This window comes from Conger conger, chromosome 6 (assembly GCF_963514075.1).
Source record: "Conger conger chromosome 6, fConCon1.1, whole genome shotgun sequence".
Taxonomy (NCBI): Eukaryota; Metazoa; Chordata; class Actinopteri; order Anguilliformes; family Congridae; genus Conger; species Conger conger.
In genome coordinates, this window is record NC_083765.1 from 55936551 (window position 1) to 56008639 (window position 72089).

The window sequence follows — 72089 nt, forward strand, 5'->3', positions numbered from 1 at the left end:
GCAATGGAGACTCTGATGTCAGACGATTCGTTGTGCTGCAGCACCTCTCTTGCATGGGAATCCATGAACCCGTCTGTCAGACTGCTGAAGTGGACCCATAGTTTATTGCCATCCGCGTACAGGGCAATCCTGCTGAGGCTTCTTGGTAGACCTAGCCACCTATAAAGAAATTGGCTGATCTTCCTTTCAAAGCCCTCGACAGTGGAACCATGTAGACTAGCATGGGTTACACGACTTATGGTAGGATCCCATGCTGGTAGATCCAGGCCTTGAAATTGCCTTGAAATTAATGATTTATCCACTGCCATCAGCCATGACACCAACCTGCTACTCGCCTGGAGTGCGTCTGTGTCCTTCAGGGTGCAGTCAAGATACTGCCCAGGCTCTTAACTGGTTTCTTAGTGGCCGGTGGAATCTGGTCACCTTTTATGGAGAAATGGAACTTGTCTGTCACCCTCCCCCCCGGGGACCTGGCTTGAAGCGCATACGAGCCTAGTCGATGAGCCCCTCCAGGCCTTGAAGGATCCGTCTGGATGAAGTTACATTATATTACAGTTATTTTGCTGATGCTTTTATCCAAAGTGACTTACAGTTGACTATGTCACTGTCAGATAATCCATAAATGCTCTGATGTGGCCTGTTACACTCCAACTTGGTCATACGGCCAAAGCCAATGGGATCTCTGCGATGGTTCATCCAGTGATGATCCCCTTCTCCAGCTAATGCCATTCTTGTTGTTGTTCCATAGGTGACTCTCAGACTGAAACAGTGGTAATAGAATGAGTTTCCTTGTCTTGGCTGGAACATAGTGTTGTTTCTACCAGCTTGTGGGGTATTGAACCATAGGTGTTAGCGAGGTCCAGCCACGTCTCCTCTGCCTTCTCTGGTTTCTCTGATCAACTGCTGAAAAGTATCTTGTCTTCAACACTAAGGGGTGAGGTGATCCTGAACTGCTCGATGTTGCTGGAGTTCTCCACCTTCACAATTTTGTGCTATTTAGCAAGTAGAACAAGATGTTACAGAGAAAAACAAGAAAAACAAACTCAAGAGAAATTTTCCCAGGACAGAGGGCACATTGTGTCAAACTGGACTGAGCTCCTGAGACTCACAGATTTCACGTGGATTGAAGGTGCTCACTTCACGCTCATTCAGACAAGCTTCAAGCTTGAAAAACAGCTAATGTAGTTTCAGGCTTACCTCAAAAACCTGAATGGAGTTGGGCAAGGGATAGTGCATTATGATTTTAACCGGAGGACCGCCTGCTGGGACTACAACTCAATGCTCCTTCAGGTGTAAACCCGAACACAGCAGGAGATACATCTCCCGGTGATGTGTCAATCACATTTGCAGTATAGCAAGCATGTCAGCTTAGTGACCGGATTTTGAAATTGTGGTGATAAACTCCCAGCCATCCCAATGGCAGCCAGTGAAAAACAGATGACAGAGATACACTTTTCACACTGTCCGTGCCAAGCCAAATCAAGCTGGAGCTGCTCAACTCCCAGCTGGGTCAGCATGTTTCTTTTTCATACTGCCAATCAGGCCCTGCCAGGCTGTACAAAAATGTATGGCATGCATTGTACACAGCGCAGTCTCTGGAATGAAATCCAAAAACTGACAAGACACTGGACTGTGAGTATAACTTGGTATATCTTTATTTTTGCCGAATGAAATTCAACAACAGTGCCTACTGCAATGCTCACATTCTGGTTGAATATTCATTTAAATATTTGTAGATACATTACATATCCTACATGCTCTTAGTTCAGTCGGAAGGTACCTATGTCTACTGTAATTTCCCTAGCGGACTGAAATCTGACTACATTTTGTGAACACATTGATTTCCGTTATTATGAAATCACGTTTGTTTCCTCCATCGTTCCCACAGTACAACTCAGCTAACACACATGGTAATAGGAAAAGGCTCTGGCCTAGTTTTTGAAAGTTCTCCAATTATGTTCTTGCTTCAAGGAATGTTCTTGCCAATTTGACCAAATCACCATCAGCATCTGATTTTTTCTTCTACTTACAAAATTGTGCCAAATTCTGTAGCATGTTTCACTATTAGATCAGTTTCATATTTGAAACCTTTTCTAAAATAGTTTCCACCTGGAATCACTTTAAATGTGACCATGGGGAAATGAAGCAGGCACTATTAGAGAGACTGGCATTCATGATAAATATGCACAAACAATCAAAATGAAGTACAGGATGATTATCTGCCTCTCCTATATAGGTCAGCCCTTGCCACTAGTGAGTATGGTACAATCTGTTCTCTGTGTTTCAATGTGAACTGAACTGTTTGGTCTGTCGGGGGAATAATATGACATACGCCTTCCAGCTCTGGGCCGGCACTCCCCTGTTCACTGGTGACTGCCACAGTTTATCTCAGCTGCCAGCCTCCAAGGACAAACACATGGGGCTCACAGAGAACCTGGAGTAGGAGATCTCTCCCCTTGAGGTGACCCACAGCTTCACCTAGTGGTCATGACAGGGAAATGCAACTTTCAGTGTGGCTCAATTCTGTAAAACCTGACTGAATATCGTACAATAATGCAACCTTTAAGTGACCCTCTGTTATTTGCGAACAAAATGACATAGTTTTCGCAGTTGTTCTTGGATTTATGAACAGAAATAAATGGAAACAGAAAGTGGGAATGTGTGCGACAAATAGTTTCATTTATGCATTATACCATCATCGGTAATGTTTTCGAGGTTTATAAACATGTAACGAGGCTCTCGATTGCAGCCTAGAAACACGCCATTGTGGATGTTTCTCCAGTCCTGCTGTGAATATTGTTTGTGGAGTGCTGCCCTGCTAGATGTGATGAAATGACCAATAATTACGATGGCTTGAGCCATTAGCAAAATGAAGCATTTAAGCAAATGCTACATGCTGGTTGGTGCCACCTTGCCCTTTCCATTCATACAACAGCAATACTGAGTGCGTGCAGGGTAATTTAGCACGTAATTATGCCAAATGGGCTAAACTATGTTGTCAACATGATGTAGTAATGTGCCAGTGAACATTTGGGCACACAAATCTTGGGCACATTGGACTCATACACCTCCTGATCCAAGAAGCATCTGTTAAAATCTAGTGTGAAGAAAATAGGCAAAAAAACAACAAATACTATGTGCAATAACTTGATATAAATTGCAGCTGAAACCCGTATATAGGTTCTTTAATCCAAACAAATAGTGCCCTGTTGGCTGTCTAAAACAGAACCGTCTCAACATTTTGTCTTCTCTAAGCACTTACTCTTCAACCCATAAAGCATTCAGTGGAAAAAAAAAGGCACTGTCCACTAGTGTCGTAAAAATGAAATGTGTTTCCAGGATGTGAAGGCATTCTGTTGTCAATTACTGTGTGACAGAGTCGCAGAGCAAGGCAAGGACAGCATTTTAACAACAGAAAGATATGCTTTTTAACAGGAATATAGGTGGCAAAAGTATATAGAGATTAGCATATTATATTTCATTTCATATATCCTGAATTACTTCATTCCTTCAGATTGACTTGTCATTTTAGTAGCATTGAGGACTGGAGACTGCAGCGTGTTTATCTATTATGGGTAGAAGTATGATACTGCATTTCTGGCTGATTAAAAGCTCTGCTACATATTTTAACTATACTCATTTGCATTTAATAATTTTCGTCCAAGAGTCATAAATGATCATACCGTGCTCTAATCGCATACTACTACTTCCTGGGATCCAGTTTCAATTACCTCTAGTGTATTTCATTTTCAGATAACTTCCACATCCCAAAATAATGTGCCTTTGAAAGGAATGGTGTTGTAGCATAATACGCATGTAAGTCCAAGGTTGTTGGTTTGAGTCTGAGGTGGAGCGGTGCTATTTTAACAGTGAGTAAGGTACTTAACCTGAACCACTTCCTGTATATAAGCAATGTGAGCTGTGTAAAAGGCTCTTGATAAGATCGGCTGATAAATACCTTAAATGTAAATGAAAGAAAGTAATGCCGTCTGATTTATGTGTCATCTGGCAGTCGGAGGATTGCCTGTTCAATCCCACCCTGGGTATGGAAGTGTCCCTGAGCAAGACACCCAACCCCCAATTGCTCCTGACAAGCTGGTTGGTGCATGAGTGAATGAGAAGCATCAATTGTACGGTGCTTTGAATAAAGGCGCTATATGAATTCCAACCATTTGCCATTACCATTTACTGGGGACCATTGATCTCATACCCAAACTCAAATGTGTTTAGTGATGTGTTTGGCGTGTTTTGAGATTGATTGGCCAAGCAAATCCCCAAAAAACAAGTTTCCTGAAGAAATGGTGGCTGCACTTCAAGAAGGCAATTAACTCACTTACTTTTTTAATGTCATTTATTTTCCTCATACTTAGTTGTAAGTATGGAAAAATATCCCTTTAAAAAAGCAGTTTGTTAAATTATTTGTAGAACAAAGTAAGTGTGCATTAAAGAAATAAAATTCTGATTGTATTATACAGTCAGTAGCTTTGTAAGAGTTTGCTATACTTGAAGAAACCTGCTAAATGATGCAATCATGCAAAATGCAAAAGAGCACAGTTTGTGGGAAAAGTCTTGTGGACAGAAGAGGCCAATATTGACTTGTATCAGAGTGATAGCCAGAGCAAATGGAGGACAAAAGGAACAGCCCAAGATCCAATGCGCCTCCCTCATCTGTGAAACATGGTGGTGTGGGTGTTATAGTTTGAACACAAGTGCTGGCTCACTTTTCTTCATTGATAATGTAACATTGCTAGTGTACAGAATGCTAATGCTTCCAAACGCTTCATCCCACAGCAAGACACTGGTCTATTCCATACAGTAACTGGGTTTTGCTAAAATAATTAAATGTGTGCTTCTTGTAACTGGAGGTATAAATTGTGACCGGTGAAAACAATTCTAAAGTGAAAGTTTAAGCAAGAAAATGAATAGTCAGTATCAAATCAAGTTTGGCCAGAACATTTCCACTCCTTCCTCAAGGTTAAGGGCAAAACTAATCATTGTTATATAACACAGGCCTTAAATCATTTTCAAAAATAATTTTCTTTTCAGTTTCTTTCACAACTAAACCTGAAAACAAACTCAAGCTGAAATATAATATTAAAAATCCCATTAAACCTTCAGTGCATTATGTGAAACTATCTGCAAAGCAATGTTCCGTTTGAGGCTCTTCCAAGAGACGGGCCTTGAGTCTTCTGCTGTGCAGACTCAGCAGAGGTCAAGCAGTACCCAGCTGGCCCAATTTAAAACTTTTACACATTTTTAACATCTATAACTCTGAGAGAAGGCTAGTCCCACACCCCAGAGACCCCTAACAGGCAGACCAGGATCTCATCTGTTCACCGTCGAGAAGACCTGCTGCACACAAATGATACATAATGAATGGCTTCTATTTCTACTCTACAAAACCGGCACAGCCAAATCATTAGCAAATACAGCACCAGTGCTTTATAACAGACAGAGTGTCCTGTCCAGTTTATTTACAGAGCAACGTTTTCTTTTTTAAATTTCTGACATTTAATGCTTCTCTAAGTTGTTGATTAAATCTGCCTGGCCTATATTTCTGCAGTTAGGTACTGTGCATTAGACTTTGTCCTTGTTTAATGCCAGCTGGCATACAGACTCAGAGTGAGGTATAATGTAGCTGAAGCCTCTTATGCTCCTGGAATAGGTCAGCTGTCAGCTAAACAAAAATGGAAAGTAGCACTGGCTTCGAGTCAGCATGGTCCAGTATTACCCATTTCTGAATTTGGACACACAAGGCCAATGAAACAAGATATCTGGACAGCTGCAGAAACCTCATTTTAAAAAGCAAGAACGGTGAACTTGCACCCAGAGATAAAAAGAACCAGAGTCTGCCTAAATAACGACACACAGGCTCAACATCTGCAGGCCAGCCCTGCCTTGGTGAAACTCTCTGGAATAGCCAGCAGGATGTATAGTAGCTAGTAGGAGATGCGGTAGGGTGATCTGTCTAATGACACCTAGACTGTACATAGGTTATGCTTTCACATTCACATTACATTCCATTTATTTAGCATACAGACACTGTAATCCAGAACAACATACAGTACTCGGGGGTATTCAAAATATTCTCATTAGACTGAAGCCACAGGAAGAGTGAGAGGTGACAAACAAAAGCTATTGTTTACTTTTCTATACTACACCTTCAAGAGTGCATATTGATGAACCACAATGCTCCTCTTCACTTAATGCCAGATATGACTATGTTTGTATGAATATTTATTATTACACCATAAACAGGACTATTCACCAGGTGGCAACAAGACCAAATATGGCCCTTGGTCATAGCTTGGAGAAATACTCAATTCTGATTGGTTGACAGCCATACAGCTGTTGTATGCAGCTGTTGTATGCCAATGTCAGCCTTTTCTGAGCTGTGCCCTTCAGAGAGAGCTTTGAACAAAGAAATGCCTGGAAAAGACATCTTAATCAGCTGAATTAATGAACTTTATATTCAATATGAAAATCCTCTGGAGGGTGGGTCCAAAGGAGGTTAAGTTCAAAAGGTACATTTTCCGGATCATTATTTTTAAAATAATGTATGCATGAGATGTTACTTATATAGCACTGTGAGATTCACACAATAAAATCATTTTAATTAAGTATCAACTATTATATGGACTGACATATAAGATGAAAAAGCCATTAATTGTCATTTCTGTTCTTTGTTTCAGTGGGGGAATGTTAATTAACTGAAGATGATTTTTCTCTTGTGAGTGGATGTCTGTTTTGAAGGGAATATAATCAGTAATGGAATGTACACACAAAGCACATGGAAGACAGGGCGTGGCTCCACAAGGCCCAGAGCTCAACAGTGCCCAATAGTATTTAAACAGTGACAAAAATAAGGCTGGCTCTCTCTCTCCCATATCAGAACTAGCCAAACTTGTTATAATCACCCAGGTGGGTGCTTCATATTGGTAGTGCGTGAGGTGAGTTTCCCCCTCATCACTGTCAAGCACTTTGAGTGTGAGAAATGTGCTAGCCAATATAAACACAACAATCTCATTTGAAGGGGTAGATTGTGAGAGGATACTGTCGGCATGTAAAACATGCCAAGGCTATTGATTCTAACAAAGAAATCAAATGGCTACACTTAAGTTCTTGGCAGCTAAATTAGTATTTTGCATGCAGAAGGGTGTGCTGACCTGAAGAGGACTAACACCAGGGATTGGACTCTAATATTACTGGAACTGGGTTGAGACTAAAGTGCCAGCAATAACATGTACTGTGATTGCAGTTTATTCTGTCCGGCAGCCAGAGGCCTGTTCCTGTAGCAGCACCACTGAAAGCAACAACTTCACCGAATAAGATTTTCTCTAAATTAAATTTTTTTTTAAAAATAATCAGAAAAAATGAGTTTTGTTCAAGCTTTCCACACCCTCAAGCTTTTTGTCCTCGAGTTCCACGACACTATAAGAAAAAAAAATCACCATCACCACTATTCACAGCAAGAAACATTCCCAAGATGTGAAAACAGCATAGCCATTATGTATCAAAGTTTACAGAAAAGTTAAGACAGGCTACTGAATTACAGAACTTCTTTTCTTTCTAGTTATTGGATTATCCTGAGAACAGTACAGTTGGACATATTGCCTGTCGTAGCGCACATGTTCACTCACTCAGAAGAGGATTGGTGCCTCTGACATAATCTCTCGTCTACATGCGGTAGAAAATACCGGCATCCAGCACAGATATAAATCTCGTGACTCCGAATATGAGACGCAAGCTCCTAACACGGGACTAAGCAAGGCCCGCGGGTGTTCAGATGAAGCGAGCCCTGCTGAGAGTTGAGGTGAGGTGGTTAGAGGCACGCACACACACACACACACACACACACACACACACACACAGATTGATGAGAGCTGTGTGTGTGTGTGCAGGGGCTGTACCCCATGCCTCAGGCTGTGGTAGGCTCAGATGCAGAGACTCACTTTGCTGACTGAGCCCTAAAAGCAAAGGTGCTGCTCTGTTTACAGAGACAGACCCGGGGGACGCTGCACAGCAGGGACGGCTAAGAGCGGATGAGACTCATCCATGATTCATGAGGACTTTAAGGGAGGTCTGTGATGGAGCACAGACCGCTGGGGATGTAGGCAGATGAACTGGAGCCAGTGCATGGACTTATAGCCCCTGCCCAGGCTTTCCTGATGATGTGCCTGACAACTGCAAACCATAGAATACATCACACATGAACCAATGGCTCCCGCCTTATGATTCAACTCTAAACGGGCATACGCATTGTTTTATATGAGTTATGAGAGTTTACAAAGTTATTTCCTTGAATTTTAATTATCTTCTGAGTTATGCCTCTTTAAAAAAACATAAATAATAGCAGAAAATACACCCGTGGATTAGCATTTCATTTTAGAGCATTTTCAGCAGCCTGTAAATCCTGTTCTATCATCACCAAAATTGGTGGGGGTGTACATCTCCACCCATGGATTCAGGACTTGATTTATGTTGTCCTCAACCTGAAAAAATAATGCCGTTATCAGTGTTTGTTTTCTTTCACATATAGTGCCAGAATTTTGGGGAAAGTATTTTAGGAAGTGCATAGAGTGTTTTGAACAATTGTATACATGATGATTTTGTGAAACTGACTTTTGCTGAAGTTTGCACCAGCCGCAAACAAACACAACTGGAGCTGCCTGGATGGCCATGTGGGATGAGTAGCTGCAAGCTGCAAGTTATATATTTTATAAAGCTATAGTAGGGTTGTCTCTACGTGTAAAGTTCATTTTTCTGCTAAAAAGTTTTCTGTCTTAAAGGACAGCTTTGAGATCTAATTTGCGAGTGTATTTTTTGCTATTATTCATGTATTGTAAAAAGGTAAAAAGGCAACTCGGTAAGTAGAATTCACTGAAAAACTTTGCAGTCTTTCATAATTCAAAAAAAGCTACAAATATAGACAATTACAAGAAACTCTGAGACTATGTTCCCATGGAATGAAATTCACATTCACCTCCCCTGCCCCAGTGATATCATGGCACAGATAACACAGATAGCACAACTGCATTTAGGTGGCACTGCTGTCAGCTCTGGCCAGCTTGTTGACATTGCTTGATCTGGTTAAACCATGTTGAGTGTGAAGCTGGTCTGAACTGGCAGTTTAACTTTTTTTATTCAGTAGGGGTGCCGTGTGTTGCCTGATTCAGTGATGGATGAGACTAGATTGGTAGCAATACTGTTTTGTCCCCATATGGTGATATGAAATTTCTTACAGTGCTATATACCCATATGAGTATCTCAGTTTTTACTGTGGAGGCATAAACTTGCACATTTAAATGAACTTGAAACAAGCCCCTCATTCTATATACCAGACCAGGAATAAATAAAACTCTCTCAAGTTCAAGATGGCAATGAAATTCACATCTCCCTCAAGTTCACTTAAAATGAATCCGTCTCATGGTCATTGCATAGGTTAGACTGTTTCCCATTTGCATACATTAGCATTCGTTGAATCTAATCATGATATGGACTTACGTAGATGTCAGGTGAAGGGCGAGTCCTCTATGAATTGTAATAGACAGGAGAGAACTTATTTGAAATTAGACACCTCTGACCCAATTTTCCGTATACTTGACAAACTTTTTACTTTAATCACAATGCATTCGCACCTTTCAACCTAAAGTTGTGTAAAAACACAATTTTAGAAGGGTACTTTCCATTAGCAGACCTTTATACACACCTTTCTATGTGCAGTTTTGCTAGTTTTCCTAGTTTTTCTCAATGTGGCATTTGTTAGCTCGTTCCTGTCACTGTTCATTGATTTGTATAATATCCTGAGAGATATACAAGCTGAATGACAGAGCAGTGATCAAAACGTCATGTCAGCATGACTGCTTGCCCATGAAATTGTGAAATGATTGGAATGTAATCCCAGAACTGACAGGTAGTCATTTAATGGTTGTTAATGTGCATAAAATCCATGAGAATTAGAGGTGGTCAATATCTCACAGAGTTACGCTCCTTAACCAGTCATTTACACTATTCCCATTAGGGCTGGGTGAAGGGGTGCCTCAAGGCATTTTGGGCCCCATTAAAATCTTTCACATTGGACCCCAACACCACAGGCCACCCCATTCCTGCACAATTACAGCACACATTTTTCAGGACCCCTGTCAGTCATGCACTTGGAAAGTCCCGTCAACCCCCCAGTACCCCCCAGTAACCCTCAGTATACAGGAATGAATTCAGACAATAGTATGTGTTTTTGCACTACTATTTATTGTGACGTAAGCTTTAGATGAGTAGTCTATGTTGAATGAATCATGCACCATGTCATTAAAATAATGTGAGGTGACATTACACATGTGGAGAAGTTTATGGCTGCAATTTGTAAGGAATACCATGAAGTAAGGCTGGGTGATAAAACATTGACAATCATCATATATTTCTTAAGCATATGTACACTCGGTGGTCACTTTATTAGGTAGACCTGTATACCAGCTTGTTAATGCAAATATTTCATCAGCCAATCATGTGGCAGCAACTAAATGCATAAAAGCATTCAGGCGTGGTCAAGAGATTCAGCTGTTTTTGAGACCAAATGTTAGAATGGGGAAGAAACTTTGACCAAAGAATGGTTGTTGGTGCCAGGCAGGGCGGTTTGAGTATCTCAGATATTGCTGACCTCCTGGGATTTTCATGTACAACAGTCTCTAGAGTTTGCAGTGAATGGTGCAAAAAACTAAAAAACATCCAGTGAGCAGTAGTTCTGCGGGCAGAAAAGTGTGCTGTTAATGACAGAGGTTAGTGGAGAAGGGCCAGACTGGCTAAAACTGACAGGAAGGTGACAATGACGCAAATAACCACACATTACAACAGTGGTATGCTATAGAGCATCTCAGAACACACAACGCGTCAAGCCTCTAAGTGGGTAGGTTACAGCAGCAGAAGACTTAATATCTATAAAAAAGAAGTTTAATAAATACCAAATAAAGTGCTCGCTGAGTTTATAACAATCATCATTGTGATGTGTTTTTGTCATGGAGGCTGCAAGGCCTTGCTGCTGAGTGGATGTAATATCAACACCCAACGGATGTAGTGTTTTTTCTTCTTTTGTCAGTTGTCCTTGAAGCATTCCACTGGGCCTCTGCAGTTTTGGTGTTTACTGCAACACCATGTTTGATTAAAGAAGAAAAAATCAATCAATCAATCAAAATCAATATTCCACATGGCAATGATTGTTATTAAGTTGAAAATACTTTTGATAAGGTTCCATCCCTACTTGGAGGTATTTTCTTTTAATTTAATTCCAAACCTAGAAACGTGGATTTAATTCTGCTTGAATAATTTGTCTAGTAGCCTCAGGTTGTAAGTTGTGTGTAAAAATATGTTTTTTATGTTTACCATCCATTTTTGAACGTTATTCAATATTTTTCACCATTCAGTTTTTGTCCCTAATAGAAAATTAAAATATATTCAATATATTGATATATTTATATTTATTGATATATATATGATCAATATATTTTCTATATTTCCATATATTTCTGATTACTTCACTCATAATTTGTTTTGGGAAACCAAATACTGTCATACGATCAATAATATGAATAATATCTTGATATGATATTTTGGCCATATATCGCCAAGCCCTAATGACCATTTACAATGATACATATTGGACTCTCACTGTCCAAATGTTGTGAATGAAATCTAAAATAATGGCCCTAATTATATGATTTTGCTTGCCACAGCCATTGTTTCCATCACATGAAAACTGCACAGAGGTTTCCCATGGCCACCACGTGTTTGAGGGTTTTCTCATATCTGTATTTTACAGTCTGTAGGGAGACAAAGTCAAAGGGAGACAAATATGCATATCAGCACCCTGTATTGCTGCAGAAAACAATGTATTAGGGGTTACTTTGAAGGTGCCTAGCAGGGTTATACAGTAAACATGTACTTGCTCACATTTTATTATGACTGCAAACTCTCAACCCTGACTTGACTCCGGTCATCAGAAGGTGAGTCATACTTGGACATTTTTCTTAAGGCTACAGTGAGAACGCCAGTCGATTTTCACATATGGTCCATGTTAATTCAGCCAGGGACAGGAGAAATCAGTGCGCTTATCTCAGCAATTGAAGTCAATATTGACAATCTCATTACGAGAGCTATGAGGAGAACTGTGTGGTCCTATCTCTGCCAGACGTCCCTGTGCTTGGGCTCTGTGTGTTCTCTGTGATCGCGCTCTGGCCAATATCATTCTGCGTCTCATCCCGCTAAATCCTCCTCTGTCCCTCACTGAAAGGCTGATAAGGACCGTGAGAGGGAAAAGCCCTCGCCTTAACAGATAATCTGGGCAATCCATGGAGCAGACATTTAATTAGGTCCTGTGATTGGCCAGGTGACCCATTATCTCCCCATTGGTGAGATCAGAGCTGGCTCAACTCAATAAATGACATACGTGGTTGCTTATTTGGCTGCCAGGGGACCCCAATTATTTTTAAAAGTAAGGGCCTTGCTCAAGGGCCCAAATGCAGTGTGGAGCTAACCGTGGCTACGCCAGGGCTTGAACCACCAACCTTCCAGGTCTCACTCATGTACCTTAGCCACAAGGCTACAGGCTGCCCCCTATGTACTTCATAATGGTGGGTTAGATGGCCCTCAAGATCAAATCAGTATTATGACAGGACATCAAGGAAAGGATAGTAATATGCTTTGAGTAACGACGCAAGGCTAATTTATGCTTCATGACATGTCAATGCCCTGTGATGGACTGGCGACCTGTCCAGGGTGTATTCCTGCCTTTCGCCCAATGTATGCTGGGATAGGCTCCAGCCCCCCTGCGACCCTGTTCAGGATAAGCGGGTTAGAATAATGAATGAATGAATGAATGACATGTCAGTGGACACAAACGATGCAAGTTTGATGCTTTTGGAATGACGAATGTCCTGTACCTGCAGATTTTTGAAGACTGAAGTAAGGTGAGGATAGTAAGGATATTAGTAAGTAATATCCATGGATATCTATGGTAAGGATAGTAGTTTACTACTATGCTACTTGTTTTTATGAAATGTTTTGTGTACTTAGCTAGCTAGCAAATTGATCAGATGTGAGGAGAAGCTGCTTGTTATAGTAACAAAGAACAAATTAAATTAAAGCTTGCTTGATTTGATTGAAGGCAAATGTCAACATTGTGGTATATGTAGCCTTGGTTGTCAGGCAGAGGGACTGCAAAGAAGAGTGGTATTTTATCATACAAGCTAACTGTGCTAAGCCCCAGGCCATCAACTCACCAGTGACAGGAGGCTCTCACTAAAAGCATAGCTTTTAAAGTTGGCTACAAGGTTAATGATAACACGGAGGAGAAGCTTCCAGAACTATTGTGGTGAACAGTTTTTTTTAAGATGTATTTTTACCTGAATGTCTGGTAAATAATGGCTTTCTTCAGCCAGAAAGAAGGCGGTAATAGCAGAAGGAAATGACTAGCATGGCAGAGTGGGCCATTTCCAGGGGAGTGGATCTGGATGTGTTGGATAAAAATAATGCAGACCGGCTCTTCTTCTCTATGACATCATACGTATGCAGTGCATGAGAAAATAGTTTCTGTCACCGACGACAGGTCACCCGGGTGTCCGGGGGAGCCAGCGTATGATCAATACTGACACCTTTGTGGGAAGAATCATTACAGGCCCAGTTCAGAACAGTACTGACAATGGTATAATGTACAGCCACAGGTATAAAGTACATTTGTTTCAATGCTGTAAGGCCTAGCTGGGCTGCCAGAATGAGTTCCCAAGCCATAGAAGGACCCGTAGGGTGTTCAGTGTGAGATCAATAATAAGCGCTATCCTAGATAAACTGTCTCCCAAATCCATCATCTATCCCACAATGTCTCTGACAGAGATGGGGTGGGCAGGCTAATTTGCAGTTGGAGATGTGTTAAAGAAGGAAACTGGTCCCATCTAGTGGTGGAAATAGAAACTTCTTTACGTTTAACAAGTTTGTTTTTCGGGCAAAAAAGAGGCGCGTGTAGAAATAGGCCAGCATCCTGGTTCAGGTGCAGCTAAACTGATTACTGAAGCAGTTCTCCCAGAGACACAAGAAAGGGCTGGCCACTGTGAGTGTGAATGAGAGAAAGTAGGCCATTACTATCCTTCTGGAAGCAGTTATACACCACAGCCGTTGACCAGTGCTTACCTGTAGAGTTATATTTCTTCATCAGTCTTTAACCTTAAAATAAATGGTTGTCATTTATATAGCGCCTTTATCCAAAGCGCTGTACAATTGATGCTTCTCATTCACCCATTCATACACACACTCACACACCAACGGCGATTGGCTGCCATGCAAGGCGTCGACCAGCTCGTCAGGAGCATTTAGGGGTTAGGTGTCTTGCTCAGGGACACTTCGACACAGCCCGGGTGGGGGATCGAACCCTCTGACTGCCAGACGACTGCTCTTACTGCCTGAGCCATGTCGCCCCCCACGTTTATATACAGTATGATTGTGAATGCTGTCTAATGTTAATATAGGAGACATCACATTAGCTTATCCAGAGTGACTTGCTTTAATATAAAACACATGCACATGTCTGACCAATAGTGCCAGACCTGGCTAGTAACATTCCCAGACCTGGGAGGGAATGTGCTACATTCTTTGGATGTTGTAAAGAAGGTCCAACACATTGCTGCCACATGGAAGGGTAATTGGTTTTAAAAGTATCACCCTAGGCGTTTTGCAGTTGAAGTGCTCTGACTGAACCCTCTGTCAGCAACCAGAATGAGGGGTCTTGCAGGACGGAGGATTTGGGCAGGATATACCGCACCTCAGATTTTAGTGATAGTGACAGTGTGCCATCCAGCTTGATATATCCGTCTGGCAAGCAGAGACGCATAATCAGTGTCAGATAGGGAAAAGGAGAGGTATCTCGAAGTATCATCAATATAGAAGAAGAAGAAAAGAACCATGGAAGAAAAACTGTGGGAAGATTTGACATGCATGTAAAACGAGGGGGGGCAGGGAGCAGAGCCTTGGGGGACACCTGTAGGAAAATCATGGGGTCTGGACAATTCCTCACCCCAGCCCAAAAGGAGCGTCCACAGAGGTAGTATTCCACCCATTTTAGAGGTGCGTGTGAGATTCCCGAAGTGGTCAGGGTGGAGAGGAGGAGCGCATGGTCAACTCTGTTATAGTAAGTGCTACAGAAAGATCTAGAAGGCTTAAGACAGAAGATACTACAGCTCATTGAACTGCTTCACTGAAGGAGACAAGGGCAGTCTCCATGAGTAATAATAATAATAATTACAAGCAACAATTGACTGGGTCCAAGCAGCATTCGGAAAGTACAGACACTTTGATGGAGGAAGTCAACACTGGCACTTTGAAACTACGCAGAAAGGACCCTGGGCAGATTTGAACCTGGGACCTTCTTGCTCAGAGGCAACTGTACTAGCCACTGGACGACCGTGCAAGCAGGGATTTTTGTCACCAGCAAAATAAAAAGTGAAAAATGAACCATGGCAGAAAATTTATGAATTGGGTTATCCATTGGGACTAGGACCTTGTCGGAAACAGCTTCCTCGCTGACTATTTCTTTAAACTGTTTTTTAAATGCTTATATAGATGGACTGTATGGACCATTGTTTATGGCACAGCATACATATTTTCAAGTTATTTGGTAATTTGCTTTACAAGTTTTCTGCACGGTTTGGAACAACAACAAAAAAGTGATAACTTTTATCAAGGCATCTGGGGGAAAAGGGATTTTGATTCTAGCCCAGATGGTTCAGGAGTTATGGGCTAAAACATAAATGGCTGCATTACAGCACCATCATGGGGCCAATAGGAGTCATTGCAATAAGGTGGAGTAACTGAATCTACCTGCCAAGTTTCGTAACTCTACAATTTGCAGTTTTATCCCATTCACTTTTATCAAAGTAAAATAATTTAAAAACAGAACAAAAACAATGGAGTTACAGCACTTTGTGCTTGGACCCATAATATTTCTATTTAGCTGATGCTTTTATCCAAAGCGACTTGCAGTTGATTAGAGTAAGCAGGGGACAATACCCCCTGGAGCAATGCTGGATTAAGGGCCTTGCTCAAGGGCCCAACAGAAGTGTGGATCACATCATGGCTACACCGGAGCTTGAACCACCAACCTTCCGGGTCCACTAGGCTACAGGCAGTCCCCTCAGGTGATGCAGACATGTATATGCAATGGTGAATAGTGCCAGAAAAATCAGGAGAACAAATTTTCTTTTGATATATAAAAAGGTATTTTGGCTCATTGAATATCTCAATATTTTCACAGAACATTTTTGTGGTAACTCAGAAAATCTGAGTAGTTCAAGTCAATATTAAGAATGATTTCCAAGCCTTCCAAGATGCAACTGGAATAATTGACACACCTTCTAATGGTGGATGCCAGGATATCCAGGAAGCACAACTTGTCAATGTAAACACAGAGCATCCTCAGAGCAGTCCACAGTCCATTACTCCCGAAATCAGAGATCGATTTTCTCATGACCACCAAATGAGTTGCGGCTTTAGGCAATAATGCCTCAGTGCTGAGCCTGTCAATAACAATTTCTGTAAAGCTTAAATACATTCTGCATCCCATTACTAAAACTGTATGTCAAATATCAAGTTCTGAATCACAGAGAAATAAACAGGAGGGCTTGTCCAGAGCCTTGTGAAAGCTGTCAAAGGTTTTTTTAATAATCATGTCAAAAAATCCAAGTTTAATAACAACTTTTGTTCATCTACACCATTCGGGAGGTAACCCTGTTCCTGGAGGGCCAGAGATGGTCCTGGTTTTTGCTCTATCCAAACCTGTAACTACATAACTGGATTAATTTTAATTATTCAGGTTTAATGAATGCAAACCCAAATAATTCAGCATGCGGCGTTTTGCCATTCTGAATATTCAGGCTCAGACTTTCAATCATCCATCAAACTCTTTTGTTCTTGCTCAGATGGAAGAAAAACAGAAATGCCACTGGCACTCCAGGACCGGGCACTCATATCCCTGATCTACACAGTACAAAATGGACACATTGTGTTTGAGCACAGAATTAGCTCCTCGGGGACAGAAGTGAATTAAACACTGGCTTTCATCAAATTAACGTCCATTCTGTTCAGAACATAACACTGAAGGCAGTGAATTTGAATGCGAATCTTGTGAAATCAATAGAACTATTCATATGAAGTCCTCATCTTCTGCAATAAAACAGTGGTCTCAGAAGCCCCTGTTGAATTGATGTAGTATATAGGTCCTTTCTTCCATGCACACACAATCAGGGATTCTTGCAGATACTATGTCTGGGGTAAGGAAACGAGTGGAGTTGAATTTTACTCTTTTCAAAAGTCTCTCCTTCCCGTCTTCCTGTATGGGCTGTCACAAAGACTTGGAGGGATGATGCCTCATGTCATTTTTTGTATGGTTATTATTAGAGAATGTATTTCATTGCGGTATTTCAAGTGACATCATTTTTTAAATTTCTTTTCATCCTTCCATCAGTTTTTCATATTTTTTTAATCAATTTCCAATTAAACCTTGCATAGAAACAGATAAACAATGCAGAATATGATGAAGACACAGTGTTATTTTCAGTACACTTTTTGGAACCTTGACCTTTCACCTCATGATATAATAAGGCTATTCCGGAATGCCTCTAGATAAGACTATTTAGTTTTGTCTGGTGCTACCCACTGGAAATACATTACACAAGGGACTCCCTTCTTCTTCACTTCTGCTCTTTCATGCAATCATATTTTTGAGTTGGGTGTGTAGCTAATCACCTATAATGTTCAACTGTAATTTGAAGCATCAAATAAAATTAATTAATTACATTACATTACATTACATTAATAGCGTTTAGACTAAGCAATGCAGGGTTAAGGGCATTGCTTAAGGACCCAACGGCTGTGCGGATCTTATTGTGGCTACACCGGGGATCGAGTCACTGACCTTGCAGCTCCCAGTCATGTACCTCATGTACCTTAACAACTACGCTACAGGCCAAATCACACTAGACCACACTCTTTAGTCTTATAATGAGGCTCATTTGCTGGTGCATCCACCTGATGCATTGCTGATCTCATTGAGCTGTATGTGAGAAAATTTCCTGTGATTATTTCAGAAATTACATAATTTGTGTTACTTTCCATTTCTGGGGCAAGCTGAAAATGGCAAATCAGGAATGTCAATATCTGTCTTCATACATAGGAAACGTTTGTGTTGCCTTTAATTCACAACAGAAGCAGTTGGTGAAGATGATTTTCCATTACCCAAATTTACATAGTTATTTCTGCTTAATAAGCGGACCTTGAGTTAAAAAAACGAGTGACCTATGGAGGAATTTACTATGCATCCCAAAAGCCCCTGCTATGTCTATGGCAATGGTGTGCACTTTAATTAGATGACCTGGATGCTGATACTCTTAACTTGTAAAATATTATTGAGGCTATTATGATGCAAGGTTATGCACTATGAATTATGCATGCCACTGCAAATACCACGGCAATGCTATTGGACATATTACCATATGCCATATATTTTATATTATAGCTGAAAACTTAATGGCGCAAAAACAGCCCTTCACAAATTTATCGCCGGATTTATTATCCAGAAAATAGCAATGGTTTAATGCATTATTCTCCCGTTTTTAGCATATTTAAATTACACTACACTTCCAAAATCATTGACCTTTAAAACTTATAAAAGTGTAGCCTAGCTCATAGCCCACCACCAAGGCAAATAAATAAAATACATAAAACACAATACACTCATACCAACACTTTTATTAGGATCCTTCTTTTGATTTCAAATCCTTTATCTTTTTTCCAATGATTATTCTTTTTGAAACAGTACAATGCGAACATGTTCATTTTTACACGTGAATTTGGTCGACAACTGTAAAACAAATCAGATACAGGAATCATCATCATAAGCATCTGACATCATCAATGCAGGTTTCAATACATCAGCAAAAAAGAATGCCAGAAACCGAGATTAAACATTAAAACACTGAATGTAAAGCTGTACAATTATACATATATATATACAGTACACTTTCTGGGTTTGGGTCCAGTGTTCATCTCCCAAAATTAGTGACAAATATCATTTATTGCACTTAAAAGAAAATATGACTATGATTAGAAAGCATGTACATAAGAAAATGCAACAGACAAGGATATGCAGGCATCTGTTGGCTGGTTGTCTGATGTACAGTATATTACACTTGTGCAGTCTTTTCTATTTATTTATTTGAACTGTAGCTGACTGAGAAGAGACATTATTCATTGTTCAATCATGTTTGGCTAGAGATTTTAGATACACACTGAGATCAGCCCAAGCTGAAAATTACTTGAGTGGCTATTTTCAAAAATTGACAAAAGTAGATTGTGAATCAAACTGTTACAAATGTACTGATGTCAGAAAGAAACGGACTTGTGAAATGCATCTGGATTTTCAACCACAAATTGCACTTATTATGTTGTTGATGGTATGTTTATAATTAATCAGTAGGCCCATATATTTGACACAATTGGATATTCCGTCATATAAACTGCAATGCAGAGTTGGACCTATATGGTCAGGTAACACCATATACCATGGTAGGCCTCTGCCCAGACTATTAGTGTACCGTTTTAGACTGTATCTATGAATACTGAAGGCATTCCATTAGACAGCATCCCTTTTTAAAGTACTGGCACTGCTTATGAACATGTTACATGTCTCAAATGATCCCATTGGCTAGCGCATTAGACAGGAGTACAGAGGAAGATAGAGGCCCAAGATTGAATTGCAAAAAAAACTAAAAAACATCGCAACATCTTCAGTGTGGCAGTATGTTGGCCTTAAACCACATTATAAAGGGAAGTCCAAAGATTTAGGCGAGGTATTCTGCAGACTTTGGTGATGGCAAAAGAAGGTAACATTTTAAACAATTTGGATTGCCATGCACACTTCTTCCTGCTCAGTCTAGACCATAGCAAAGTAAATATTTCATTTGCAAGCTCATGAGTTCATGGCTCCATTGATATCTAGGGTGAATACCTGTTCCAGTCTATTGTGCAGGAACATCCCTCTAGGACACAGAGAGTCCCACTTTCTAAATAAAATTATAAAATGACACATTATAAAACCATGTAATTCCATACATTTATTTATATTTATCAATTTTAAACACAGCACAGGGCCACTGGCAACCACCTTCTTGTTGTGATAGTGAGCGTTTCTATGGAAACAGTCCTATACTGCAACTGCAATATGCAGTTTGCCCCAATCGAGCAGTCAAACATCTTAACTAAAAGGTAGATGTAGCTAGCTGTCTATATTTTGGGTAGGAGAGTGGACTGTGCTAAATATAAACTGGCCTGTAGCTTCAGTAACCGGGAATGGCATATGCAGCCTACACCTGGCTGATGTCAGTGCCAGGTAAACCTAAGAGCCAAGTGCACGTTTCTCAGAGAGGGGAACGATGTGTTGCAGGTGGCTCTGACCATAAATGTCTATTTATCTTTTTTAATGTTTATTGAAAGTAGGCTATGTATTGTAAACATACTGAACCATGAACAGTTAGTCGAACTACAGTTGTGCTAATATGCAGATATTTTTCAAATCTGGGTACTTCCCAACCAAAATGCTATGCATTTCTAATTTCTGCATACATTATTTAATTCAAAAAAATTGCATTTTTTAGTTTTTCACATTTTATCTGACAATTGCATAACATTCACTTTGATATTTGAGGTCTGGTGTTTTATACCAGGAACTGTCTGTGTCATTCCACTCAAGAATCAAATGACCAACACCTTCACTCCTGAATGTATTACCTAGCTCTAACTTTCATTTCAATATCGTTATCAATGCTTTCAAATGATAAAGTGCATTCAATGATTTTCCATTATACGTTCCAGTGCATTAACATAAAAAATATATTCATACAAAGGACATTCACAATTCAGTGTAATGAATCCACATTTCTGAATATAGTTTCACTATGGATGGAGCTCAGTAGCTTTACCAGTTCAGTGGCCTTCCAGTTTTTTTCGATTCCCACCCCCTTACATACAAAAGGCCCTTATGTCAAATATCCAAGGGTTACATGCAGCAGAAGCATTCGTCTTTGATAAATACATGCCAATCACTTTAAAATACATATGCAACAGATGATTATGCTCCGTAACAAAATGGACTTGAAAATATTATCATTCAATTGTATATGACTGAAAGAAAAGGCCTTTGATTAGCTGTCATGTATATCACCACAATAGCAGCAATTATGGATACTGGAATTTCTAGAGACATTAATTATGTCATGTTCAGGAACCATTCCTCAATTCTCCACAAATATGAAAGTAAACATATTATAGTGCACATCTTCAATTTGGGTTAATTTGAACAAACTTTCGGGAATTTGAAACTGTGAATGTTGGTGTAGCAGTATGAATGAAAAAGTTAACTCCAGACTCAAAGATATACTATACTATGTATATATCTATGGTGCAAAACTGCTTTCATTGTCACTCAGGGGGACTGCAGAGACAAAGTGACAGTGATGTAGTTCTATTCACTGCCGATGTGTGAGGTCTTATATACGTGTGTATATGGCCTGGTGAGGGATTTATCACTGGGTGTATTTATACCAAATATACAATCACATTGTTCAAGCTTATTCCCATGTTTTATGTACTTTACATCATGCTGATGTTGATGACAATGCTCATGATGCTATTGCTAATGATGTTTTGGCCAAAAGGCTCACTGCTTGCATTAATTAAATGCCGTACCGTTACCAATGTTCCTAATAGTGCCTAGTCCCATCTTAGGACCTCTACATTCGATGTATAAGAGTGTGTTTAACATTTAGCCTTTCAATGAGAAATATACAATGAACCAGTGGAAATTATCCAAAAAGCCAAAACGACAAAAAACTGAAAGACAAATTGAGACAAACATAAAAATCAAGAAGCATTTGCCCACCTTGGGCCATAAACCTGATGTGCGTTCAAGACAGCAAACATTAAAATTTGAATATGTTGGCACACGTTAGCTGTCTGTATCGGAATGACTGTATCATAACAGCCGACTATCTAATTGTAAACGTTTGTTCTCTCTGCGTTTTCCCCATCAACAGCCATTTTTGTTCGCTGGGCACTACTTTTCAAGCTGTGAGCTAACGTTAGCTAACATTAGCGCCAAACAAAATTGTTCTTTTTTTTTAATGTTAGCAAACGTTGTCCATCTGTATCTGTATGGCTGTATCGTAACAGCCAACTATCTAATTGTAGACTTTTGTTCTGTCTGCGTTTTCCCTGTCAACAACCATTTTTGTTTGCTGGGCACTACTTTTAAAACTGTGAGCTAACGTTCGCTAACATTAGCGCCAAACGGAATTTTTAAAAAAATATGTTGGCGAACATTAGCCATCTTGAACGCAAGTCAGGTCTCCAGCGTCACGGTACACACACACGTCGTACGGCCTTCAAGTCCCGGGGGGGGAGGGGGGAGCATTAGACCTGGAAATCGAATATGTTGGTCTGCTTCTTGGCCAGCTTGGCCACCTCCTCCCGGATGGCCTTGACCAGGGCGGTGGTGGAGATGCTGCTGAGGGAGGTGTCGGGGGTCTCAGCCGTCTCCGTCAGGCTCTGCTGAGACGCGGCGGTGGAGGGCGTGGGGGGAGGCTCCGGCCCGCTGCGTGTGGAGGATGCCTGGCTGTACTGACGCGGGAGCACCAGGGGGCTTCCCCGCGGGTACTGGGGGTGAGGGAAGGCCTCTGCATACCCCGGCAGGGGCACCTATGACAGCCGGCGGTGCAAACATCACTACCCGCTCGCACCGCGTCTCGCCAAAAAGCACAACACACAAATACACCAGCAACTACTTTATCAGTATAATCATCAGTGTAACAGTTTGTAGGGTAAATGTTTGATCTTGTGCCGTTATAGTAAGTAATATATAAGTTAATGATTTAACTTCTTTAATAAAAGGGAAAAGTAGTTTTAAACTGTAACTGAACTCACAATACAATAAAAATAAGAAAGCTTGGTCACTATTTATAACAAGTGTAATTTCATAAGGTCTTCATAAAATATTCATTGAATCTTTATGAGAATGGTGTTATGACTTTACAAGGCATTCATAAACAATTGCAATGCTTTCTCACGGCTGACATACAGAGATATAGCAGATGAAAACATATGTACGAAAACACGATATATCACGATATGCCAGCCATCAAGCACAACATTGGTTTATAATAGCTTTATAAAGTGACGTTATGTTATGTTTACGATAGGTAGTAGGTATGGTTTATGAACTTACACTTCAAATAAAGTGTGACCGAAAATTAGTGTTTCGCTATCTGAAGTGAGTTTAAAATGAGCTGTCAATTCAAACGGAAGGTTTGAACTTTGCCATGAGTTGTTTTTGATCTGGGTATGAAATGTGTGTGATTTTTCTGACAGGTAACAATAACAAGACTCCAAAAAAAAGATGGTATTATGATCATTAAGGAAATGTGCTCAACTACCCTGGTATTTTGCTGCATCCACTCAACGCCACCGATAAATTCAGTTCAGCAAATGGTTTCTAAATGACACTGGTTCTGCAAAAAGACACTGCATGAAGGCATTTGGTTGAAACAAGCAGACAAACAGGGAAAAAAAACATTCCGTACATACAAGGAGGCAAGTGCAGAGGGCAGGTCAATTTGGCATTACAGGCATATTGGGAGGAGGAGTGGGGGGAGGGATAATGGCACTCTTCTGATTTGAAGAAGAATCAGTGTAGAAGAAAAGCGGGGCAGCGTGCGGGGTGGCGGGCGGGCTTACAGAGTCGGCCCACTGGTGCGGCACGTCCTCCGGCTCTGGGGGGTAGGACATCCAGGAGGGGCTCCGGTAGGAGGAGGGCGGCGTGGGAACAAAGTAGCCCGAGTAACCGCCCCGGCTGGCTGGTATGGCGTACACTGCTGTTATTGGGTTTCCTGCAGCGACAGACACTGAGATCAGCCTTCCTGACAACCGTGCACCTGGTCACCGTCATACCGTCTCACTGCTTCAAGAACATTATGTACACGCAAAGTTATTCCATAAAGGGAACTATAGGTACATTGTGGAAACCCAATTATCTTGCTGTATAGTCAACTTACTTCAGCTCTATGCAAGAACAACCCAGATATGGAATAGAGCCGTTTCATAATTTTACAAGGGAGTCAGTGAGGTCTAAAGAAATTCGATTTTTTCTAGCACCTCTGTCCAAAGCCACTTATTACTATATGATATGATTGTCTATTGAATGCACTCAAGCTGCTGTAATTGGAGTGTTAAATGCAGTGTTGGAAAAATCCCAAATTATTTGGTAATAATCATTTTATTACCAAAACTAATAAAACATACATTTTCATCACCCACACATTTCAATAAGAAGACAGGATAGCATTCTTATTAAAACAGGGGAGAATACTTATTAAAAAAGAGGAGCATTTTTATTAAAGCCACGATTTCTTTTTTTTTATTTATTAAAGCCTGTTGGTAACACTAAAGCATTTAGCACTCACCTGAGTAGTTTGAGACGGACTGGTCCGTTGTGACAGGAGGAAGGGGCGCTCTAGTGACTGGCACATAGGGGGCGGTGTTGCGCTGGCTGTGTGTCTCAGGGATGGAGGACTCTGAGGTCCTGGCCTTGGGGCCCATGTCAGAAGTGGAGCTGGGGAGGAGGGGAGGGGGTCAAAAAAGAATAGAGCTCTGAATGTTGTCATATGCATCACCCACCACTAGATGGCACACACATCTCACATAAGAACTGGGCTAAGGGAACGGCGCCCCAAAAAAATTTTCATTGCTATTCAGGTCAGTCTTGTTAAAACTGATTCAGGATTCAGAAATGCACAGGACTTGTGTATGAAATCATCCTGGACCTGCCACATTTACATTTGCTGGAATAGCGTGGCTTGCATCCACAAATAAGCTTAAGGCTCAGTACAACCCACCATGAAGAGATACTGGCATGAGCTGAAGTGGGTCCTTACCGCCCCAGGGCTGCTCCAGAAGCAGGGCCTGTTCTTGGGGGTATTGGGGGCGGCGAGGACCCCACAGCCATGTCGGGAAGCTGAGTGAACCGGAAGGCCTTGAGAGACAAACCCAAAACAGAGCTCTTACTACTTACCTACTGACAAAACCAGACCAGAGCACAGCAACAATCTCAAACATATGATTACGTGAGTGATTAACAACAATAGGGCAGAGGAGAAACATTATAACCCTGGTGTAAAATCCAGCTATGACCAGCTTGAAATACCCGCTATCAGCTGTTTCAAAACCTAGCTTGAGCTGTTTTGTTTTTTTTCAGCAGGGAAGCCTTATGAATGTGATTTGATGTAATAGTAACATCGTTTTTGTGTTGCATACAGCAACCTGCAAGGAATTATATTTAAGTGTGTACTGTCATTTTATAGGAATACATGCGGACAATCCGAAACATGTAGAAGTGTTCCATACAGGATTTGAACCCTTTGATTACCTTTCCCACTGTGCAAAGTTCACCATGAAGGGGTATTCAGAGCAGGGTTTAGGGTTCAGAGCAGCAGTGCTCAGTCATGTGGCATGGAGGGCCAAGCGTATGCAGGTTTCCATTCCGACCAATCGCCACACCGGCTCCGGCACCAGAGTTCCCTAATGAGTGCCCTGCTCTCAGGCTGCAGGTGTGTTCATCAGTGAGGTCAGCAGGTGTAGTGGTAAGTTGGAATGAAAACCTGCATACTGTCAGCCCTGGCATATGATTGGACCCCACCGGTTCAGCAGCCTGGTCTCACACTAATTCAACGACCGCAGACCGGATGTTCTGACTGCTGAAACCGGCCTCAATGTTCCCAAATTTGAACATCTGCCCCTAGTGGTTAAAGTTAACAGTACGTTGAAATTCCCCAACCAAAACTGAGGTACTCGGAAGTGTGCGCACAAAACATTTTTGTGTCTCTATGCTCGATTAATATTGTTAATGTTACAATGTTAATGTTAATCCTAACCCTAACCCTCCCCAAACCTCTGCTGATATTTTTTTTGCCGCTTGCCCACGGATTATGTGTAAATACATCTATTTTATATCTATTATATTTCTCCTTGCAATTGTGGAATGTCATCGTCGGGCAGTGCTTATCCAGGATTCGGTATACGTGAACTGATTTCCAGGGCATGACAAATGGGTGTGAGGGCATGAACGATCATGTTGGGTTGAGAGGAACTCACAGGTTTGGGCAGGCTGCACTGGTACACATCCGGTCCATATGCTGGCACCCACTGCAGCCCGCCATGGGGCCTGTTCATGGTGCCAGGGGCACTGGTGACCATGTCTGAGTAGGGCAGGGCCTGTCCTGGGCTGTAGGGGCCGTGGAGGTGGTGGTATTGGGGGTGGCCGTGTGTGGAGCGGCCGGCGGAGGCCAGGCTGAAGGCCTCCTCCAGGAGGAGGTGCATCTGCTGCCGCACCTCGTCGATGGAGGGCTGCGAGCTCAGAGTGGACGTCTCCGAGTGACCTTTGACCTGCCGCCCGCTAGCATAACCTTTGGAGCCCGTCAGCCGGTCCACGTTGGTCTCCTCGATCAGCTCTGGCTCCGTCTAACACACACACACATATACACAAGTGCATATCACACACACACACACACAAATGCAAAGTCAAACAAACACACAAATGCATACACACACACACACACACGCACACACGCACATATACACGCACATACACACACAAACACCCACACACACACGCATAGGTACACACCCACACAAACGCACACACACACACACACACACACGCACATACACACACACACACACACAAACGCACACACACAAGCGCATACCCACACAAACACACACACATAAATGCATACACACATGCAAGTGCATAGCCACACAAACTCACACACACACAAATGCATAGTCACACAAACACACACACACACAAAAGCATACCCACAAAACACACATGCAAACAAACACACACACAATTAGGTTTTGCTCTACTGCAAATGCAGGTATTTTGCCCCCATTAACAAATTGAAGATGCTGCACATTCTTGGCTAGTCACAGATTGCACTGTCCATTACAACCACTGAACAGGCGTTAATGACATTCGCTTTAAAGTGTCATTCAGGAAGGTCGGTCTCAAACAGACATGGAGAGTTATCAGTTCACACTTGCAGGAATAACCACTTATGTGAAAGTCAGCTAATCCCTATTATAGACTAGCCTGTTTTACTATTCGGCACAATTAAATGTGGACAATGCACATGGCAAGAACATCCTCGACTAACAGCAAGACACTTTTAAATTGTGTTTTATTGACAACCTACATCAATACAGCCATCCCATCCTTGACCATCCTCACTATCTAAATTCATATGCTCCCCAATAACCTCTTTAAACCTCTTTTTCTCCCCTTGCACCCAAGACACCCAGCGTGTCCCACAAAGCTTGGTGCTGGGCTTCCGGATCTTTCTAATTCAGACTCCTCCCCTGGGAGAGATCAGGCATAGCCATGGCCTCAACTTCTGCTCATCCTCTTACAATAACAAAACATACGATCATCTCTGTTTCATCCCATTTCTCCAGGCTTTGACTGCCTGTCTGTCTGAAACATATTAATGGACAAGTTCAAACTCTTAATTATACACAAAGTGAACATCAAGTATGTAGCCAGTGAAGCCACCTACTTTGTATGTTGTATGTTTTGCAAGTCGGACCCCAGGTAGACTAGTCGGCGCTTCTTGAGTCAACTAATGGGGATCCCAATAAACTAAACTAAACATTTACATTTATGGCATTTGGCAGACGCTCTTATCCAGAGCGACATACAGTTGATTAGACTAGGCAGGAGACAATCCTCTCCTGGAGCAAATGCAGGGTTATGCATATGCTCAAGGGCCCATCAGCTGTGCGGACCTTATTGTGGATACACAGGGGATCGAACCACCGACCTTGCGGGTCCCAGTCATGTACCTTAACCACTACGCTACAGGCCGCCCTAAACTAAACCTTAACCAAAAATAACAATCCAACCTAACCTGCAGTCCAAAGACATGCAGGTTAGGTTAATTGGAGATTGAAAATTGCCCATAGGTTTACTACTGCCGTTGCCCTTGACCAAGGCACTAGCCTCAGAACTGGAGTTGGTTTTCAGACTCCTCAATATGGCTGGCCATTGCTCCTAAGTTACTTGGATGGGTCAAATGCAGAGGATGCATTTCTTTGACCTAGAAGACAATGACAATGTAGTAAAATTGAATGTAATTGAATCTAACCCCACATAACACTCCCACCCTGGGTATTAATGGCTTAAACCTCAGGCTCATCCAAAAGAACACACTGTCCCTTGAACATCATGCAAACATTCCCACCACTGTCAATATTTTTCACTTTCAGAACTTTATATGCTTAAGGCTACTTCTCACTCCCACGAATGCAGAGTGCTTATTCTATTCTTTCATAGTATCCAGGATCCCATTATATTATTGTTGCCAGGCTCTGCTGTCTCCCTGACAAGCTAATCTTAAAATTGCAGCATGCTCAGAATCCTGCCGCTAGGGTTCTTACCTACAGTACCCCAAAACTTGGCAAAGCATAACTTCCACCCTACACATTCTGACTCCCTGTGATGTCATGCATCCACTCTAAAATGTTAATGATACATTTAAGGCCCTAATTGGCTCTTGACTGTGCATTCCTCCACTTGTCATTTTCATATTCTGACCAGCTGTCTCTGTTCCTGTGTTATTCACATTCCTTTTCTTTCATTTTGTTGCACTGGTCCTGTGCTCTGCACTTTGACCCTTTTAGCCTGTACTTTGTATGTGTCCTGCATGCTGCTGTTTGTTTGCCTTGTACGTTGCATAAGCATGTGGAGTGTAAATTAGCCCTGGGATGTGGAAAGGTGCTATATAAATGAATATGAATAAAATATATCACAGTATTACTATTATTAATATTAATGGTTTTTCAGGCATGTTTATGGCCAGCCCTAGGGGTCTCTACCCTATAATATGGTCACCCACCCACAAATTATTATCTCCTGCTTGTTGTCAAACTGAGAAGATAAAAAAACAGATAAAGCTGATTGATCACACCACTGTGTGAACAAGGGAGGGACCTTACCAAAGCAATTTCACCGACCTGAAAAAGCACTTTAATTATATTCATAAACAAAGGCTGTGTGTAGGGCTGTAATGCTAGAAAAGTGTCTTATGCTATATGTTGATAAAGTATTTAGAAGTATTTCATTGAAAAAAGGCTGTGTCAAAGTGTTGGAGCCTTGTGTGTCTAAGCTGTTCTTCATAACCTCCCTCTTCCATCTTTCTCTTCCTCTCTTCCTCTCTAACGTCATGATAAATAGGTGGCAGCCACTTGCGCCCTACTTCCTGTGTGTGAAATGGAGGTACTGGGGACCTAACGCAGCACGCCCCATAAATCAGTTCTCCCGCAACAGAGACAGCGGAAAATGAGGATCCATGCTGATCCAGCCCCCGAGCTATGCGCTCGCACCATCGACAGCGGCTAAAGCGCCTCCACGCCAACAACACGCTCATCTCATTTTCAGCACCACAGCCTGTTATTGCAACTGTGCGGCCACTGTGTTTACCGAAGAGGTAGCCGCAGAGGACTAAAGAGAGGGCTCATATCTAGGGGTCCAGAGCTAGGAGCTCGATTTCTCAGTGAAGGTCGTTTTTTATTTTTAAATCTCTTTCAGCCCTCACACAAAGGCGAGGCACTAATTCTGTATTCAAGCAGCAGAACCATGCGTGTCTCCAAAGCCCAGTCTTCGCAGACAGGGGGGAAAGTGAGAGACACTCAAAATGTATAATGTATCAAAACCTAAATCACCTTATGAATATAGTATTGAATTATTTAATGACTCCACCACCTTAGTACGTCTCTCTGCTCGATGTTCTTGAAGTGATTACCCCAATGCTGAGCTTTAAGAAAGGATAACCAGTTCCCGTTTTCATTAGACGTTGGTCAGTCTTTCCCCTTTGTGTGTCAGAATCTCCCTTTGACATTTCGGTGCTGTTTTTTGGGTCCGGGTGCTAGCGTGCTAAGACTCACATCATAGCCACTGTTGCGGATTCCCCTCCTGGGCCTCTCCCTCATGACGAGCAGGTCCATTTCGGTTCCGCCCGGACTGGGGCTGTTCAGAGACTGTCGGCTTCGGCAGGCCGGTTTACTCATCTGGGGGTGTCTGTAATCAGGTCATCGTCATAATCACAATCAACACCATCATCAACACCCTCATCGCGATCGCAATAACAATCCTCCTTTTCCTCATCACTATCAGGAACATCATAGCCATTGAAATCATCATCATCAATATTATACTCATCACTTCACCGACATCAACTGCAGCAGCATAAGCACAAAATCATCATCTTCAATACCATCTTCAGCACTGTCAGACCAGATCCTCTGTGTTATCAGACCTGAGCTCTACACTGAAAAGTGCCGAAAAAGGTACAAATGCTTGTCGCTGGGGTGGTACCCTATAGTGTAGGTGCATAAAATGGTACCCCAGCCACAAATATATAACTAATTTGCACATTTTTCGGACTCATTTGTACCCAAAGAGAACATTACGATACATTCAGGGTACATGTTGGAAATGTGATCCTTGAAGAGAAAAAATGAAGCTCCACTGTGACTTTATTTCAGGGAGTGTGCATACTGAACCTCTTCAGTTAAGAGTAGCTTCTCTCATAGCACACACAACTGTGGCCTCTCATAAGCTGATATTGTATAATTAAGCAGCACATCTTTATTTATAGCCCATATGTGTACTGTCGAACCGTGTGGAACAGTGAAGGCAGCCAATCATACAAGGTCATCCTGGACTCAAGTGTCTATTGAATGCACAGCGTGAAGTAATGTAATATTGATATGGCAGTTAAAAAAATAAAATAAAATCTTTCGCAATCAAGGACTGGGAGATTGAAAGCAGTAATAAATGCATGCATGTGCCACCTACACCACCCCCGCATGTCAGCAGAATGCATTCTGTTGTTTGTGTCTGTCTTACAAGCAGCTCTGTGCTTTCATCCTTGTCTATGTGGCTCTGTGTTCGCATGGCTCAGTAAGCCAGAAAAATAAAGGTTAAACATGCTGTTTAACCTTCCAAAGGAGACCCTGCTTGAGCTCAACATGGTTTAGCTGGTTGACCAGTTCAGACCAGCTCCCAGCTTGACATGGTTTGACCAGCTCAAGCTATGTTTTGAAACCAGCTCAAACCAGTGCCAGGTTGACCAGCTCATACCTAGCTAGACCAGCTTCATGACCAGCTTGGCTATGCTTGTTGACCCACTCATACCCAGCTAGACCAGCTCAATTTTCAAGCTGGTTAAGCTGGCATAGCTGGATTTTACAGCAGGGGATGTTATGGGTTTAAAAACTGGTCCTACATTTTGTTGACATGTAAACACTGTATAATGCTGTGCTCCTATCAAACCGAGCTAAGAGGGGGAAAAAAGGACAATGCTTTGATCACCTTGGCTGTTGTCACATTCAGTAATAAAGTGCCTAATTTACGATCTATATTTTATGACTGCTCTGAGTTTCACGAGAAGGGGTGGACAAGTGTGAAGCCCACGCAAAAGTTGCTAAAATGGCGTTATGCCGCTTGGAACAGAACCAGCCCAAGAGTCCATTTGCTCCGAGTGCAAATTAATTTTGTTTTCGCTCCTCATGCTTTGAGTCAAATCAGTCTAATCCATTTATTGTTCTAGGGGGACACATTTGGAGCTGGCCTTGCCAAAGCTGGTCCTCCACAAAAATTAATTATTTATAAGAATTAAGGTGATTAAAACAACGCAGTATGTCTCACTTTGAGAAAATGGATTAAACAAGATAGATTAAAAAGAAGAGACGCCAAAGCTACTCTAATGGAAACAGAACAATGAACAAAACCCTCACAATATCCAAAAATAGAACTACAGACCGTTCAGTAGAACCATGTCTATTGTTCATTGAAACAATGCTGAGAAGAACAGTTTGCTATAGCGATTAACAGAGAAAGATACACATTGCATTATTTAATTTCTTTAGCTGGCACTCATCTTCAGGCTGTAACTTCTGGCCACTTCAGTAATGCCCCTCCTTGAGCATTGCACTTACTGGATATGCTTTGAGTAGCCATCAATGACTGTGCCAAACTGCCACCATAGTCAAGCAAAAATGATTGTAGATTCATGCTGTAACTGTACAAAATATGTGGTTATAGGAATTCTCCCTAGGTTTTCTTTTTTCCCTAAATCTGCCCAGTGCATACTTGATCCCATAAGTGTGGGGAGCAATCTGCAGTATGAGTTTGAACATATTATTATTGTTTTCAAATTGTCAATTTCAAAGAAACATTAAACATCTTGGCAAACTACCCATTTTAGACTCTGGTGTAGTTTCTGACATTGTGCACTTAAGATACACAGTAACGTTGCCTTGACATCGCCCTGACATTTCCCCAAGATTTCCCCTCACCTCCTCCTGGATTTGACGTAGGTGGAGGCCCTCTCCTCTTCAGGGTCCGGGGCCTTGCTCAGCTCCATGTGTGCCGCGTCGTGGCCGTGTCTCTGCCGGTGCGTGTATGACTTGTTGCTGGTGTCGATGGCGGGGAAGTCGTAACCCTTCCGCTTGGCTTTGAGCCGCAGCTTGTTCCTGTAGTGCTCGATGTCCGACTTCTGCTTCAGGGCCATGTTTACCTGCAGCAGCAGCATGAGCGCATGGAGCTTGTGTGTGAATGCTGTGTTTAAATACAGTGTGTGTGTGTGTGTGTGTGTGTGTGTGTGTGTGTGTATCAGACCTGAGAAAAACACGTAACTCTTTTGGATTCAAATACTTTTCTGCACTTTACTGAGCCTGTCTGGTGTATTTGAAGCTATGAAATATTCTCCAAAAGTGCAATGCCTGCCTTCTGGTCCTCTTGGTTGGCTCAACTGCACCAGGCAAAATCAATCAAGCACAAAATAATATTTGAATCCAAAACAGTTACATATTTGATCCAGGTCTGGTGTGTGTTTTGAGTCGCCCATGTTACCCAGACTCACCTCCCCATTGTGGATGGCAGAGTCCTGGCTTCGGTCAGAGGAAGCCGGGTGTGAGTAGGGCATGGCCGTCATGGGCTTAATGGAAATGAGCTGCAGGGAGCCTGATGAGGAGTCGTAGGGATCTAAAGAACAGGCAGATAGTCAACGGTCAAATAGAACCAAGCCCCTTATACCATATACTGCATACCATATATACCCCTTATACCTTTCACCTTTCACCAGCAGCTATAGAGATAACATACAGTCTGGGTTCAGCCCATGGACAGTGCCCATTACAACCACAAACAGTACATCAGCGGATGGTATGTTACCTACTATACACAGATAAGACGAAACATTATGACCACCTGCCTAATTTGCTGTTGCTCCTCCGTGTGCCACCAAAACAGCTCTGAGCCACCAAGCCATGGACTCTACAAGACCTCTGAAGGTGCCCTGTGGTATCTGGCACCAAGACGTTAGCAGCAGATCCTTTAAGTCCTGTAATATGCGAGGTGGAGCCGCCATGGATGTTCCAGCACATCCCACAGATGCTTGGTCAGATTGAGATCTGGGGAATCTGGAGGCCAGGGCAAAACCCTGAACTCTTGAATGTTCCTCAAATTATTCCCGAATAATTTGTGCAGTGTGGCGCATTAGCCTGCTGAAAGAGGCACTGCTACTGGGGAATACCATTGCCATGAAGGATTGTACCTGGTCCGCAAGAATGTTTAGGTAGTTGGCATGTGTCAAACTGACCTCCACATTAATGCCCAGACCCAGGATTTGCCCAGAGCATCAGATTCCCTCCTTGTCTTCTTCCCACAGTGCATCCTGTCGCCATCTCTTCCCCAGGAAAATGGCAAACATGTACCTGGCCGTCCACATGATGTTAAACCAGACAATCGGACTCATCAGACCAGACAACCTTCTTCCATTGCTCCAATGTCCAGTTCCGACACACACATTCCCATTGTAGGTGCTTTCGACAATGGACAGCCGTTATCATGGGCACGCCACACGCAGCAGGGTGCAATGCACTGTGTGTTGTGACCCATTCCTCCCATTACCTGCCCTCGCCCATCGATGAGTCTTGGCCGCCCAACACCCCTGTCGCCGGTTCATGGTTTGTCCCTCCTCGGACCACTGTCAGTAGGTACTCACCACTGCTGATCAGGAGCACCCCACAAGCCTGGCCGTTTTGGAATTGTTCCAACTGGAATTGTTTGGAATTTGGTCCTTGTCCAAGTCGATCACGTCTTTACGCCTGCCCATTTCTCCCACATCCCACATGTCAACTACGAGAACTAACTGTTCGCTTACCATTTAATATATCCCAGACCTTGACATGCACCGTTGTTACGAGATGATCAACATTATTCGCGTAATCTGTGAGTGGTCATAATGTTTTGGCCCATTGGTGTATATCTACTGATATAACTAATTTCCTAGTATCATGGAAACGTTTACGTTTAGAAGGCGCTATTATCCTGAGCACCTTACACTGAAAGAGAACAATATGCTTTTTTTGTAATTAAGAGAATATTTACAATATATGTGCAACAACAGTACTACATGGAAGTTAACTTATGCCAGCCTACAGCCAGTTACAGATATAAATAATACACAATATACTACAAATCAAATACAGAATAATAATACTACATAAATCAAACATAGAGCCATACAGCTAAAATCCATAAACCCATAAAGCATGCTGTACCAGTCCAGAGCTAATTACATAAGAGAGGAGGGCCTGGGGGGAGGGAACGGGAAGATCCAATTACAGCATACGGTACAAAAACCAGGAATCATCAAATCTCCATAGAGATCAAATAATACATCTTTCTAAACGCCCAAGTATGACTGATTTAGTGTGACATTGTTCTGTAATGACCCGACCAGTTCATTCGCAAACAGAAGCGAAGCAAGAAAGACTTCATTACTTCAGAAAAACTGGGGGGAGTTGAAAAATATGAGTTGCTTCAGCAAGGTTTCATTGAGTCTAGTTCTTGGTTTTCCGAAATAAAGCACGCTGTGTGAAAATGGGCATGTGCAGTAAGTGGTTTTACACGTGTGGGCGTGCATGTATGTGTGTAATGAATGAAGCCCAGTCCATTGGTAAAACAGGTGGTGTGGAAGTACCCTGCAGTGTAAAGCCAGGCGTGACCTTTCTCCTGTCACTTGGAGTGTGAAAGTACCTGGGGGGGCAGCGGTGGGGGGTGGTAGCAGACCTGTGTGTCTATGACTGCCTCACATACAGAGTCAGAACAGGCCACGCTGACATACTGTATCATGTCAGCAGAGCCTCACTCATGCATATTCACTCTCCCCTTTTTCTGCTGAGCGGACTCCTTGGTGCCTCTATAACCATAATGTGGTGCACCCTGGGGCCTACACGAGACCACCCCCTCTGAACTGAATGTGTAGGTCTGGAGACCTCACAGGCCTCAGATTTCCTGCCTCTTTGCTAATTTCCATTTATGCCCCCGCATTCAGCTAACTGAACTCACCCTGAAGAATTGCCCGTAGTTCACTTTGTTAATTGCTGTTGAAGCCTAAATCAAATCTCCCCTTTTACGAAGTCTCTTTTTACTAAGCTTGAAGAGATTAAGCATCTAAAGTGTTTCCTCATAACTTTTATCTTTTATACATGGAATCAATCTGATTGCCCTTCTTTGAACCTTTTCCAGTGCCTCTGCATCTTTCTTAGTACGGTCCCCAGAACTACTACACAATACTCTATGTGTGGTCTGACAAAGGTATTGTATAAGGTGAGTATAACTTAGATTTGTGCTCAGTACTCTTGTCTATGTATCTTACCGCTTCTTGTGCGCGACTCCTCCTTTGCCATTTTCTGCTGCGCCGGAACTTTCTGTACCGTCGAGCCCCTGCCCGAGTGCATCTTCCCTGATTCGTTGCTGACGAGGGAACCGTCCTCGCTAGGCAACCTGCTACAAGTAACCATAGCAACAAGGAGCAGCAGTGAGTTCTCTGCGTGTTGGCCGGTTCTTCCAACCTTCTGTCCTCCAGCGCCTTCCTACGTTGACTGACAGCCAACCAATCCATCAATCATGTGTCTAACAGTTATGACACGTATGTAATGGAACATTACGATACAGAAATTATCCTGGAATTGCCACAGGGCACATGGAAAGGAAGGAGGCAGAGGATATGTGTTACCACTAAGCAGCATAACAAGAATGGGAGATAATTATGAATGCAGTTCCTTGTGACCATTGAAAAGCCCACTATTCCCTTCAGAATCTTTAAGCTAATTGGCTTCAAGCTGTGTAATAATAAGTATACATAATGTTATTGTCATTTATCAATGCAATCACAAACGAAAGTAAACAAAGTAAACAAACGAAAAAGAATTTAACCAACCCTGAAGGAGTTTGGAAGAGTAAACTGAAACCGAAATATGCAGAGGAAGATGCAACAACAGGTTACAAATGTCAACAGCCATGCAGTTTACAAGCTGTATGGCACCTGTCCAAATCTTAGCCTGCGGCAGTTGAAATACGAGGACCAGTTATCGATCCATGTAGCACAGTGGAATACTGACACCTTTGAAATTACACAGAGCTCTGCTACTGTCACCAAGTCGTGCTGTAGTCCCCTAATCTCTCCATCCCTGAGAAAGTCAGGAGTGGGCAGGTTGGTTCAAATCCGCACAGCAGGGTCACGGAGGCGCTATGAGCCCCCACTCCCGGGCTCCACGTGAACCTTCCCCAGGCAGAAGCCGCACACAAACACAGGCAGCCCCCTCTGGGTGCTTATGGCCCGCTTCCAGCCCTTCATAATCCTCCACTCCCGCCCACAGCTTCCAAAACTATCAGCCGTGCCCTAAAGCGCATGACCACCAAAACGACTTCAAAGCTTTGCACTTGTATCCCCCGGCAATAACAACTGGCTAAGGAGGGGGGAGGGGGGTTGGAGGCAAGTGCTCGCCAGCCTGGGCTTGGAACTGTTGCACGTACCGCACATTACACAGCTGAAACCCATAACCGTCTGGGATAGCGATGGCCAAAACTTGGCCAACTTGTATAATCAGCCCCACTATGAATATATTGTGTTGGTTCAAAGACAGTAGCCAACGTTTGATTGCACGGTGGCACGAACCGAGGTGGCACCTCTTCTGTGGCTGGCAATTAAAATGGCAGAAATGAGCGCTATGCAAATTTATTTCCCCGATTGTTTCATTTGCATGTTTATAGGTTTTGTCTCAAAGGAGAGGATGCACAAGCTGGTGGAATACTGAAACTGCATGTATCTATGCTCTAACGGAGATCTGTTACACTCCAGTTGTTACTATACATATATATTGTGCCGGGTCCACAATAATAATGTGCACACCATTTTGTGTATGAAAAACTCCCCAGGCTAGACATTACATTAAGGCACTCTTTAACAAATGTACATAAAGTGCATAAAGACATGGTGCATTTTCATTTCCCACATCTATTAATAACATTATTATAAGACAGTTATTCATTTCATGGCCCCAGAAAAATGCTAAACATTATTCTACAAGCCTCACCCACCAATGACTAGAGACGCATGGAGAATAGGTAAGTGCTGTACAGACATTGGCACTGGACACACATCCGTACAAATATATATCATCTGCCTTATATAATATTTAAAAATAGAAGAGCCCCCAGTAAATAATTCAAATGAAGAACTGAAAGTATTTAACGTGCTTCATAAACAAGCTGATTCTCTGGTGACAGATATTTTGTGGCGGCCCTGTGTTATATTTTCTGCATCTACATAATATTAGTTCTGTGCAGTCAAAATAAACAGGCACCTCCCTAGCAAAAAAAAGTATTTACAGGATACTGGAAGTTCCCAAGGCAAAATTTATCAAATTCTTGGTGTGATGCAAATTAGACAAGCTGAGTAACAGCTGCAAACCGGTGTCATACTTGCTACGTCTTCTTGCAGCAGTAATTAATCACACTAGTATTTCAGTTAAGCTGCTAGTATTTCAGTTAATTCACTCTCCATAGCAAATCAAAATCCTATATCATATTAATTTCACAGAAAACATGACATACACTCAGTGAGCACTTTATTAGGTATTTATGAGACTTTATTTTAGACTTATTGGTCTTCTGCTGCTGTAGCCTATCTGCTTAGAGGTTTGACACATTGTGTGTTTAGGGTCAGCTTTTGAGTCTGGCCCTTCTCCTTTGACCTCTCTCATTAGGGCATTTTTTCCCACAGAACTGCTGCTCACTGGATGTTTTTCACACCATTCTCTGCAAACTCTGGAGACTATTGTGCATCCAAGGAGATCAGCAGTTTCTGAGATACTCAAACCACCCTGTCTGGCACCAACAAGCATTCCACACTCAAAGTCACTTAGATCACATTTCTTCCCCATTCTGACATTTGGTCTGAAAAACACCGGAACCGCCTGACCACGTCTGCAGGCTTTTATGCATTTTGTTGCTGCCACAGGATTTGCTGATTAAATATTGTCATAAACAATCTGGTGTACAGGTCTACCTAATAAAGTGGTCACTGAGTGTACATATGTATATGCACACATACACACACACACACACACATACAGAAATCCACCAAAAACATTCCACTTATTTAATGGTTTCATTATTTGTTCCATGTTTCCATGAGAAGGTATTATATTAACAATAGAAGCTATAACTTGGTATTAATATAAATATTGTCTTTTGGACAAACGAAGAGACCTATTCCAAAGGGATGAAAATAAACCCCTAAATCTGTCAGATGTGTAAGGAGCCAGCACGCCTAGCATCCAAGATTCATGATCGTGCTCTTAAACCTGCTTCTAAAATTCACCACAGATGTCTTTCCGTCTGTCCTCAAACCTGCACAAAAAATGAACTCACCCCAGTATTCTCCTTATAAGCAATACAGCCTGCTATCTTCCCTGATCTTTGTTACTACCATAATTCATTGCAGGTCAGCTAGAATGGATGACTATCTGAACTTCATGCTTAAAATTCTTCAGGAGGACTTCTTCAGGGCATTCGTCACAGCCAAAAACATATAAGAGAATGTACCAAGCAATACTGTTTTAAATCGACTGTTACCTTTTGCGAATATCGCCGGACAGCGTCTTTTTGGAGCCGCTACCGTCCAGGTGCATCCCCCTCTCTTGTGTCAGAGGGGCATCTCGGATGGGAAGGGGCAGGACCATGGTCTCCTGTGTAACAGGCAGGGCCTCTTCATCGCCGCCCTGCTGGCCAAGGTGTTGCTTGGCATAGTCAAAGCCTTGCACCGGCTGTGGGGGATAACGTAATTTTAGGCACCCAATCACACCACTAATATACTGTACTGTAGGTATATGTGTGCATAGCACATATACAGTATATTTAAATATGTTTAAATCAAAGAAAGTACTACTGCTGAGACTGCTAATCATAAGCTTCCACTGAATGGAGGTTTTCTCCTTATTATACTCTGGTAATGAAATACAGAAAACAGGGTGGACACCAGCAATATTTCACCGCCAGGGAATTTTTAATGGAGCTAATTAAATGTCACTTTCTTAACCTTCGAAAGAGATATGAGACCTATCATGGCAGTTTGTCTGCAGGCATAAGAAATTATATTGAAAACTGTAGTTTGCCCAGTGCTGTGTACTGGGCTTTTCTCAGTTACCTGTCTTTTGTTGAGCAAGAATATATCTCGAACACACACAAAAAAAGGGGGAGTTAAAAAAACTGCCTAAATTATGTATGAGCAAGGTGCCATAAACCATCAGTCACACATGTTGTTCATTTGCCGCCAGAGTAGGGGTAGGAGATCGATATATGGATTTCTCGACCTTCTCTCCACATCGTCCAAAGATGTACTGTATTCCAAACAGTGGGGCTTGTTTGTGTATGAGACGCATGCGAGAAAAGAACGGCTGATTCTGGAGAAAAACACTCAGACGTCACTGTAGGTTTACCTTGAACGGGGCTGCGGTTTTAACGGCAGTTGTAATTCTCTGGGTGAGTGTTGGTTTTTAATGCGCTTGACGGTATTGCATTTTAAAATGGTCATTGCCGCGATGTCTTTAAAGCGCAGCCAGGCAAAAAGTCCTTATTTCCCGGCAACAAGTAGTTTAGTATTCCGCTGGGCAGTGGAGGATTCTATATAAGGCATGCGAACGGAATACAAACGACGCCCGTGTCCCTGGTCGGAGAGTGAGTCGTCGGAGACCGAATGGGACTGCTTAACCTGTGTCAGAAGAAGTACATATTCTAGTGCTGCCACACAAGTCAATTGTAATGCGCTGTCAATGTGTTGTTTGCGTTTGCTAGGGTTTATCTCACTCCAAGTAAACGCACTGATTGATATTGGATAGGTAGAATGGGAGAATGATGGGCAGATTGGGTAGATACATAGAGCTGGCTATAGCATTAATATTGATCTGCCTTTGACTGATAATTCAATGCAGTGGACTAGCAGTTAATGCGGTTCACTCTTGCCCAAGGCCTCTGGGCTGCCTGTGATTGATACAGAGCATGTTCAAGACAACAACCCATTACCCAGCATGCATCTGAATCACAGGGATGCTCTCTGACACAAAAAAAACATGCTGCCTCTTTTACACTTACCATTCAGGAAAAGAAGCAAAAACTGAATGTGTTTTGGATGCCTCATCATTCACCTACTGGTGGTGAGAATTCAATTCTACAGCCTGTGGTTCTTTTAATGGTACTTGAGAGAAAAAAAAGGTTTTCCAGTGACAGTTTTGGCTGCATAATGATCCATGTAGGCTATAGTCTTTTCAATGACTGGACTAATGCAATCTGTCACAAGTTCCAGACCCAACAACTTGAGCACTTTTTTGCTAAATAGCACCACACATCCACTCCCTCCGATTTGGCTTCGCAAATTTGTGCACGCCACATTTAATTAACTTCCAAACTTCACAGACCTATTTCAGCAAATTGACTATCATTATCTACAGTACATTCCCATGATGTGAGCCAAACCAATCAAGAGGAATACAGTCAGCGCTCATATGCTTATGAATAGATACTGACAGACACTGATTAATTTAAATGCAGCCCACTACCGTGCCTTGCAGAGAGAAGAGAAATACAGTACTGCAAACTTAGATTTGGGTCCGCCTACCCAGATTGCACTGGAAAACTAGGTCAATTCCGAATAGAGAGACCAAGGGTAAAGCAGTACATCCTACATTCTCCATCTAGTGCATCAAATTTGAAACTGCTTGGCATGAAGTACTGCATCATTACAGTTTACCAAATGTACGGGCAACTCAGGAATGTTACACATTAAAATGCTTATAGTTCCCTATTAGCTCCACTGCTTTTCCAGGGAGTCGCCCTAACCTAGTTTTTCAAACCAACAAAAATAGCTGATCCAGTTTCAACATACTGTAAATGAAAACGTGATTTCAAGTCAGCCTTTTCTTACAATTATAGTGTATTTGCTGTGGCAGACATGCAGGGATTTTGTGGATATAATTCACTGTTTAATTGGTCTTTGTGTGTTTGGTATAATGGGTATTAAAATGGATTTTCTAATACATTTGCATTTCATATTACTACTGAAAACATTCAGTTAAATGTATGGCTTTATAATTTTTGTATGTAAAATATAGGATGTCTAAATGCAATGTTCCCTTATTTACAGCTATGGCCAAACCTGTGTTTCACAGCCTTTTTAAATTCCAGATTAAGACATGAAACAGTCATTTGATTATGCAAACTTATGGTATTTTCTTTACATACTATTCTATTGATCCTTGCTAGAATAATCAGGCAGTATGCTGAAAGATGGGATGTGGAATCCTATTGATCCTCAGCCAGGCAACAGCCCTGTTAGATAATTACAGAATTCCACAGGTTGTACACTGTGAATCTAAACGGCCGTGCTGCCTTTTCATGTCAGATAGGAGCGCAGCGAGTCCACGCCATTAATTTGTGTCCTTTCTCAGCACTCATTGATCTTTTTCATTGGAAGCACAGCCATCGATTTTCCCCGAGTCGTCAGAGAAAGCACATAAAGCCAGAGGCGGAAGCACACTCATTCATTCTGAATTAATTCAACCAGTACCTGGTGGTAATAACTGGCCTCCCTCCGGTAGGAAGTCTAAACGAGAAGAAAATTATATCAGGTTAAAATACTGAGTATACAATTTTTCAAAAAAAGCCATTTGATGACCATGCCATACTACCAAGCTTCACTCTGGGTTGCTGGGCACAGGCACAAGCTCAGAGCTAAATAATCCGATCAGCATTCAGGCAAAGTTGAGCGCTCGAGGCAAGGCGTTCAGTCCGGGTGGTAATTTAAGCCTCCCCGTGTGCAGGGGAGATGTCTGCGGGGAGCTCGGTGACCTCCTCACCTTTGCGCGGGGGTTGAGGTTGCCCATGGCGTCTGTCTTGAAGTCGCCTTTGTTCTTCCTGCACAGGACGGCGGTGATGATGATGATGATGACCGTCACCACGGCGATGGGCGCCAGCACCGCGGCGATTATCCAAAGGTTGTTGGGCGGGTTCTTCACCACGGCTGCGTGGCAGTGGATCACACACCAGCTCATCAAACATCACTCGGTTAACACAGCGGAAGCCCTTGTGCACTTACAACGGCAGGGCGAGGCTAAAGTCAGGACTCAACTTCAGTACTTCAAGTTACATTGAAAGCGCAAGCAGATAATGAAGTCCACACTTCAGCCATCAACCCTATCAGAATACTAAGTAGAACATAATTTTACCCTTTTTACCCCACAGTGATGTACAGTATCTAAGATTATTTTCCACTTATTTGGGTCTGGCCTACAGTACTGTATCTAATATTATTTTGCTCTCATTTTAATTTAGCTTACAGTACTATATCTAGGAGTATTTTCCTCCCATTTTAGTTTAGCCTGCAGAACTACACAATATGTAAGAGTTTTTGCTCTTATTTTAGTTTACCCCACATAACAGGATGTAAGACATGTCTTATTGTAATTGGGCCCACAGTACTGCATCAAGATTTATACCGTTTAATAACAGTTGTGCCTATATTATGTAAGATTATATCCTTTTGTTTCAGGCTGTCTCTCTGATGGAGGTGTTTATCTGTGACTGATAACAATGCCTGGAACTCCCTGGTGGAGTCTGGTCAAACCATGTCAAGCTGGGAGCTGGTCCGAACTGGTCAACCGGCAAAACCATGTCAAGATGGGAGCTGGTCTGAACTGGTCAACCAGCAAAACCATGTCAAGCTGGGAGCTGTCTGAACTGGTCAACCAGCTACCAGCTGTTTCAAAACCTAGCTTGAGCTGTTTTTTTCAGCGGGGTGCTCTGTCTGAGGAAGAGGCTGAGAGAACGGCGTGTAGAGGAAGTTAAAACCAGGCCACCTCATGGAGTCTACATCGTCGAGCCCGCTCTGTTTTCACACCCACTGGGACTTACAGGCACCATATAGTCTGTGTTGACACTGTGCTCTTTATGCCCTGCCTGCTCTGGCAAACACAGCAGTGTGCTGCTGTCTGTGTCCTAGTGTGCGTGCAAGAGCACAGACTGCGATGACATTTTTATCCATGTCTCTGTTGGAACGCCGATGAGATTACAAATGACCTACAAGTAACATTAGCCAACTACATTAACTTTGTCATGGAGTGGTTATAATTAAATATACCGTAACACCATCTTTGAATGAATATTAAACTAAAAGGCTCAAGGCTATGAGAATAGGTTTAAAATATCACCTAGTTCAGATATGAAATCACCTGCATTCTTGATCTAAAATTTGAGTTTAGAATTACAGGACACTACCTGACTAAAATTAGTCATTAACAGCACAATTCTGTTGTGTATAGCTTTCTTTACAAGTTTAAACACCAAGCATGTTAAAGCTAACTGATACAACACAAAACACAGCTACTGCTACTGCTACTTCTAAAGCTGGACAAACTACTGTGAGATCACAAAAACTCTCAATATGTCAGTCAGCATAATCTATAATATTTTAACTAATTTCTTGGGCCTGGTGCTTGTCAGTGCTGCAGGTGTGGTATCGGAGAGCGGACATACGTTCAGCTTGGAGCTGGATGAAGTAACCCAGAGTAAGGGCCATGGTCTGGGAGTCCACTGTGTTGAGGATCTTGGCCGCAGAGGAGCCAGATAAGGGGAAGCCATTCAGCAGGGCATAGTAGGTCATTTCAGCTGAGTTCTTCGGGCCAGGCACTCTCCTAATGCCGACCATCTAAACCAGTAACATGCTAATACATTAGCTGATTTAAGCTGATATAGTACATCTTCACGTGCTACTGTAACTATACCTAGGTACATGTGTTCACAGAGGTGACATGATACGGCTTCCAATGTCCAACAGGGCGGTCAGAACCCTGACAGAATTGTGAAAACGTAACAGTGAAGGTTGAGATGTGAATTTTGTATCTGTTCTTAGTGAAGTGGGGGTTTCCTATCTTGAGCATCCGAGCTAAATTGAATAGTGTGACAGTGATGACGTCTTTTTGTAGGTCAGCCCGACAGTTTCCTCTGCCATGGGTTCCCTCTGTAGATTTCCCATGCTTTTTTCCCATAGGAATTTCTATTTCTGCCGAATATAAGGTCTGTGGTTAGCGAACGCTTAAGACAGTTTAAATATAGCAACTTGTTCGGCGTCACATAACGGCTTTGAAAGTTACGGTTGTGATATTAAGGGATGTAACTTAGTATCTAGTAGAACAAAATGTGAAACTCTCTTAAGCGTACGCAAACCACAGACCTTATATTTGGCAGAAACAAAATCCCTATGGGAAAAAAGCCAGGGGAAATCTACTGAGCGAACTCAGAGCTCAAAAATGCTAACTCTCTTCTGGGTTTTAGGACTACAAACTGTAGCGCTCTATAAAGGCACCCAGTACTGGGCCTGCTGATTACAGGGTCAGTCGGAGGCGGTGACCTTACATAGCGAGGTGGTGCCTGCTCCTCTCTTACCTGGACGGTGTAACTTCCTATGGTAGCCGCCCTCCGGAACCTTGACCCCTCCTGGTGGGCCACGATGAAGCCCTCAGCCAAGCGCTGCTCCATCAGGCTGGCGAAGCTCTGATAATTCCCTTCCAAGGACGAGCTGTCCACATCCTGAATCACTGCAGAGACAGGGATACAGAGCGAGGGTAGACAGAAAGGTTGGGAGGCCAGGGGACAATGGAGCTGCGATCTCCCGTTATTCATCGCTCGGTATAACAAAGCCCGCTATGTTTGGGCTGACCTTGGAATTTCACGGCCATTTCTTCCTGGGAGAGATTGGGCGGGAGATAGCCGGAGGCTACGCTCCAGAATAGAGAAGAGTTATAAATGCTTAACACATGTTTAATAATGAATAGTAACTCGTTGCATATACAGCGGGGTCCAAAAGTCAAAACTTTTTGCATTCTTTTCTAATTTAATACAAAGTTTTTAATATATATTATCAGCATAACAATTTGAGTTAAAAACATTTTTTTAAAGAATTTCTTAGCATTTGATATATCCAGCTTTTGCTTTAATGGCAACGTGCACTCAAGCTGGCATGAACTGCACAACTTTGTGCAAAACCTGATGATTCATGTCATCCCAGCATTATTTTACAATGTTACAAAGAACATCTTGTGATGTTACCGAATCTTTGGCTTTTATCATTCTTCAAGTGCCCCCATGAATGTTCAATGGGGTTGAGGTCAAGTGATTGTGGATTGTCCAGCACTCCTTGTTCTTCATCTTTGAGTAGTTCTTGCAAAGCTTTGAAGTAACTTTCATTTGTTGAAATTTGTCCACAATCCTAAAATTTTTATTTCCAGGATTACATAAAAAACCCAAAAAAAAAACCTGATTTTGTGAGGTCTCAGACTTTTAGACCCCACTGTATTAAAAGAAAACGTAGGATCCATTATATTTCATTAGGAAAGTGCACATCGTTGCATTCTTACAAAATGTATTGTTGACATAAATAAAAATATAAAAATCAAATTTAAAAACAAACAGCAATTACTGATGATGTCTAATGCAGCTATAAATGCTTTGTTAAGCTTTACTAAGTGCGATATATTCTAAAGTGTATTCTAAACACACACACAAGTGTCTCAGTTAAGTGAACTCCGATGTGTACGAAGCTAAGATCTGATTTGATTACGCTGAAGTAAATGTCACTTAAGCTCTAGTGCCATGTCCAGAAAAAACGACTGACTGCACCCATTACTACTGGGGTGTAAATAACACCATGCAATATCACATGGACGCAATCAAATTAGCGGTTAAAAGATTTGTGGGTTCATTACCTGTGATAACCCAGTAGTCTCTGGTTGCAGCAGAAGTGTTGAGGTTGTGATACTCCAACGCTGAAAGGAATGAGAGCCTGTGTTCAGAAGCTGCTGAAAAATAGCTAAATAAGACTCGTAACGAATTCTTGGATCAATTACACATCCTCAGTTTAATTATACTCCCTGGTATTAGATGATCACTTAGAGAGATATCAATGGATTGTGGACTCACAGATGGTGTTGACAAGCAAACTAATAAAGTCCAGTTCTCTGTGTAGACAGACTGCTTTAGCAGAAGGGAGGGGCCGCAGTTTATTACTCCCTATTTTATTGTTCCAGTTCTACCACTGAAATGATAGTGTGAGGTAGTATCACACATTTTGTGATGATATCTCCAAGCAGCCTGGATGTTGTTAAAAGTCTTAGTGACACTTATTCCGTGTCAGCGTAAAAACTATCTACACACACAATTTGATCTCTGTCTAAATAAGTTCTTCTTACTTACAGACTCTTCTAAACAAGCAAAAATATGCATTGATGTAAAAAAAAAGGAAATGCACAGTTTATCAGAAAATTTGATTGCCAAAGATACAAACCAAAATAAATTAAAAAACCAAAACAAGTTAATTGCCTAACTTAAATTAACAATTCCCAACATTTGAGAGCCCTGTTGTATGCAATGACTGGCCATTTCTGCAGGAAAAAAGGCCTATGGAACCAAATACTAAAAAAGAACTGCCCCAACTACCACAAGATTGGTATGAAAACCAATGATGTCAGTCTCCACAGTATACAAGGAAATCCCATTCTATCTGCAGTGAATCTGGCATAAGACATAATACAATCTGGACTATTTCACCCTTTGGAGTCTGTAAATAACTTTTGTGGGTTCACACTTCCATAACAACCACTGGAGTGGTAAACAGAAGGCTATTCACAGACATTTTAATTGCTTTTAATTATAATACCACATAAAACGAGACCCTGTCATATGAAGCTTACAGAAGCTTGCAATAACCATAAAAATATGCCATTGGTATTTGTAGCTTGTAGCAGAAGGACAGGTGAGAGTGAGCAGTGACCCAGCGAATCAACTGTCAACTGTCTTAGAGGAGTCAGGACTCATCCGAGAAGCCTTGTTAAAAAACGTAATATGACAGGCTGACAAACTAGGCCAGGTTGCCCAACCTTAGCAAATAAACAAACCTCTACTAAGCTCAAGCTAAAACAAAACCGTCCTACCACTTTGACGGATGTTAAACCTCATTGCTGTACAGACCGTCCCTCTTCGCTTTACTGTCATAAAATCAAAGCAAAGGAAAAAAGCTTGTTATAGGCACTTGACCTTTCAGGAGGAAGGATTTACCAGAGCCAGAAGGTTAACTTTCAGTAAGCAGTTCATTAGACCGCTGCTGTGCCGCGGGAATATACAATCAAGAACTCGCAATCGAAGCTTGGCAACCTCCACTCAAATCCTGCATATCGCCAGTCAATGTCAACTCAAGATGGTCGAACAGTTTTCAATGCAGGGCTATCTTACAGAGACGCCCTCTCCTGGCACCTACGGGGGACAGAAAGAGATTGAGGGGTTGATGCACTCACGCTCAGCGATGACGAGGGGGGGGAAGTAGAGGAAGTACCCCACCAGCTCAGCCGTGAGTTGGTTGAGGAGGTTGCTGGAAGCCGTGCCATTCAGAAGGGTGCTCCCGTTCCACACCACATAGGTCAGGGACACAGAGGGAGAGCCCGGCAACTGGGAGGCACTCAGAATCTAATACACACACAGCACAAAGCCTCCATGTGTGAGCAGAGTATACACATGTATATACTATACTACAGACACATATATACTGTATGTAGACACACAAACGCACAATCGCACACACACGTTAGTGAAGTATTACAAACATAATTTGGTGAGTTCAGCAGCAGTCAAAATTAATGAGCTGAACTAGGAACTATCCTTTCCTTTGATTGGAAAAAAAAAAGCATTGTCAATGTTAAGGACAAAGGTTGATTGAATCCAGGTCAAAGTATGTGTGCATGTATATACTATGCTCCTCAGTCTCATGGGATATACCAACTGTACCTCTGTTGTGAAATTCACACAGCCGCCACATGACGCTAGTCTACCTGATACATAAAATGAGTAGTTCCAGAGGATTTAAAAAATGCTTGAGATGTGTAAAAATGTGTAAAAATCCTTAATAAGCCTTGTAATCCTTAAAGTCTGAGCCTCTTTAGCAGCCCAGTGGACATTTAATTCTAAAACTGCAGGAAAGTGTACCTGAGATTATGTAATCATGGTTCTGCCTTGCTGTATATCCAGCTAATGTATGCCAGCTTCATCAGCTTGACAATTAAATATGTTTCAAAACATAGCTTGAGCTGGTAAAACCACGTCAAGATGGGAGCTGGTTGAACTGGTCAACCAGCTACACCATGTTGAGCTGGGAGCTGGTCTGAACTGGTCAACCAGCTACTAGCTGTTTCAAAACCTAGCTTGAACTGTTTTTTCAGTGCATCCTTATATCAATGATGGAAGGAGACCCTACCTGAACTGAGAGTCTGCTGTGGGTGTTCAGCACTTTGGACTCTGCCTCCGCAAAAGCATTCTCCAGCCTCTTCTCCATCATCTGAGCAAAGCTGCAGGACTTTATATTGTCTCCTGGACCCACAAACCTGAGGACTAACCCAGCACAGACAACTACAGTAAATTACCTTCCTACCAAAATGCTATTCCAGCAAAATTTAAAAAATGAAGTGCCTTCATTTACAATTTGTAAATGTAAATCAAATAGCGGATATTATTACATACCTAGGACCATAAAATTATGGATTATGCCGTCGCTTATTTATGAACGACTATAATAATTAACTGAATGTAATAAACCACAACAACCCTTGGCTGTTTGAAGGAACGTTTGAATTCGTTTTGAATTTCTGAAACATACCCAATTATGGCACAGTAGGACTGTTTTGAAAAGCAGTGTTTGAACAGCACTGTCATGCCAAAGGTCAAATAAGCATGTAATAGCTACATTACTCGTGTAAAGCGTATAATAGCTAATTCCCCTGCTTTATTTGCTTGCTTTTATCTCTACAGTCACTTGGCACATTTTATATTGTTAATATTGACAGTTATGGGCTTACAGCAATAACATGGCGTGTTGCTGTTTTATGCTATGTTACCGTAATAGGGTCCCACCTGTACTGAGGCGAGGAGAGATGGCTGGGGTGGGCACCCAGGGGGTGACGTGAATGGGCAGGGCCTGCACCGCCAGCCCAAACTGCCTCATGTCCGCCATCATCTTGCCAACTCCGTACATGCTGAGAGCCTCCACCACCACAGAGGCTATGTAGACCGTGGAGCCGCTCACCGCGTAGTACCCCACGGTCACGTTGGAGCCCACCAGCAGCTTCTCCATCTGAGGACGGAAGAGGCGGTTAATGGCCGATTCCGGCTGACTGCCTAGCTCACACCCTGGAATTACAAACAGCGGGAATACGTCGAGTTCAGAGTGATGAGGCGCAGCTGAAGAGGCTGAAAGAAACACGGAGAGGAAACAAAAATTTGAAATGCAGATGATCTCAAGTTTCCATAATGCAATTTTGCACGGAAGCTCCACAAAGTGCAATGAAGTAAAAGAGAACAAAGCATATCTAACAACGCAACATGACATAACATGATGATGAGAACAGGCCATTCAGCCTAGCATTGCTCAGCTTTTCTTTCCACTAAAGTGTACCTACTGCTTAGTTTACTGAAAAACAAATTAGTATCTAGCACCATATCAAGCCTGGTTTTGAAAACCCACAGTGTTTCTGCCTCCACTACCTGACATCCTCATTAGTCGTAGTCCTCCATGACACAATACATGTTGTGATCTGTTGCGTATTGAGATGCCACCAGCAATGTCTACCCCCCTTTCGTGTAATTTCAATGTTTTGGGCGCAGACACACAGTTGTGTCTGTTGCCCAGTCAAAGATCTCAGAGCTTGGAAATACTGCAGGCCTTCTGACTGGCAGCTAAGCTAGTGTCTGAATCACAGCCGCACAGCAGGAAATCAAGGCTTCAATTCTGACTCAGATGGCTTGGCATAGTGAGCAATGTATTTCTTTCTACACAGGAGAAAAGGATGACAATTCAGTCACAGATGAGGTAGGAAAGCTGCAGAGAGCTAGCTAGCTAATCTTGTATGAGTAAGAGCGATTTGAGACACAATCCTGACAGTATCTGACACAAGAAGCCGTGGCACAATTCAGTTCAGAGGTAAGGGCTGTATGACCAAGGCATCATTAATAGGAACCCTAACCCCAGAAGAAAAACATTTAAAGCAAGTTATCCAAAGATTACTACACACAAAAATCAACCCACACATTTGCATTTTACATTGAGCCACTCAGAAGATCTTATCCAGAGCAAATTACACAAATGTATACATATCAGGGGTCATCAGAGTCACGTCCAATAGTAGTAATCAGTACCTAATTATTCAGTGTAAAGCTGGATGCCATAGGTGCAAGAGAGAGCTAGAGAATGTAGGAAGGAGTTGGGGAATATGGTTCTACATCTAGCATAGGTAGGGCTAGTAAACCCATTAAAAAATCCCACAGTTCAGCATTGGTTAGCCAAGATGCTGTATCGACGTCATAGCTGTTTCCATTAATGAAATATAATGGACCTTTCATAAATGAGAGCTAACATGAAACTGAAAATGTTTCCTGTGATCCAGTACTGTAAGCTTAATAATCCATGTTAATAACACCTCCCCCATATGCTCTTTCACTTTTACATTCAAGAGCTTTATTTCCCCTTCATTTTTTTCTGTCTCGAAAGAATCATTAATGCAATCCAATTGTTCCTGCAGGCACTGTCATCCCAAGGGCTGGGTGACTGAGCTATACTAGTACTTCATTTAGTTATGAAAGCGAGAGCTCCTACCTGCTAGCTGTGCTAACATTCACAGCAGCTGAATTTTATGACTTGCTTTATCGTTGACGTCAATTTGGCAATCTAAGCTTTTTGTATTAAGGCCTGGAAAACTTCCAAGATTAAATAATTAGGATTGATGTCATCAGAAAGCCTTCAGAGAGCTCAGACAGAGTTACAGCATCTTTTCACCTAGTTCATATTTCCTCTTTGGTGGGGAATAAAGTCCTTCTAGACCCTGCTATTGAAAAACATTCTCATCACAAACTGTCGACTTTACATCAATCCTGGCATGGAGTGAATGGGCCTGACTTCCCATGGTATATTCACATTTCCTGAAGAATATGAATGAAAGTTGGTGTAACAGGGGGGAAAGATGAGGAGGAACATTGAAGCTAAACCTCTACTGTAGATACCATATAAATACCATGGCAGATAAATCGCCAATGTGCCGGTATACAACTGTGTGCCTTGAATCATGAACTCTGAAACGACATGAAATGGTTTGAAGGGGAATTAACTGGAATTAACTGAGGTGTTAAGTAAACAAATATGTCCCAAACAAACACCGGAAAAGACACCGTCATACCAGCAGTATGTACAGACATGTGCAAATTCACACAAACACACACACAGAATGCAACTTATTTACCTGTGCACGGACACTGCTGTCATTGAGAGCCTTCTGCAGGACCTGTGTGAGGGCTTTGGGGAGATTCTGTCTCAGTGTGCTTTCAAGCCGGTTTCTCCTTTGATGTATCGACAAAACTGCAGGAGGGAAAAACAACATTTGACAACATTGATAGTAAAGTTTTTTGCTCCTGGCATTAAGAAATCCAATTAAGTAGAGGCTAGACACAATCTGCATCTCTTGCAGGTCTTTTTGGGCGGTGCATAAGACCGTAAGAACATGAGAAAATTTGATGATGAGAAGATAATTTCACCTACATCTTCAGTATAATGTCAAGCCCAGAGCTTGCATGCAATAACAACTTTCCCTTTTCCTCATATCATTCATACAATTAAATCTGAATATAAATCAAAGAAGAAGATTTTAAAAGTGAATTGATTCGTTTTAGAAAAAGTGTTGTTGAAAATGTTATTGTGGAAGGAATAATTCTGTCCATGAGAACAGAACAATTCTGTTCCTATACAAGAGAATACATTGATCAGCCATACCTGTTTTCACCCAGAGCCTCTCTGAGATGTTACACTGCAGCGGAGGAACCTTGGGGGTGGAGGTGGGATTGAGTCCAGCTCCGCTCCTTCCAGGAGGGGGCGTTTTGTATGTCTGCGTAGTGGCTCTGAACGTGGGAGTCAGAACAGTTGTTGACATTCTGGCCGTGGTCGTGGTTGTTCTCTCTGTGGTCGTGGTCTCGGTCTGGGTCTGCGTCGTCCGTGCGACCGTGGTAGGCCGTGGCGTCGCAGTGGTTGTGGGCCTTGTGACCTCAGTGGTCGTGGTCATGCTGGTGACACTTGTAGACTGAGGAGTGGTGGTTCTTACAGATTCCTGAGTGGTGAGAATGGTGGAGGTGGTGGTGGTGGTTGCGGTTGTGGTTTCGGGCTTGCTGGGTACGGAGGTATATCTCACACGAGAAGGGGGTGAGCTGGTAGCATTCTTTGTGTTTGCAACCTCTGCTTCTTTGGAAGCTGTGAGAGGGGACACGATGGCTGTAGAGGTCTTGTTCATTGTTGTTTCCTCTGTAAATAGAGAAATGTTAGTGTTTGCAGAACAATCAAGGAAAGGGAAGATGCAACATCAGAAGGAGGAGTGGAAAATGGAGGAGACATAATTCAGCTGAAACAGTGTAGGGAGGCATTTGGGATTTGGAGCTTGGCATACAGATACTGGTACAGTAATAGTCTGGCAGGAGAAGGCAGTGGGATGATGCTGTCTCGAAAGCAGAACACCCCATTAGCATGCTTAAAGGAGGACGAAATGTGACTAATGTATAGCAGCTGGTCACACAGTGATTTGTGTGAGACAGACAGACAGACATGATGCTGGCATTTGTCTGAAAGTGTTCAGAGATGCGAGTTGCAAAGATACTGCTGGTTTGGTGGTTAATGACACAGCTATGCGATCCAAACGCGATCAGTTATGACTCGTACTGCAGTGGAGCTTGCTGGAGCCAAAGGTTGAATAAGAGATGAGTCATTGGTATTTGTTCCAAGATTTTGGTCTCCAAGCTGGGGCTGTCAGATATCAGTGGTAACCTTACTGGTATCCCACGGGAGGACAAAAGAAGTGGTATAGACAAAATGAAGGACTTTTATGAACGAGAATCAATTGACAGAGAGGTGACATCATTAGAGATTTCGGTGTGGTGCAGCTGTCTGGGAGAAGAGACATTTTGCTCTTGTTAAGGACGGATTGATGGACACAGACAACGAAACCAGGGGGGTGGGGTTTTAGATTATATCCCTTCTGATTGGCCTTGGGCTGCAGCGACTGCACTGCATGATGGGACTGAGGTATGTGGCGGCAGTCCTAATGTGTGCTCTGTTCCTGAGGGTAGGGAATCTGTCAAGGGTGACGTGGAAGAGCTGAGAGCTGCCTTTTCTAGGCCTGCCCTCCAATCCATCACTGTCATGTGGGCAATGAAACTAGCAAGGGTACTGGCTTTATTGCTGCATAGTGAAGGTGGACTTGAGGTAAATTCTTTCCTAGCTGTAGTAGCTTGCTATTTTTACTGGAGAGTGGGCTATTATGAAATAATACTGCATGTTCTAATGCCATGGTTATGTCCAACATCGATGGGAAGTCAAATGATGAACCAATTCATGTTATTGTAGTTACAGCTGATATTCTGCTCATAGATAGATAGATAGATAGATCTTTATTTATAAAGCACTTTTCCAAACAAAAGTTACAAAGTGCTTAAGAGAAACAAGCATAAAATCAAGATAAAATAAAACACATAAAAATATTGATGTAAAAATACAAATAAAATGCTGTAAATAAAATAACGGGAGTGGTGAAAAATGATAATAATAATAATACCACCAACAATAATAATAATAAAAACAGCAACAAAAAAAAAAATAATAAAAACATATAAAACAAACAAGAGAAAATAAATGTATTAAAGAAATGCAAGTTGAAAAGTGGGTTTTCAAAGGTTTTTTGAAATGCAGTTTCAGACTCTGCAGATCTAATGTTTAAGGGGAGGTTATTCCAGAGGGTGGGTACACGGACAACAAAAGCAAGATCACCCTTGGTAAGGAGTCTTTTTGTCAGCAGATCTAAGTGCCCTAGTTGGGATGTATGGTGTAATTAATTCAGTAGTATAACCTGGGGCCCAACCGTGAAGTGTTTTAAAAGTTATCAGCAGAATTTTAAAATCAATTCTAAAACACACTGGCAGCCAATGAAATGCTAAAACTGGTGTAATGTGGGACCTGCAACTAGAATTAGACAGAAGCCTAGCAGCGGCATTTTGGACTAATTGGAGTCGAGACACAGCAGAAGCACTGAGGCAGGTAAAAAGCGAATTGCAATAATCAAGTCGTGAAGAAATGAAAGCATGGGTAATTTGCTCAGTGTTCTTCCTTGAGAGAACGGATTTCATTTTCACAATATTCCTGATTTGGAAAAGGCCTTCACTGGATTTTTGACATTTTTATCGTACTTGAATATTAATCACAAAAACTGAGTTTTAAGTCAAATGTGTGCATTTGCTGAAAGCCTCAAAAGACAGAAAATTTAATTGATCAGCCATAACACTAACCCCATCTCTATCAAGGTGTATCAACACAGATCTCAGACCAATGCTACAGCCATGTATAATACTTACTGTAAGTCAGACCACTGTGCTCACCACTGGGAAGATTGCTTAAGATTCAAACCTCTCAAAGAAGAGACAGTATGCTTATTTTGCACTTTTCTAAAGCATGCTTTATTTCCAACATGCCCACGTGTCCTATTTGGGACCACATATCTTTTATCACTCTTTCAACATAACTTGTCCATACGTATGTCAGTATATAGTATATCATTTTTAAACTAGTGTATATTGTAGAGTGTAGAGTGTGTATTGCTTTGATCTCGTTATTATACAGTAGGTCTACTGTAACAACTGGGCACTCACAGTCACTCAATGATAGTGTCACCCACATATCACTTTGATTCTCACTGTGGGAATAAATGTAATATACATAATTTATTTTGTATCTGTTGAATTGATCAAAAGAAAGTCTTGTTCTGCACAAACTGAATATAAACTACAGGGCTGTAGCTTGTTGTCAAAGATCTATACTGATACACCTTGATGGAGAGCAGGCTTTGATGGAAACAGCTAATTCCAAAGCCTCATTTATAATACTGTTTTGTAGATTGTGAGTTGAACTACACTCTATACCCCAATTCATTTATGAAAGATGAAAGGTCTAAAATTGTTTGCTCAGCTTGTATTAAAAACTCTTTCCTTTGAAAATCTCTACTCATATAAGAGCCAGGCATGTGAAGGCATGTGACTTAAAATGCTTATAAAATTACATACAGTAGCTGTCAATGACAATGTCATCATGTGATGATAACGGACAGGTCCATGCAGATTCTCCACAATGGTAGGAGGGCAGAAACAGGAAGGGTTTTAATGTAGGTTCTAGCAGTTGATATTGAGCTCCATCGATGGAGGCCAGCAAACAGACCTGAGCTTGAAGAGGGGACGCCTGTTGCTGCGGGAACTGAAGATGAAGGTGGGACCTCTCCAGTCTGATTCTCTGAAGGCCATTGGTCGGCTTGGATGTCGTTGCTGGAGGTGGATGCTGAGGGTGGAGAATGCACTACAGTCTGGGGCCTCTGGACCATGCTGGCCAGCATGGTGAGTATTGAGGAGAAGGCCGGCTGCTTCCTGGCAACGTCTGCTGCCGCTGATGAGTCTTCCAGAGAAAAGCTGGCCAATAGGTGAGCGACGGCAGCCGAGGGGGCGGGGTCCTGGGGGAGAGAGCCGAGGGTTGACCCTTCATAGCTCCCGTCATCTGGCAGAAGCAGAGAAACACAGGGGAGTAATGAAGTTACAGGGTTTTTTTGTTTTTCTTTAGTGCCTCGCACAGGTGTAACAGACCATCGTCGGATCATGGCTAAGGCATCGCAACAGGTCCGCCCACCAATCTGTTGACAGAAACCAAAAATAAAAACAATACAATAAATACACTGTGCCTGGATAGGCAGGATATTCGCAACAACTTTCGCCCCTCTCTGGCTGTAAACCTTGCGGACGTAGAAACACTCCACATATGAGACCAACCAACTCAAGGCCAACTCAAGACCACAATGAAAAAGTGCATCTCATCTGGAGGACCTGACCCCTGACTGACTACACCGGGGACGGCTCGGCTGCACGCTTCTGAGGGGAAAAGAGCTCTGCGGCAGAAGAAGCAGGACAGAAGGCACGCAGCTCAGACCCTCTGTGCCTCAGCAGAGCAGGATTACACCTGCACGGTCTGTGGCAAGCAGTGCAGATCACGTATGTGACTATACGGCCACATGAGAACCCATGGCTAACTGCAGAGGAGGAAGTCATCGTCGGACACGATGGACAACCGCAGCAGCAACGGCACAGGTGTATGTATTGAATGCCAGTGAAGGCTTTGGAGCCGGACTATTCATTCCTGTCAGTTTTATTATAGAGGTGTATCCGTTGAGTGGTAATGAAGTCTCCGTAACCTGAATATACAACACTATGAAGGTCACTCTGTGTTTATGCTCTGAGGAAGGAGCGTTAGATTTGAAACACGTAAGCTGCGGTTCTTAATACACGATGCAAAAGGAGTTGCTTTTTTTCCAAATACAGGACATTCTTAACAGGCATCGGTTCCTCACTTTGGCTGGCTAAACGAAGTCCTACACATCCACCATGTCGCTTTCTGTGAAAATGTATATCCTAAATGGGGCAAAATATATTTTCTAAACAGGCATTTTTCAAAAAGGAAACTGAGCTGAGCTCCCTCCAAAGCACATTGATATTTAATGACTTTTACAGTTAAATATAAATCAGAGTTATGGCCAATTTGCAAATTAATTTTTCCAAGATTTTCTGCATTTGGTTTAATTCGACATCTAACTAATGAAGTCCTCTTCATGCCAGCTAATAATTACAAAAAGTATTGGATATTGTGTACATATCCATGCACATTTCATTTTAAATGAGAATCATTGCTGTACTTAAAGTTTTAAGAGGTTAATTTGAAGCAAACATAAAGCTCAGGACAAACTCCATAAGCATTAAAAAAAGGAAATATTCAAATGTGAGCCCATTGGAACTTGCATAACGTGAACTTGCATATAAATGCATCACCTGGACAGTTAATAATTAATAATAAATTAATGCTAATGAATATCTTCTGGCCATTTTCAAAGTACAGTACCAATGTCACCTTCAAGATGGGACATGGCTCATGAATCTGATTCAGATGTCTGGCAGAGTCTACTGCCTTTCACGATAGAACTGACGGCATGCTGGAACCTGTCCATGCGGCACTGCTTCTGTGCTGATTCGCAACACGTTTTATTAATTATAATTATTAACAAGACTGTCTAACTCGCAAGGTGTATCCAGCTAATGTCAGGCAATGCAAAGTGCTTTTAACTTGCATACAGAAAGCTTACCTTTTTCTATTACTAAGGCAAAGCACACAACTCGTAAACCGTGCCCACGGTTGAAGGTAATGGAGCATTCGCTCTTCAGTCAATTAAAATGGAATGGGTTATCATGGCAATTCACTTGTTCAGCAAGTGCCAAAATGTAGGATCTGTGACTGTAGAGTGCACAATGAACATCTTGCGAAGATTTCACACTGTGCAACAATGCATAGAACACCACTGGGCAGCCTATGCATAGTCAACCCACGCAGGCTGCAAAGGATTGCAATAACTGGGCAAAATACATGTATTTCTTTCACGAAAATACTAGTGAACACAATTACGGCTGTGCACTGTTCTCTCAGTCTAATGTTCTCTCAGTCTAAGCAGTGTGTGCGGTTTAAAAAAATCTTTCCAACTCAGCATGAAAGGCCTCTGTATGTGGGGCTTCCGGTTGTGTGGTACTAGAGTATCACAGCACTGCAATCATGACCAGCCAAGTGTTGGGGAACACCAAAGGAGCTCAATCTTCCTGAAGCTGGCCACCTGCTCTGTCAGTGGGGGTTTGGGGGTGCGGGGGTGACATATGGGATGGTTGGCAAGCAGAGGGCGGGGTTGCCGAGGGCTTCCAGGAGGAGCCGCAGTGGGCATTCAAATTTGGGGAAAATAAAATTTTGACCAATATGCCACAGGTCCAGGTGGCAGTGAGAGGAAGTGGGAGTGGGGGTGGGGGTGGGAGGGTGGATTATGTTATGGGTAACACTTCCTGCCTGATTTAAGCCCATCAGGATTTAAGAAAGCTTTTGGATTGAGATAAATATAGGATATTTGTCTCTATCCATTGAGCCCCATTTGGTTTCATATTGAAAAGCAAGCCACCAAAATGGCCTCAATGTAAAGCAAATCTCAAAAAATGTGTGAAAACTTTAATTTTACATTACGCCAATATGTTTACTTGTGATATAATTCAGGATATCAGTCCTTTTTGTGGTGAAGTACAGTTTGTCATATTGATTGATTGATAACATGAAAGTTTGACAATTTTCTCAGGAACATTTGACAAAATTGTTGTACAAAATAGGTTAATGTTCACTGAGAATGTGAATTTTTCACATTTTCAGTTCACCATGATAGCCATGACAGTTAATTATGACCCATACGTTTCTTTACAAAACAGTGTGTACAGTTTTAGATCTATTTCCAGGCAGGGGCAGCCCCGTTTCTAGACTGTACTCCAGAAAATTGGATTTGAAACAGATGAGGTTAGAGTGCTTAATGATAGATCTGATTTGAAGGTATTTACAGTACATACATATTGATTCATGCACAAATTCCAGCCTATATTTAATATGTAAAACAATTGTTGTTAAGGAATAATTTTGGCAAAAGTCACTGTGCAAGTCTTTGCAGGACAAAGCCAGCTTTGTCTACTCTGACCCTTCTCTGACCTCTCTCATTAACGAGGCGTTTCTGCCTGCAGAACTGCTGCTCACTGGATGTTTTTGGTTTTTTGCACCATTCTCTGTAAACTCTAGATACTGTTGTGCATTAAAATCCCAGGAGATCAGCAGTTTCTGAAATACTCAAACCTGTTTTGCACCGACATTCCATGGTCAAAGTCACTTAGCTAACATTTCTTCCCCATTCTGTCCGAATAACAGCTGAACCTCTTAACCACACGTATAGTCCCATCTGATGTGTTTGTTAATGTTGAGGAATGTTCTACCAACTATCCTATATGTCTCTGCTTGTCTGTACCCTGCTTTAATAAAGAAAATTAATCATTATAATATTAATAATAATAACTGTATCGATGGCAGATTAATATGCTTGCATCCTATACAACTTCCAAATGTCTGGGCTTCTGATATACCTCTGGAAAGTGAAATTGTCTCTTTATATTATGAGAATGTGATAATAATGCATGAATTCTATATTGCCGCAATGGTTGAAAGAAACTGCCAAAATAAGGGGCCCCTGCTGATTAAAAACGAGAAAGGCATGGATTGCAATGCAAAAAACACAAGTGCCCGCAGAGGAGAATGTCAAGGACTGCATAAACAGATTCAGCCTAAGCCCTCTCAGGTCCCTTTCCCTCCCCGCACAGCAAATTAATGCATTGTCAGAGCACCCAGGAATTAAATATGCCACTGCCACTCTGATTATTGCAATGCCTGTTTTTACCTGTACCTCCACATGCACAAATGAGAGCAAGGCGAGTGCTAAAAATACAAAGTGACATACAGGCTGAGCCAGCCCTGCAATAAACCAGGATTTCATGAGCTGAATTTTATAGCCCTGGTCTAAATTGTATTAGCATGCTTGCCTCAAGGCTTAATTTAAAGGGGAACTGGGTAAAGATAGTCTGAAACTGCCAACATGTCCTCACACAGTCAACGCAGCTGAATGTCGATTTTTTGATAGCAGACAAGATCTGCCTGCTATCAATACAAAGGGGGATGTAGCATAATGAAAGAGTTCAAAAAGCAACTGCTTCCTGTGGACTGACGAACATGGCAGGAGGCAGTAGTGACAGCTGGCGCGCTGGAGTCAGTCACATTGCCTAACGTATAGTTCTGTCAATGATTGCCCTATGATAGAGCATACTGAAGGTGTGGAAATGCGTACGTATTGAAGGTAGTACGTAATGGCTCCCTGTATAAATTGAACGTAAAACCATCAACATTTATGAGAACTAAGCCCGTGACCATTGTATGTGGAGGTTGATTAGACAGTCAACCGTCAGCCGAACGCCGTTAATCAAGCTGGGAAGGGGACTCAAGGACAGCGAGGGGACGAGAGTGACACAATCTGGACAGGAAATGGAGGCCGTGGCGCTGCCAGCTCTGCGCTTCACTCGTTTGGCCCCTTTGCCTTCGACAGTTCTCCGTGTTTTTATCGCGTACGGTAAAACGTTTCAGCGCTGCTGAAAAACCACGAGCCCCTGCCAAACGTCTGCTGGTTGACCTCACAGTATGGGGCGCTAATATGCTGCTGTTGTTCACTGTCATTTTAGATCAAATCAACAAAGGCACTGCAATGCTGCTAATAGCTAAGACCAATGCTAATGTTCAGGCTCTATAAATCAAGGTCGAAGAGGGTTTCTGGAAGAGATGGCAGGACTCTCTAAGGTCATATTACACTTGGCACACTTTTGTTCTAAGAAGCAGAGAAGCCAAATGTGATTGATTTTAACAAATCCTGCATTCCCCCATTCATTAGTTCAGCTCAAAGCTCACAGGGAACTAAAGCTAATACAACTGAAGCTGTTTTATTAAGAAACGTATTCTAGGCATCTGCAAAGGACGTGATACAGTATACCTCGATATCCTCTAAACAAATAAAATCCTCTAAATTCTTCTGAATAAAGGGGGGTTGTCATAACCCTCATCACAGTCTAGCATTTAAGATTGAGGCTGCATAAACAGGGTAGTGGTATGCAACATTTGATGTAAATTTATTTGTATTTAAACTACTCTAAATACAGTCTCCATTCGTGTAATACAGAAGTATTACACGAATGGAGTAATATCTTTCTCTTCATGTCTGCACATGGTTACAAAGCCATCTTCAGATTGACAGATATAGAGTGCTGACTCAATTATAGTATTCAATTGTGGTAGGATTTGTTTCTGCGTGGATTCATACTTTGATACTGAGACTGACTCACAGTGTTAGTGAAGAGTTGAAATAATACCATGGAGCACTAAGATTTCCGATAAACAAGTTTAATACTGTACAAATATGGAGAAATGACCTGTCCAAGCTTAGGCTAATATTTAAGTTCCTATGTGCAATATTCCTGTTCTGTAACTGATCTTTAGATCATCACTTCAAAAAGTGAAAAATCAACACCAGTAGAATCTGTTCTTGGTATCTTTGTATGTAGTATACCGATAAGAAGGTGATTATTAAAAGGAAAATATAATTTAAAAAAAAATATATATACACTCAGTGAACACTTTATTACCTATTTATTAGACTTCTTTTTTAGACTTCTACTGCTGTAGCATATCTATTTGACCAGAGCAGAAGTGAAGATTTTTTTGTTTTTTGCACCATTCTTTGCAATCTCTGGAGACTAGTGCCACATAATTGGCTGATAATCACATGAATAAGTAGGTGTAATAAAGTAAAAATGTTCCTAATAAAGTGCTTGGTGAGTGTATATTATTTTTATTAATAAAAATATTTGTCAAATACAAGAATGGCATTACCTTAATAACATTGGTGCTGATCAACATTTAATTACAAAAAGATGAACACCAAATGAAGATCAATGTCCATTATCTTATAAAAATCTGACCCAATCTCTTTATGAAGCTGAAAATGATTGTGTATGAAATGCATGAGCTACCCACGATTAAGCCTCCTCACCTGCAACTTACAGCTATTTTTGTGTATCATATCATCATGATCATCATTCATATTATTACAGTTAAAGGATACATGCAGTTGAGATATTACATATCAGTGGCACAAATCTAAGGATTGTGTTAATAATAAACAATTCTAAATCAAGTTCAGTGATAGATGGTCTATGTTAGCTACTTGGTATTTAATGCACCCGAAGCCTTTACTCGGTACAGATCCAGGAATTACATGATGATGTCTGTGATCAGCAGCAACCTTCAAGTCAGCAGTGTCAATGAATACAGTGTGAAGGGGTGCCAGAGGGGCGTGGGGGGGGTGGGGGATTGGGGGGGGGGGGGGACTCTCTGACATCTTTGTGGAAGCAGCAAGCATGACTGAATTGTTTGACATATCACAGTCGAGGGTTAAGATTCAGCAGGCTGGGCCCGAGAAAACCTTTGATGCGTTTGACTCTGCCGAGATGTGGCACCAGCAGTCCCCAAGGCCCAGCGGGTGATCATAACCCTATTAATGCTGGGCCAGCTTTGAACTCTTGCAAAGGGCCGTCTGCCTTCCAGGGCCAAATCAACTCTATGTCTAGGCCTCAAAGCAAAGAAAAATCTGCAAAACTTTGTTCCGATGTCCAATTCTCCACAGAATAATTACTTTGGCTTTGTTTTGCAGTTATGTTCAGAAATGTTTTGTAAATCCTGCTTGGGGGAACAATATGAAATGTGTGTATGATTGGGAGCCATTGGCATTTGGTCTGAATGAGTTTTAAGACGGGGAAACAAAATCTATTATGTAACATACTTGGAAAACATCTTGTGGCATTCTAAAAATGCTTGAAGTCAGTTGTACAAAGAAACTGGAAAGCAATCAGCTCAGTACCTGCAGAATTAGGCTTACAAAAAGACAGCCTGAATCTCTTTCCAATAAAAATGGTAAGCTGGGCTTGTCACTTCATGGTAAAAACACCCCCAAAATAATTTTACTGAAGAACTGTAAAAAAAACGATTGAATTAAAACCAAGAGTCTGGAAGCAAAGCAGCATTTCCGTTATAGAGCGTACAGAGGTATGGCACTATTGTATCTCCTGTATTGGCAACTACAAATCATCTGATCGTTCCAGAAACATTCACATTGCAGTCATGCATATTCCATGTCTCTTGTCATATTCACACCATTTCTGGAATTTAATAACTTTTCACATTCACATCCATTTACTTCATGTATGTTTACTGAAGTACAAAGTTACTCCTGGGAAAATGAGTTAGCTTTGAGCTAATCTAGCATCCCGCAAAGCCTTCAAAAATGGAGACAGGGACACAGAGTACCTTGGCTCTGATTCACAGAAAAGCTCGTCCTCTACTCGGAATGTGACAGAAACAACCACACTGCCTCAGATTACATTATGAAGAGATTAGTGGCGAGCGCATCTTTAACTGAGAGAACAGGAGGAACAAAGGGAGGAGGAGTGAGGAGAGAGATGGTGCGAGGAGACGAGCGGAGGTAGAGAAGAAAGGTGGGCAGAGCTCCAGCAGGCCTGTAGACTCCCACACCAGCACTCAGCGGGAACAAATACAGCCATAGCGGCTAGCTGCTGTGACACTCAAACTGTGCCAGGACTCAGAAGCATTCCCAAACATGCAGCTACAGTAGAGTGGGCTAGGTGGACCAACCCCCCCTCCAAATTCTGCCTACTCTGTAAGGAATGAAAATGCAATGTGGCAGTTAGCATTGGGATGGAAAGAATCAGAAGAGCCAGCACTTCCACTGTTCCAGACCAGTAGTTCATTACGCAATCCCCGACACCTCTTTAAAAAATAAATCTGTCGATAAAATAAATCACTTACAGTTCCAATGTCATCACTCGTGGTCTGCTAAATTGCTCTATAAACACATTCTGTCATTCACAAACTTGTCCAGCGCCCTTTGTGCATGACTGGCTGATGTATACACTGACTGTTGAAAGGGAAAAAATAAGATTGCATAGATGCATACAGTGCAATCTATAAAAAACGAATCATCCCAGACAATCATCTAGACAATAAAGCAGAGTAAGGCATAAAAAGCAGTACGAGTGTTTACACAAATTGTACAGCTATATTACAAACTTCTACAACGTACTCAGGAATTGAAATTGGAGGAAATCTTTGTTTTCCTCTTGAACTGATGCAGACTGCTACAGTAATGGGGCTGGCCTACAAATATTATTGTGATACTTCTAGAACTACTGTATGAGAGAAACAAGCATTTATGGGCAGATAGCACACAGTGCATAGTCAGTGACAAAAGGTGAAGAGATAACAATGTTTATTCACACCTCAATGCATAAAGGCCAGTTTATAGTTGTATGATCAGAAGATGGATATCGCTAGATTGTCACCAACATCCCATGATCACTCGACTTGGTTGATTTGGAACGCTGTTGCTCATAAAAAGTATAAACTAAGATTGCGAGCTGAAGACTTGGACGCTAGTTGATGACACGTTGCTAAAGATAATTACAGATGAGAACGTTCTGTAATACGGTTGTCATGACAATTGAGCCAGCGATGGGGTCAAAGTTCAAAACAATTCACGTCTCAGTGATGGACACAACAATCCTAGCGACGACATCATTGAAATCGAAAATTGTGGCAACCAACCATCAAATGTGACAATCACTGGTTGCAAGGATCATACATTGGCAAACTATAAAGAAGCTTATATGAGCTTCACTTTCAATAATGAAATTAAGCCATTTACAAAAAAATTGACTATATTCTATAAAATTTCGACAAGCTGCATAATAAGGGTTGATCAAGCTTTCAGGGTCAAGCAATGAGGCAGACTCATTGCTTGAAAACAGCAACATCACTGAGACAAAGAAAACAACTTTACTCGACACTCACACCAACCAGGAGCCGCCAAACATATCCCACCCGCCTGCTCTCTCTCCTGACTCGCCTGCGTTCTCACATTTGCCTGAAACGCTCTCAGGAGGGATTTCTCGGTTTACTCAACCAGGCGAAACCCCTCGCTGCACTCTGTCACAGAGTGAAATATGCAGCGTGTTTCTTTAATCACGTGCTCGCACACACGTCCCCTAGCTCAGGCAGTAGGGTATAAATCAATACGTAATATACAAAAAATGCTGCATGCCAGAAAGCGTCAGATGCATTTAACTGAGGTCAACTCCCTTAGATCTGGACCGAGGCCCTGCACTGTTCTCAACCCTGCTGGGTGAAAAAAAGGTTACTAAAATGTATACAAGCTGTATTTGACTGTCTCTATGGGCCGCATCTCGGTTTATCCCCACATATTTATTTTTCCAACCGCTAAATTACTACTCAAGGAATGCAAATACAATATATTACACTGAACCTCAAGTACAAAATACAAATAGAAAAGATTTAATACCCCCTTAAATGTTCAGTCTTTGCCAATGTACAGTATGAGTGCCTACCAATACCCAATTTTGTGAACATTTTTCATGGTAGGTGGGTGGAGGAAAAGGGGATATGTGTTTTACAAATCATCTGTACAGAATGAATAAGGGCACAGTAGCAGAAACAGGCCCGGGTGCAACCTTGCCACTGACATCCCTTACCTATATTCCTGGCTGTTTTCAGTTCAGCTGTTGTCCTACAGTTAAGTACACATTTACCCATAGGGGTATGTTCTACTTTTTCAACTACCCATTAAAACTTGGCCTGGTTCGCACTTAATTTATTGGTGTTCAGTGCTATTATGGTTATAGTGGGATGGCTTCCCCTATAAAAACAGCAGCAGAACAACACAGTGCAATATTGTTGCCCGGATACTGAAACACAATGAGCGCCTTTCCTGTCTCCTGTTAATGCCGAGTCTGATAATACCGTGTAATTAGAGGCAAAGTGGAAGTTAGGCTTCAAACCACAGGACAACCTGTTTTTATCAGTGAGTTTGTGTTAGAGAAAAGTGGTGACAAAACCCAGAGTGTGTCTGCACAATAGCAGGGCTGAGAATGTGCTGACATTTGACAAACCAGACAGCCTGTTAGCCCTAGAGAAACAGGAAACGCAATTACAGAAAGAAATATTGGGACCAGTCACCACAAATACACTCCAAAAAAAAGGCTTCACCAAGCCACCCTGACAAGGACAGGTTGTGCATTTACTGATATCACCATGGGAGGCAGATCTGCAAGGAAAATATGAAGAATGGAGAAAAAGCAAAATTAAAAAATGGCCGAATTTAAGGCTCTGGTGAGACACAATCGACAGGAAATTCACTGAACAAATCCTTTGTGGCTTTTCATAATATTTTATTGTAACTTTGCCTATTATATACAGTATAGTCCTTAGGACCAGTGATTCGTTCTATCAATTTTGCTGTTCATCACCTTGTATAAAAGTGTCTGCTAAATAAATGTATTGTAAATTATAGCCTCTCCAGAGAAAAACACCTAATCCACTGAAATATAACTACGCTGAACTGATATACGCACTAATGTTGCTGTTGTACATTTCTGGATAACAGCATCAGCCAGTAATGTATAGTAGTGTCAATCTTTACTTTTTTTAATGACCACGAGTAAGGTAAATTACTATCATGCAGTTGTTCATAGTTTTCCCTCGATGTTTTCCAAATGTCTAATGAAAAATCAAAACCGTTCCTTCACTGCAAAGTCTTCTGTCAATTCAAGAATGCATGCGCAGGTACAACCGACCTAAAGAATATCTGCGCATTCTGTTGTTACTTATTTTAAGTGTAAGTGGCTAAAACTAGAGCATCTATACAAACTCAAGTGCATGCTATCTCCTCAAAACAACTGAAATATTACAGTGAAAGTGAGTTATTTTTAAAGTATTTAAAATCTACACTTAATAAAATACTGTAGGTTTTACTGCATGAATATACCTTATAGAAGCAGTGATTTCATAGTAAAACGAGTACAGAATTAAGCCAACACTAAAAGTACAATCTAATTTGTAATACCTTCATGATTGCATAACCTTCTTCAGGCTATCTATTCAAGGATGGAGGATGGACTAACAAGACACTCAAGTTGTGATACAAGCCAATGGAGAATAGTGTCTGCAGATTGTCTGTAGATTACAGTCTGGCATTAAGTGAAACATCAATGTTGAGAGCTAGCTTTAAAGCAAGCTATAATAATAACTACCCCAGTCATGTAAAAAAGTGACAGCATGGACAAATTAATTAAGTTACATAAACCGTTGAGGTAACTTTCCCTAATGTCAAACCTACTTCATAAACATTCAAAATAAAGCACTCTGCATTCAACACTGTCAAACAGTATTCGCAGTTATTGTCAGGTTTGCATTTCCATGAGAATGTTTTCTTTTTGACCACCTATGCATTATAGATCTCTATAAAAAAAAAGAGATGACAGATGAAAACTGCTTGTTTCTTACAATGTTGGACAGAATCCACTGACTCCAGTCAAATCAGACTTCTACTGCATCAGCATAATGTTGCAGTTCGCAAGGACCTGACAAAATCCAGGAGCTGGGCTCTCCCACAGTCCTCTGCTCTGATTTAATCCTCAGAACAAATCCCAGAATGCTCTGCTCCACATTTTGCTTGCAGGTGATTATAACACTTCTGAAGATGTTATTCATTCTTGAACAACATTTTTAATTCTTAAACAAAATATGGTTGGTACTGGTTACCATAAACATCATAACAGCATTCAGTCAATTAAAAAAGTGAGAACATATGAACAGATGGTTAGGTGATTAGCCTAGCAGCTAAGGTACATGACTGGACCCCGGAGGCTTGGTGGTTCAAGCCCTGGTGTAGCCACGCTAAGATCTGCACAGCTGTTGGGCCCTTGAGCAAGGCCCTTAACCCCACATTTCTCCGGGGGGATTGTCCCCTCCTTAGTCTAATCAACTGTACATCACTTTGGATAAAAGTGTCAGCTAAATAACTGTAATGTAATGTAAAGATTCATCCAGAAGGCTGACCTATGAAATATCCATGAAATACTGCAGGCTATTTTGACAGGACTTTGATGTAAAGGGGAAATATTTTCCACAACTTTTTTTAGGATGAAGTACCTTTCCAAGATCCAAGCAATTATTTATAGTAACTGTCAGGACTGAGGACATTTCATGATCTTTATAGCCAAAGTGCTGCTCACATCTAAAGGCCTGAGCCACAGGGGCCATATCAATTTTACACCTGTTTGGCAGAAGTAAATCAACTGCTTCTTCTGCCAATTTTGCTGCCATTACTAATTCACTTGAGTTGAAAATATGTGTTAGTTCTCATGGGCCTGATCCTGAATTGAAGAACTTCCCAGTTACATACGATGTACACGTCTGCCATATGCACATCCTCACTTGAGATGCAGTTGCTTCACTCAGAAGGTGGTTCATGCTGAGCAGCACTGCACATAATTCAAATCCAGTGTCTGGCTCCTGAGCCCAAAATGGAGGAGGCAGAAAATATCCCCTTAATCAAATTATTGGTCTTGATCTGTTTTTAATCATTTTCCTTGATTAACAATGTGATTAAGTCACAAAGTGTTGGTACAATCAAGTGTAGCCACTGAAATAGGTAAAACAGGAATAAAACTCTTTATTTGCACACATTTAAATCAACGTTATTCAAAATTGTTGATACATGTTGCTACTCTGTTTTCCGCACTCAAACTGCGAGAATATTAATGGCAAAGATGTATTAATCAATACGCAAATTTAGTCATTTATACAATCAAGCTCAGGTTAGATAGAATTTATTGCAACACAGTAGATTTTTTTGTGAATGCTGTAAATACATTTATCGATTTATCTCTCTAAAATGGCGAGAAGAAAGAAGTGTGTTTGTGTTTACCTGCCAATTGATTATTCCCATCATTGGCAAGTTTGTTAATCAAGGAAAATGATTAAAAACAGTTCAAGACCAATAATTAGTTTCAGGGGATATTTTCTGCCTCCTCGATTTTGATCTCAGGAGCCACCACTGACATAATTAGCTTATTCCCGTCAATTTCCAGAGACAGAACTTGTGAATTTTCATTCCTTTTCCTGAATAGAAACATGTTATTCAGTGCTTCAGGGCATGGGTGACTTAAATTAAATAATAGCTGGCAACATATACATTTAAAGGGGGTTTGTTTTTATATCTTAGGGGCATACAATATTTACAATTCATTGTTAATGGGCTACCAAATGTGATGACACTGAAATATTTGTGAAATTAAATTAAATTGGTTGAGTAAATGTTGTATTGGATGTAAAATAGGGCGGCACAGATGGTGTGGTGGGTAGCACTGCCGCCTCACAGCAAGGAGGTCCTGGGTTCGAATCCCAGTCGGCCGGGGCCTCTCTGTGTGGAGTTTGCATGTTCTCCCCCTGTTTGTGTGGTTAGGATAATGAATGAATGAATGAATGAATGAATAAATGAATGAATGAATGAATGGATGTAAAATCATTGTTGCGTTTGTTTCAAGACAGTATTCACGCAACATCTCGATGGTCGACTCCTTCCTTTCAGTGACACTCCAGCCAAAGCACATATCTGTCGCTTCCCCACTGAATCACTCACGCCAGTTTGCAAGGGAAAAGTGCTTAGCTTTTCAGTTAAGCACACATACTGCAAATGTTTGATCAGCATCCTTTCAGAACAGAGAAGGAAAGCAGTGAAGTCCAGTATGACTTGACAAGAAAATAAAATATCAACCATGCATAAAGAGGAAATTTGCTGTATAATACCATCATTGCTGCTGTGAGAGACAGCAGTGCTCCTAATAGAAGTAATATACAAGTCATTAGAGGCCCTAAAAATACTGGAATATTAAATTACAACAATTGCAAAAGCAAAGTAAAATGAGTGTAACGCTGAAAAAACAGTGAGAGAGAGAGATTATCTTTACCTGTAATATGTTTATGTAAGTGTTCATGCTTATGTTATGTGTTCATGCATGTCATTTAGGTGATTTCCATATTTCTTTGTGTGTTTCTGCACTGTATAATATAGTATTGCTTTGGCAATATGACTGTAGTTGTCATGCCAATAAAGCAAATTGAATTGAATTGAGAAAGAGAGAGAGAGAGAGAGAGAGAGAGAGAGGAGAGAGGGAGAGAGAGAGAGAGAGAGAGAGAGAGAGAGAGAGACCGGGGTTGGCACAGGTCACCAGGGAGGAGTTGAACTGTCGAAAGCACACAACAATCACAACAAATCCAAACAAAATGGAAATATTATCCCAGATATGTACTGTGCACAAGATTACAGGCTCCCTAGACCAACCACCATGCAACATGACTGACACTTGCTAATGAAGGGTACACAGAGGAGGAGTTGATTTTGATCACACACAGCATAACAGCAATGGGCTCAGCAGAAACTCAGCTCAGCTAAAACTGAAACAGTGGGCTGATGCACACAGCATTTTCAAAACACATGTTCCCAAGGAAGGCCAAGGTGCTTGTGAGACCTGCAAACAGTTTTCCTTTGCATTCATTTTTTTTTATTTTGCGGCACATGAGGTTACTGAAATAAGAGTGTTTTTGATGAAAACCCAACACTAATTAGGGCAGTGGTCCTCTCTCCTGGTCCTGGAGAGCCACAGGGCATGCTGGTTTTTGTTTTCGCCTTAATGCTAGTAACTAATTCAGGTGCAAGAAACCAGGTGAGGTGAGTTAACCATAAAAGTTAGTGAAGAAGGCTGTTCCCAGTTCCATTCTAACATGCATAAGTATTGTCCCTGTTTTTAACATGAACTATGAAATAGCCATCAAAATAAAGGCTTTTACTTTTTGCCAGAAGAGTGCCTTGGACCTTTATTATTTTTTGTAAAATTAATTGCTTTAATTGACCAAGTAAGTGCTGAGTAACAACGAAAGCCAGCACACACCCTAACACTCTCCAGGACCAGGAGTGAGGACCACTGGATTAGGGGATGGGCGAATTGGGGGTTTTGTTGGCTCTCCCCACCAGTCCTAACACAATGAACTCCACTCACACCCTTTCGAAGAAGGTTGAAGAACTCCCATCGATCCCGGTGACCATCGACTAACTGAATGATGAATGCTTTGATGACCCATGCTGCCAGCAGAGGTTAGCCGTTTTTAATTCTCATTCCTTTTTGCTCAAAATGTTAAGTGTCAGAGTGAAAGAGAGGTTCATCGCACCGTCCAATTAGAGGCGATCCGTCATACTCAGCCGTTCAGATTCCTCTGCCCCGCGGCCCTGTTGTAGGGTCCAGGCACGTTGGCATGAACGCAGCGCAATTTCACGGTGGTCGATCTGTTGGGCGGCATCGGTGAGCCGCTAACCTTACAGCTCCTCTCAAAAACACATCTGTTTAATGGCTTGTGAGACCTTGCCCAGACCCTGTAGCTTTATCATAAAAAGAGACCTGGCCCCATCAGGCAGTTCTATTGATCAAAGCAGTGGATACAGAGAAACACACACTTTCCAGAGAGAACAATGGCTGCGATCTGTACATTTCTAAAGACACAAAGGATTTTTTTCCCCCATAATAAACATGCATTTAAAACTGTGGCACGCAAGAGAGGTCTGTGTCAATGCTGGCTCATAGCCACATTCATTTCATGGACCAGAGTTCATGCGAGCATAAGAAATCAACACATAGCCCCTCATCTTCCCGCACGACCACTCTTCCTACCATGGACAGTGGAGCGACATTGGCTCAGAAGGTAAGAGCAGTCATCTGGCAGCCGGTTCGATCCCTGCCTGTGTGTGTCCCTGAGCAAGACACCCAACACCCGATTGCTCCTGACGAGCTGGTTGGTGCCTTTCATGGCAGCCGATCGCCGTTGGCGTGTAAGTGTGTGCGTGAATGCGTGAGTGAGAAGCATCAATTGTACAGCGCTTTGGATAAAGGTGCAATATACATGCAGACATTTACCACTCACCATTTGTACCAGAGCGAGCCTGGTACATGTCCCACAACGGGCACTTTAAAC

General features: G+C 41.8%; 1 protein-coding gene across 1 annotated transcript; it reads right to left on the minus strand.

Annotated features, from left to right (window-relative positions):
- Positions 1–18760: 18760 nt before the first annotated feature.
- On the minus strand, positions 18761–57618 carry LOC133131608 (UPF0606 protein KIAA1549L-like). Its single transcript, XM_061246980.1, has 22 exons — positions 57594–57618; positions 55875–56204; positions 52401–52922; positions 51874–51989; positions 49496–49715; positions 48843–48976; positions 47890–48058; positions 46306–46365; positions 44987–45138; positions 44078–44249; positions 42403–42566; positions 42114–42149; positions 39128–39318; positions 35865–35995; positions 33063–33184; positions 32497–32717; positions 30082–30214; positions 26230–26595; positions 25014–25111; positions 24543–24691; positions 23818–23969; positions 18761–22782 (listed from the first exon to the last, which is right to left on the minus strand). The coding sequence occupies exons 1-22, from the start codon at positions 57616–57618 to the stop codon at positions 22498–22500; spliced, it is 3948 nt and encodes a 1315-aa protein (XP_061102964.1). The 3' UTR covers positions 18761–22497.
- Between the last annotated feature and the right edge of the window lie 14471 nt (positions 57619–72089).

Excerpts from the sequence above, each read along its gene's own strand:
- LOC133131608 (XM_061246980.1), bottom strand. The coding sequence starts at position 57,618 with ATGTCCCATCTTGAAGGTGACATTG. Across the intron at positions 56,205-57,593 it reads CCATCTTGAAGGTGACATTG|ATGACGGGAGCTATGAAGGG; the intron begins GTACTGTACTTT and ends TGCTTCTGCCAG. Across the intron at positions 35,996-39,127 it reads TCCGGCGATATTCGCAAAAG|CAGGTTGCCTAGCGAGGACG; the intron begins GTAACAGTCGAT and ends GGTTACTTGTAG.